This window comes from Danio aesculapii, chromosome 3 (genome assembly GCF_903798145.1).
Source record: "Danio aesculapii chromosome 3, fDanAes4.1, whole genome shotgun sequence".
NCBI lineage: Eukaryota > Metazoa > Chordata > Actinopteri > Cypriniformes > Danionidae > Danio > Danio aesculapii.
In genome coordinates this window covers 25,417,539-25,489,627 of record NC_079437.1, presented here as the reverse complement: position 1 = coordinate 25,489,627, position 72,089 = coordinate 25,417,539, and the positions used below count along the sequence as shown (strand labels likewise).

The window sequence follows — 72,089 nt, the reverse complement described above, 5'->3', positions numbered from 1 at the left end:
GGAAATAGTTAGCGAATGCTAACTACATTTAAAATATCAGCCATTTTGATATGTAATTCTAAAATTATCCAGAGTTGTAGGCAGCAAATAGTGTAGCTGTCAGATAGTTTAGACACTTATGCAGAAAATGTATTCCACTCCGTAAACAGCCTTTAGAGTTAAACCAGTCACAGCTAATGTAATTATTAAACTGCTCAAAAAAACATCATATAGTGTCAATTACTTACCCGAACTGTCTGGACGGGAGAAGGTTGTTCTGCCACTTCTCCAGATCCTTCAACTGCACATCAAACCGTGGGCTGATGACGCCACACTGCATTAGAGAAATTAAGAAACATTTGAGTGCTAAAACTCACTGTTTCTGTACATACATCATCAGCAATCAAAAGGTAGAGTCCAAGATGAATATTTATATTATAAAGAACCTAATAACTTCTGCAAAGTTTGTCATTAGGACAATCTAAGCTATTTTAAAAATGTATTCCCAGCAATGCTTACTGCCTGAAAGATCGAAAACCAAACAAGAACAGAAGAGACCTTCAACCTTAAACAAGCTTTTTTTGTGGATACTTGCACATCATTAGTTTCATGCAGAGGCAGAACAGCATCCATTTCAAAAACTGATCAAGAACCCTCGTATAGCAATCCGCTAAATTTGACATGAATTCTCTCAAACTGTTGTTGATGCGCATGACTTCACCCTAAGCTGGAAAGGTGTGTACTGAGCAACTTTTAGCAAAAGGTTTGTTTTGGTTTGTTTCAAATAAAAGAGTATAATTATATAAGTTTTTGTATGTTCAATTACATTTACCTGTTTTGAAATACTGTGCGATATCTGTTTTGACCTAATCTCCACACCACACTGCTTTTTATCTAACGTGTGACTGTCTTAATTATGGTTGTGAAAAGAATATTTACAATGGCATAACTTACAGTCTTTTAAGCACCAGCGATATTCATCACACTACCATTTTACTGGGCAGAAGCCATGGAGAAGCCAACTATTAACCAATGACAGTAACTGACTAATGTTTGCAAGAAATATAAACAGCAAATTCATTAAACAGCATTTTTAAATACAAAAGGCAGAAGTGTTGTATGACATACCAGTACTAGAAAAGTACTGCAAAAAAAGTACACCCAGCTTCAAGACAGGAACCTTCGAAACTTATCGTACAAACTTGCTTTTCAAGTCTGACGCATGTGCATAAATGGAAGTTATTGGAACAATAACAGTGGCTTTGATTAATAATTTCATTAAATGAGCGACAACACTGGTACTTTATAAATTACAGAACTTTTATAAGTGGTATTTGAAAAGTTAGTGCGAGACCACTTAAGACCCTGCACAATATAGAGGTACAAGAAAACATACAAGAATGAGAAAAGGCATAGGACAAACAGCTTCAAAAATATCACTTATGATACTCGTAAATGCACCATCTGTATCAATAAGGTGCAATAATTTAAACTCATTTGCCATGCATTAGTGTTGCAAAAATACATTGTATATACAAATTTGACCAATCAATGGGGCCTTCCTATCTCTACACCCGCATTCCAAGTAGGTGTTAGATCTGCCAAAATGCGGACCTAAAGCTTCAGAGGAGAGAGCTGAAAATAAATACTAATGGCAGGAGTAGAAACCAGACCTCCAAATGGCTGCACCATAATAGTAATTAAAAAAACATTGCTTATCGCATATTATCCCTCCTATTATCATGCAGACTTAAGACGTACACATTAAAATGAATTAAGCACGACCACATTCGAGCTTGATGGTGCTCTTGTGCTGACACACCTAAACAGAAAGTGCCTCTACTGCAGCATATTCCATGCAAATGATTAAATACATGAAGAGCTACGCACAAAAGCCCATCTTGTTGAATATTCTCAAACGCAGTGTATATACTGTTTGGTTTATGTACACATTCGGGATGTCAGTCAGTTATTTGGATCTGTACAGCAAGAAGCATTTCGTGATTTCGTATTTCGTCTTTTTTTCTAGCAAGTTATCAGCATTGTGATATTTTAGTAGTGTTAGGGCTGTGCAATAAATCGAAAAATCTGTTTCGATTTTGGTTTCTAAGGATTATGAAAAAACATTAATTGATAAAATGATTATTGCATCATGTACCGCCGCCTTTCTAGTTGTGCACATTTGTTGCTCTGTAAAGCTCAGTTTCACCTGAAAATGACTTAAAGCATGTACTGTAACTTTTGCAGCATGGGATGCGCATCGTTCATTGATGCACATTTGAATCATTCATTTTTTTAAAAGCGCAAAAGAGATCGCATGCTGTTGTTTGTATGCGCTCAGCCTCAGAGACGAGCAGAGCACACACATCTAAAGTCATCTTAATGTGAACGCTTTAATAGTCAAATGTGTCAAAACGCATGTTTAGTGATTATTCATATTAACCCTCATTTATGTAATAAACAAATGAGTTGAGAATCAAAAGACATGTGAAAGTGAAACCATAGATCAGAACCATACTGCTCTTAAAGTGACAGCGCGCAATATTCCTGCTGCCGACTGTTTTTATTAATAATTAAACAAAGGACAAAAGGACAAAATCACTCACTGCTTTTGACTGAAGGACTTTTGTAGTTATAATTGAAGTTTTTTATTGAATCTGTCTCTGTTTATTGAACAAATCTGAAGTTTGTTTCTTATTTTAATTTTTTCCTCCCTGTAAATAAGGAAAGGGAATAACTATATATACAGTTGAAGTCTGAATTATTAGCCCTCCTGAATTATTAGCGGCCCTTTTCCCCCAATTTCTGTTTAATTGAAAGATTTTCTCTCAACCCATTTCTAAACATAACAGATTTAATAACTCATTTGACAGTACATAATATTTTAGTAAATATTTTTTAAGATACAAACATTCAGCTTAGTGCAATTCAAAGGCTTAATTAGGGTAATTAGGCAAGTCATTGTATAACAGTAGCTTCTTCTGCAGACAATCAAAATATATATTGCTTAAGGGGGCTAAAAATATTGACCTTAAAATACGTTTCAAAATATTTAAACCTGCTTTTATTCTAGCCAAATTAAAACAGACTTTGTCCAGAAAAAAAATATGTAGGAAATACTGTGAAAAATTCCTTGCTCTGTTAAACAGCAATTGGGAAATTAAAAAAAAAAAAAAAAATGTGTGTGTGTGTATATATATATATATATATATATATATATATATATATATATATATATATATATATATATATTCACAGGAGGGCGAATAATTTTGACCAACTTTGATTTTTTTTCCCATAATAGAGCAGCCTTTAGTGTCACATTTAAGTTCTAATTTTGCCATCATGACAATAGTAGTACATATATATATATATAAAGTGAAGCAGATTGTGAACAGTTTAGCCCAGGGGTGCCCTAACATGATCCTGGAGGGCCGGTCTCCTGCATGTTTTAGCTCCAACCCCAATTAAACACACCTGATTAAAGTTCTTCATGTTCTTCAACACACCAGCTAACAAAGTTCTTCTCAAGTACACTGGAGACTTCCAAGCAGGTGTGTTGAAGGAAGTTGCAGGACACCGGCCCTCCAGGACAGAGTTTGGGCACCACTGGTTTAGCCAGACAGTACAACACACACACAGGGCTCACACAGTTAACTTCATTGTGCTGCGATGTAAGTCACACTCACCTTGTTCAGCCTCCCTGTGAGATTGACTACAATTTTCCCGGCTCTGTGATCATCAATGATCTCAAATTCACCAATGTAACCTGCGGAGATCACACAATGAGCTTGAGCAACTTGTTTGACAATAAAGCTTCAACATGACTGAATTCTTCAAATATACAAAACTAAATGTGTAACTCACCATGCTTCATCATCACAGTCAGAAAGCGTACTATGACTTTAGAGCAGGGCCTGAGGAGAACCTGGCGTTTTCCACGTTTCTCAGCATTATTGATGCTTTTCAGCGCATCAGCGAGAACGTTCATGCGCACCATGATGCCTGAGGAGGAACATTGCAGGATTAATACAATATACAGTCAATATTTCAGTCATGCGGCCTCATATAGCCACTGTAATAGCAGATATACATCAACAGAGTAGACGTAAAACCACGAGTCCAACTGTGGTTCGAAGGAAACGTGAAGTAATGCTAGTTTAAAGCAAACCCCGGTTGAAACTTTCAGCCATCATGAACGCTTAACGTTTAAGCGGTGCGTGAATTTACTGGCAAATAACTGCTACGTAAGCTTGTCTTCAACCTTGACGTTTCGACTTCAATGAAACACATGTTTGTGATTTAAGATTAGCCACCGGAACTATTGACAACTTTAGTTTGACTCGTGTTTGCCTCTCGGTATCATGGAAAGGCATTACAGAGCGGTGAAGAGGTTGAACACTCATGATTAACAGGGAAATTTATCCCTTCATACTGACGGAATTGGCCAAATGATTCAAAAATGTGGCGCTTTTGGTGTTCGTGAAGCTACATCTCGGTCTCACTGTGGATGATGTGTGGCGATGTGCGTGATTTTAAACAGATTACACATGCAATGAAGAATCCTGAACCTTACCAGTTCTGCAATATGGCGGAAAGAGGAAGGAAGAGGGGCGCGCGGTGCGATTAGGGAAAAATGTACTCTCGCGAGAACGTAGAAGGACGCTGTGTGCTGACGCGTCTGTGCGACTGCCCTCTATTTGTTTGGAGCGCCGTACAGAAACATCTTCATGCTTTTATCTGTTTGTAAAATATTTCTTATTTCGCATTTTTAAAGATTTTCTTTGTTTGTTTTTCTTTATAGCCATTTTTTCAGTCCATTACTTGAGTCTTTTATTGCAATGCAACGCCTTTAGCATTAGAATAAATAAACTGAGCCCTATTTTACAACTGTATTTGACAAATTCTCAAGTGCACCAGTATTTTCTTAATGTATTTTTAATTAAAATTGTATTTATATATTATATATTCATTTTGAATCTTTACAAACGTGTTCATCTTCTGCAATACACGTCAGTTCTATAAATAAGGGGACACCATAAACAGTGTGTAAGGGACTTTATTTATGTAGTGAAATATTCCTATTATTCAATAATTCATTTTACTTCGGCTTAGTCCCTTTATTCATCAGGGGTCGCCACAACGGAATGAACCATCAACTTATTCAGCATACGTTTTACACAACAGATGCCCTTCCAGCTAAAACCCAGTTGTGGGAAACATCCATACACACTCATTCTCACACACACTATGCAAATCTCCACACAGAAATGCCAACTGACCCAGCCAGGACTCGAACCAGTGACCTTCTTGCTGTGAGGTGACAGTGCTAATCACTTAACCACCATGTCACCCTATGGGTCAATTATTATTTAGAAAATGTAGTTTATATTAGGTTACATTTTCACTTTATTGAATGTTTAAACATGTATTTACATATTTTAATCAAATGTTTTTGTTTTAATTGTGCAGAATTCCGCAGATTTTCCACAGATTTTTAGACCATCATTAATTCTGTTTATTTACTTGAATAAATGTGTGTAAATCTATATTTATTCAGTTTTTCAATTCAATTTAATTACAGTAATATTATTGACTAATATGAAAATTTTCATCTGATTTATGTACAATGCAGTTTGTACAGTAATATTTTACTGCAAATGTCACATACATGATGCTGGAATTGCTCTTATATGTAAAACATTTATTTATTATGAGTATGTTTTTTTATTTGATTTTGTATTTTTACAAATATGAAATAATTTGTGTTGCCACAATTAATCTATTAAACACATTTTAAATGTATAGTGTTTAATATATTAACATGTAATATTTATGTTATAATTTATCTATTTCTACACAGTCGAAAATAGTTTTAAAACAATTGGCATGGTCAAAATATATACAACAGTCAGAGGAAAGATGTTTTTTATTTATTGCACCAATATTTTAAAAGTTTTATGAATGTTCCTATTTTCCTATCTTAGACTACCAGTGTTGAGGGCCTCAAGACTATTTAATGAGAGCCACAAGATCAATTAATATTGTAATGTTATTTATTTAATTCTAAAATCTGTAAAAACAAAGTCAAATAACAAGTAGTATCATACCACAAGCATGTGAGCAATTCCATGCAAATATCTTCATAATTCTATGCTGGATAAGTTGGCGGTTCATACCGCTGTGGTGACCCCTATAATGTTGATATATACTTTCTATGTGAATTTATGTTTTGAGGTTTTTACAGCAAATGTCACATCGATAACGCTGGAATTGCTCATTTATTAAATAATTAATATATGTTTATATTATGCCTGACTCTCTATATATTTTCAGAACAAAATTATAGGTAAAACTGTTTAATATCTTTAATAAAAGTTTTTAAGTATTACAAGGAGCCTTGGAGTCAAAAAGTGTAGGAGCTCATAGTATCCTTCTTGAAAAGTGTATTCATACAAACATGTAAACTTACACATAATTAAATCAGACCAAACACCATGCATGCAACATTGTTTAATCTGTTGATTGTTTTGTGAACGCTTTATGATCTCAACAGACTGTGATTAGTTTTGTCTTGTAAGTTAGTACAAAAGTAGCAGCTAACATTATGCTTTAGGTAAAAACAATTCAGAAACATGAAATGTACTCAGGTCAGGATTTTATCTGGTCCTATAGTGAGCTAACAAACGCAGGATTGACAATCAGCTCTAAGTGCAATACAGTAATCAACATAATGTCATGGTCTGCGATGGTTAATGTCCATTTTGCTGGTTCTTCAGCAGGAGGTCCATGTAGGCTCCATCAATCAGATCCTCCTCTTTCACCCCCAGGTCCAGCATCAGCTGATTGGCGATGCTCACTCCTTCTTCTCTGCTTTGGTCTTCTTTCATCACCACCTCCAGCTCCATGAAGTCCCCCAGACCCTCCACAGAGTCCACATGCACCCTGGTCTGTCCCACCATATACAGCCTCCTCTCCTTCTTCACCTGGCCGACCTGCCCTAGCGCGTCCGTCAGAACTTTGACCAGCCCCTGTGAGTCGTTTGTGGGAGTTATGGAGTAGTTTGACAGCTTGGGTCCTTCTGTGTCTGGCCTCTCATAGAAGATTAGCTGTCCTGTCCCGTCCTGCAAGTCTCTGAGCTTCAGGCGTCCCGCGGGGACTCTGAAAAACGTGTCCTGCTGACGGATCACCGTCCCGTCCGAACCGCTCAGCTCCTTTGCACGCTGCGTGAGGTAACGCATGTCACGCAAAACGGCTTTAATCTCCACATTTGACGGCATGTTTACAAAACAGGTCTATTATAAAAGAGCACTACAGTGTGTTTTCGGTATGAAGACGCAGTGCAATGTAAGTGCTCTCGTGTTGATTTGGCGCGCTTATGCACAAAGCTGTGGAGCGCGTGCGTACTTGTGGTGACGCTTTTGATTCATAAAAGTGACTCGAATCTTTTGAATCAATTTCCGAAAAATAATAAAACGAGTTATTTTGCAGTAAAATGTCTTGAACTGGTTGAGTTTATCGTGAATTTGGAAAATTACGAATGCGTTTTATACCGACATAATATTTACGAATTCAGCAATCAGAAACCTACAAGATTAAATAGTTAATATTATGGAAATGGAAGTTAAAAATGTTTTATCTACAATTTAACTAAGTTTAAAAAAATAAACAGACTAAAGTAAAATTATATAAAATTAATTTTGTTAAATTATTATTATTATTTTATTATTATTATTAACGTTTAAATTTTCTAAAAGTTTTCCTCACAAATATGACATTTATTTATTTATTTATTTATTTTTGTTTGTTTGTTTGTTTGTTTAATTGTTTATTTGTTTATTTATTTGGTTTGGTTTACAGCTTGGGATAACAATAAAATGGCAATAATAATAACAGCCAAACAAAACGACAAACAAATTCATGGCTTTACTACTGTATAGTCATTCATATTTTTGCAGTTAAACTAATTTCAATGTATTTAAATAGATCCAATCTTATGGATTGAGCTATAATTAGGTAGGATGAACATGAACGATTCGTTCACTTCATTCCAATTCATACACACGATTCGAACAAACCACCACTCCAACGCATGCGCATCTGACGTTTATTGCTGTCACTATCATGGCATAAGTCAAATGTTACGTGGCATTTAAATGCATTACAAATGAAATATTAACACTACTTACACTACTTTAGTGTGTTGAAATCTTTAGGAAAGCTCTAATTTATTAGCTATCGCAATAGCACATCACTCACAGCGGATATCAGTGTAGTTCGTGTCCCTTTGGCTTTCCAGAGACATGTTTACATCCCAGACCTCCTCCTTCCAGGAGTCCATAGACGTGGATGAAAGAGATGCAGACTTCGACAGCGAAGAGATCGCCGGATACAGCCAGAAAATACAACAGATTAACAGCTATTATGCTATATACTACTACCAGAGCACAAGGTATAGTGGTTTACCCTTGTAAATTGGCATGGGATAATAAGCTAACGCTGTGCTAAGAAGGGTGCACTGCAAGTTTCCAAAATGCTAGTTTTTGTAATTCTTGTCTCTTTTGCGCTTATATGGAGCATTATGAGATTTATGCTAGGACTGTTATGTCCAGGTTGCGAATTACAAGGGGGGGTTAATGCTTGATCCCCCCCTGAAGGACATCAAAACTATGTTATGAGGGGAAAGAGAAATAATTTGCTCTGCTTTGTATTTTATATAATAATGTTAATACATGTAAAATAATGTTAAATTAATATTTAAATAAAAATTAATAATATAAATATAACTTTGACCACCCCTATAATGGTTCATACCACTGTGAATGCATCATAACGATAATCAGTCTGCCAGAAAAAAACCTAGACCTAGAGCACTGATGTGAACTTAACTATTCACAAGACGGTTTTCTCGTAAAATAGTTGTTTGTTTCTACATATAGCCTAAAAATAAAGTCAAATTAGATGCATGGTTTGACATACAGTAACCTCAGAAGTAGCTAATCGGATACTGTAGGTCAGAATACACAAAACATCCCACAAAACACTGAAAACTTAAATACATTTTATTAATAAATTAGGTGTAATTCAAACAAATACATACATTTGATTTACAGAATCATGTATTACAAAAACTAACATTACTGGAAAATTTGACCCCTCCACCCTCCTGATCAATGGACAATTCGCACCCTGGTTATGTCTTGTTAATCGAATGCTTTTTTCTATATTTGAATTGCTAATATGAATTAAACTTGCTCTTTCATGACCTCAAATATCTTTAATTTGCATAGTTTACATTAATGGGTTAGCCATAAGAAATCATTGTATGAATTGACCACACAGCTATAGAAATAATTCAGAGACCAACTGAACAATTTTAGTTTCTCTGGATTTATTAGATGGGGATCATTTCTTCTAAATCGCAAATTAAAAACAATGTTATTTAGAGAAACTTCTTGCTCAGAATAACAAATGTAGTCTTTTGTGTTGTAATTGAAAATCAAGGTTATTTCTCAAATCTTGCTCTCTTAACTACTCTGAAGTTAAAACATTGGCTAAAATTAGATATAAAATCTGGAAATTGCACCATTTTGTTATTTTGGGGTAAAATGCTTTAAATTACATTGTTATTTTAAATTTAAAAAGTCATCTGTAGTTTACATGTTAAAAATGTAAATAATAAATAAATCCAGAGAAACTGGAGGTAAACTCTTTATTAATATTATTATTATTACTATCTATATTATCTCTATATAAGGGGTGTTAAACCCTGTTCCTGGAGATCAACCTTCCTGCAGATTTTAGCTCCAACCCTGATCAAACACACCTAAACCAATTTATTAGGACCTGAACAGCACTTAATAATTACAGGCAGTTGTAATTGATATGGGTTGCAACTGAAATCTGCAGGAAAGTTGATTTCGAGGAGCAGGGTTGGTCACCCCTGCTGTATATGGACACTATTGTTATGGATATAAGAAAAAAGAAAAGAAACGATGACCATGTAGGCCAATGAGGACACCGGGAGATCATAACATATATACATATATATACACATACATATTATATACACGTATAACACATTATCAACTACCCAGATCTGAGGCTTCTGGAGAGAGTGTGGCATGGAGCCAGAGGAGATCGGACTCAACCACAAGTCAGGAAGACTTTAGGTAAAGAGGGTCCATCCGTCATCAGTCATTACAGTCCCGTGACTTTCAGTGTTGTTATGAAAAAAGAAATCATGGCATCGATCAGAAACCTCTCTCAGGATTCTGCGTCTGGCTTTTCATCGTGTTGGCTTGCACACGTCATCAAAAACCATCCGAAATAACCTGTCTAACATCCATCCTCTCTTTCTGTCAGTATGTGTCACTGCTAGGGGCTGCTGCTGATTCTGTTAACAGCATTGCTTCATTAACTGATTTTCTGTCTGCTTGTTCTTTTAGTCCTTTCCTTGTTGGTGTGATGGTTTGAAAGTAATATATATTTTCCACTCTAAAAGTCTCACGCTGCTGGATGCCAGTTTGCCATCAGAGGCAGAGCCTGAACTGCGAAGCTACATCTCCCGCAGGCTGAGCAAGGGTGCTCTGCTGGGGGGTATGGGTAACATTGCCACTGTGGAGCTAAGGTGTGTTATATATCAGTGTTGTTAATGTCATTGTCAATCATTTTCACACATTTCACCCAATTTTGATGATCAAAAATTGGTGGTTTAAATATTTACTCTGGTGAAAAATGTGTAATCATAAATGAAGTATTAAAAATTTACAAATTTAGATCGAAATAAATTTTAAATAATTTAAAACTATATACAAAATAGGAATGAGGCTTAAGCAACTAACTATAAAAAGCTGAAATAAATAAATACATATATAAACATATATAAAATATACTAATAAACAGTTAAAATTATAAAAATGGCAGAAGCAAAAAAAATTTTTTTTAATTAATAGCGACAATTCAGCCAAAAACAAAAATTACTATTAGCATTTATTCTCCCATAAGTGGTTTTAAACCTTTATGAGTTTCATATTTCTGTTGAACAGAAGATAATTTGAAGAATGTTGGTGGTTGGGACTCATTGACTTCATAGTAGGAAAAAAATACTATGGAAGTCAGTAAGTGCCAGCAAGCAACATTTTTCAAAGTATCTACTTTTGTGTTCAACAGAAGAAAGAAGAGTTTCTTAGGTTTTGAACAAGTTGAATGGTGGATAAATAATGCCAAATTTTTCATTTTTGGGTGAACTATATCATTAATAACATCAAGTACTATATTGACACACATTCTAATTATTTATAAATAATACCAAAGTAAAATTGAATCATATTTAGGCAGTTAAAATAATGTAACACTAGTCAACTAACAAAATATGAATATATTTCCATTACTCATTGTTTGTTATTGTGTTTTACTGCAATATCATCATATATATATATATATATATATATATATATATATATATATATATATATATATATATATATATATATATATATATATATATATATATATATATATATATATATATATATATATATATATATATATATTAATATTAATGACATTGTTTAGAAAAAGTAATGATTGCATTGCATGTCATTTGTGTTTTTGTAACTGATTGAATGATTTAACTGTGTTCCAGCATCCCTGAGCAAGCGGTGGGCTGTTACTGCTGTCTGCTGGAGCAGGACAAATCTCCAGAACAGCCTGAGGCTGATGGCAACGGCTGGGTGGTGTGTCTCCTCGGAGGATCAGAGAAGGGCCTGAATCTATATCCTTATATAACATAGAACTGAGCATTAGACTGCTGGAAATTCAGCTCTGTGGATTAAAGAACGAAGCCACATCAAGGTTTTCTGCTGCATTTAAAAGCTTTGCTCTCTTAATAACATGTGTTATTATCCTTAACCCTGCACACCTTCAGAATCGAGCTGGACAAGTATGTTCAGGGTTTGCGCAGTTGTTTGACTGTAGAGGTGAGGAGAGTTTTTTAGGTAATCAGTCATGATTTTTGGTAGCACGCTTCTTTTGAAGTCTGTTTACTGTTTATTCCTGTTAATGTGTGGTTACAGATGTTAAATTTGGAGACGGAGGTCAGGCCCTACCTGAATCGCTGGTATGAGGAGTCAGTTATGCACATCCACAGAGTGGTTCAGCTGTTGCAGGCCAACATTGGATACCTTCTGCATGCTGTAAGAAAACACTGCTGTTTACAGTACCTGACAAAAGTCTTGTCATCAATCTCTGTTGTTAGAGCAACAAATAATACCCTGACTTCAAGTTGATCATTTGGAAAAGTGGCAGAAGGTAGATTTTTCTGATGAATTCATCTGTTGAACTGCTTCCCAATCATCACAAATACTGCAGAAGACCTATTGGAACCCGCATGGACTCAAGATTCTTACAGAATTCAGTCAAGTTTGGTGAAGGAAAAATCATGGTTTGGGGTTTCATTAAGTATTGGGATATGTGAAAGATCTGCAGAGTGGATGGCAACATCAACAGCCTGAGGTATCAAGACATTTATGCTGCCCATTACATTACAAACCAAAGGAGAGGGCAAATTCTTCAGCAGGATAGCGCTCCTTCCCATACTTCAACCTCCACATCAAAGTTCCTGAAAGCAAAGAAGGTCAAGGTGCTCCAGGATTGGCCAGCCCAATCACCAGACATGAACATTATTGAGCATGTCTGGGGTAAGATGAAGGAGGAGGCAATGAAGATGAGTCCAAAGAATCTTGATGAACTCTGGGAAGTCCTGCAAGAACACTTACTTCGCCATTCCACATGACTTTATTATTAAGTTATTTATGTCATTGCAAAGTCATTGCACAGATGTATGGATCCAGTCATCCAAGCTTATGAGAGTCATACACAATATTACTTCTTTTTCCACTGCACCATGACTTTATAATCTATACTGTACATTATTTCTGTTAAGTGACAAGACTTTTGTCTAAGCAAAGTTAGACCTTACTGTCCTAATTAAATAATTAAAAATCAAGGCATGATAATATTTTATTTTGGTAAAGTAAGTGTAATCTACAGGCCTTTGCCTTTCATACAAGCCACTTCTGATACCAAATGATCAACTAGAAGTCAAGTTATTTTTTGTTGTTCCTAAAACGTGGGTAGGCTTTATATAAGTAACCTTCAAATAAAAGCCGCACCACATTTCAAATGATAACAAATACGATTTATACCGCTTTTCCACTGCACGGCACGAGTCATTACTGTTTCGGGGGATTTTTCCACTGTGTACAGTACACAGTATATTATTATTAAATTATGCTAATGGCATTGCAGATCACTGATTGGACAGAAAATCTGTGTTTCTAAACTTGTGACAAGAGACAGATTTAAATCAGTAGTCAGCAACAGTTACTGTAGGATCCTTTTAAATGTCATATAGTCATATAGGTCCAATATTTGAAATTGAGACATATTCTGAAAGCTGAATAAATAGATTGTTTTGATTAGACAATTAGACAACTATTTGAAAATCCGGAATCTGAGGGTTTAAAAAAATGACCCAGAATGATGTCACGGCATGTAGAAGTGGCAAAACTATAGTGATATGTTTACATTCCCACCTACTTTGAAGTTGAGTTGTATAATTCACTTAAAAATGGCTTTATATTGCAGAAAATACTGTACAGTTTGCATTAAATCAAAAGGTTAATAGGTGTAACACACCAGTAACTTCTTTTCAGGCTTTGAGTCACAAGCTTGTAGAGGTCATAGGAGCAGATGAGAGGACAAAAGCAGATACAGCAAGGTAAGTGAACTAAAATATAGATAGTTAAATAAATAGTTTACTCATAATTTTAGTGTTAAATACTTTTAGGCATTTTAAAATTTATTTAAACAGGGACAGTGTACAGCATGACATGATGTGCCAGAGTTAGCTATAAAGCTAATTTTCATCTGTAGTCCCTAGGCAGAAAGTTGTAACAAGTTTAACAATATAAAAAAAGTACAATATCACTTACAGTACAATACATCATAGTCAATAAAATCAAATCAAATCAATGGTTGCATATTTGATTTTCTTTAAGGACAGTTTAAAAAAATATTAAAAGTGGTACTCTCTCGGATATGCACTGGTATTTTTGCAACTTGATCCATTGTCTTGATTAGATTTATCAAAGCAGCAAGCTTGCAGGGTTTAGTCCAGGAAGACACCACTACAGCCTCTCTCTGCAAGGCCATTTCAGAGGATTCTCACACTAACTTGATCATTAACTGCTCAACCAGTCCTCCAACACTAATCAATGAAGGTCAGTGTCGTCATCAGCATCGTTAATAAATCTAGTCACTCTGCATTCATAAATGTGTCTATTTTTTGATAATGTTGTGTTGGTGTTTTCACCTCTGCAGTCAGTAACAAATTCTGCGATGACTGGATCCAGGCCTTCCTCAATGCTGCAGAGCGATTTAACCCTTTCCTCCTCCGGCAGATCCTGGAGAACTTCAAACTTAAGGTTAATCTGCTTCTGATTTTGTAATAGTAGCCTCATGCACAGATAATACATGTAAAAGTTGCATGGCATTCATATTTTCTGTTGTTTGTTCAATTAACAGTGTGTAATATAAGAGTAAATATTTTAAAACAAATTTATAAAAGATACATTTACTTTATCTGGTTAAATTGTCAGAATAAATACTGTATCAACATAGCATTGCTGAAAAAAACAAGTTTAGCATGCCAACTTGCCAGTAGTTAAATTGTTATTTATAAATAGCCAATATAGTCAAAAATAGCCAATAGTGATAAGATAGTTCACCCAACAATCCTGTCATCAATTACTCATCTTCATATTGACAATTCATCTTTCTTTTAAGGTTTGTAACAGCATGAGGGTAGGTAAATAATGACAGGATTTTGATTAGGCTTGAACTGTCCCTTTAAATTCTGAAGATTTGTTTGCAGTATTTTTCTCCAAGGAATTGAAAACATTTGCATTGTGTTGTCTTAAAGGGGTGGTCTACTACAATATCATATTTAAAACTTTAGTTGATGTGTAATGTAGCTGTGTGAACATAAACAACATCTCTGAATGTAATACGCTCAAAGATCATTGCAAAGGGAGACGTTGGCTTTTACAGAGTTAGCTTAGCAAAGCCTACAGCGAACGAAGTTTGGGAATACAAAAAAATTAATCCGGGTTAGTGAGATTCCAAACACTTCAGGTTACACGCGTTCACTATGCGCAAACATCGCGTGCAGTGAAGGGGCGTGGCCAGAGGAGCTGTAATGTTATAGCAGAGAAAGTTGCTATTTCCACAGAGCTTCTTCTGTTTCTGTGTTTAGACTTCCAAAGGACATGACTCAAAGAGAGAAGTGCTTACAATTTAATTTTAATTATGTTCCATAGAATTAAAAAAAAAAGATATAGCATTTGACAAAGGACAGCTTCCAGATTCTCTCCCAGCTCAGTGCTGGATTTGGCTAAAAACTCCTCCAAAAAAGGAGCAGCTCCAACAAGCAGAAGCTGTGGATTGTGAGCCACAACCTGTAAGCATTTTTATTTGTTAAAATTGATCTATTAGATGCATAGTTTCTAGCGTTAATGGTATATTGTAGCAAGGACGTAAACAAGAATGTAAACAACAGGAAATGCGGTTTGGCACCGCTAACAATTTAGCTACAAATTCATATTTATCAGTCAAACTGCTGTAAACACCCACAATCTTCACCAGAGCTGCAGTGTCTCTCTGTGCGGCTGCTTTCCATTTTCATTTTCTGTCTGATTCAGGCTCACACTGACACGGATACACTGACTAACAGTATTTATACAGCAGAGGCAAAGTGCGTGCTAGTAAAGGCACGCCACTTTCTGGTGATGTGGAGCCTATCCGCGAATCACCACACATTATGTTAGCTAACCAATCAGAGCCTCTTGAGGGTGGGCTTTGGAGGAAGGCCTTTCATTTTCACGTTAGCTAAGTTGCTGTATATAATCAAAGTAAGATATATGAAAAAATAACATGATTTTCTACAAATGAAGCATGAGCACACATTGCTTTGCATCTTATAAACACAACCAAGCCTTAAAATTACACTCTGGACCACCCCTTTAAACGCAATAAAAACATGACCAAAATGTTCGATTGAAAGAAGAAATGTCCAAATGGCTTTTTTAAATCCTTATTTTTGTTTGGAAATTTTATAAACCATTAAAATTAAGAATAAAGAATATTGACATTTCATTCAAACCTAATACTGTATACATCCCTAGTTATTCCACATAAAATATGTGATAAGAATTTTGATTTGATCCATTTTTTCCACACTTTTGTCCTCCATACAGGCCATCCAAGACATGAACAACCTGAAGCGCTTCATCCGTCAGGCAGAGATGAGCCACTACGCTCTGTTCCGCTGCTGTCTGTTCCTGCAGAGCTGTGGAAACGGTGATGTGCTGCTGCAAAACGCCCGAGCTGAACACAGCAACCTTCCTGAGGCCTGCGGGATCATAACCGTCCTGGAGGAGTTCCTGAGTGAGCAGACACAGGCCTAAAAGTACTGACATCTCAATCACTCTCACTTACACTCACTCAACTACTGTATCTGAAACCACCTTTGACAGAGCTCTCTAAACTGCTATATTGACCTGCATTCAGTAGATTGTACTGTTGTTTACCTTATAAAACGTTGGTCAGCTGATGACAAAGCTTACTGTAAAAAAAATATATATATATAAAAAATATAAATTAATAATAAATAACAATTAAGAGATAAAAATTCCATGAAGACAGATTTGAGATTAAGAAAATGATGTGATCTAGATATTCTATCCAGTGAAAGCAGCTCCAAAGCAGCTGTACGCTTCTCCCTCTTCAATGTAATCCAGATTTCGACTCCCTAAAATCATCGCAGTGTAGTTAACATTTTGCGCAACCTCAACAATCTTGAGTAGAAAACACTAATCATAGTCCATTAACATCTTGTATGTTTGAAGTTAAACAGAGAAAAAGCAAACTTGCAACTAATGAAATCAATTGCTGCTGATGATGAGGATGATGTTGATTTGGGGGATTAAAAATTAACCAAACAGATCCCATTAAAAGGACCAATGAAAATGAAATCAGATTTAATTTAAATATTTGTTGTTGTTTTTCTCTATGTGTGTATACGAATAGAGGACTTATTTGTGAGAGCTGGTTCAGGGATATAGTGTATCTGTGTAGCAGTCATTGCTTTGAAGATTTTTTTAAATAGGAAGTACATTATTGAAAGCAAACTAAAATCACATTATCACGAGCTATATGCCAATTAAATTAATTATCATCATGCTGCAAATGTTAGTAGATTTTAGCAGGAATGTGACAATGACCTGCATTTGCTGTTGTATTTTTTGTGTGTGTGTGATAAAGTGGTTAATCTGATAAACTGCATTGTTTTGATTTTATGATAGCTATGTCCTTATTTGGTGGTCCAGATTTTGTTTTCGTACCAAGGACAGACGGAATAATCATAAATTCAAATATCAGATGTAAATATAATGCTCACGAAATCACAGAGTTGTAAAAACTAACATTTACCTTAAGTGTATGTGTGTGTGTATATTGATATATATTGATCCAGCTGTATAGTGGCAATAATGTATAATTATCATAACGTGTGGTTTGCTTTCTTGGTCAGATTAGACAAGATTGTACTGTGAATAATTTGTTCCTGAAACATTTCAGTTGTGTGAACATGTAAGAATAAAAAAAAAATCAACACTGTCATTTGAGTTGCTGTTCATACGTTTAGTCAAGCACACATTGAAAAACACAACATATTACAAACATGGGAAATAATCACAATCTGTCTGTCAAATACTTGTAATATTAGTCTGGAAAAGACATTTATAGATTGTAGCAGGCTTTTACATTATTACCATTATGATAATAACAGTGAGAGGCTTGAATGATGGAAACAATCATTTTTTACAACAATAATTACGTTTTACAGGACAAATCAAAGTTGGGTTTGGCACAATTTCTGGCGTATCTTTACAACTATTTCTTAAGTCTGTATAATATTTATATATAAACTGAATATAATTGAGTCACCACATGAATAATGAAATGCAGCAGAAATTATAAATGCTAAATCAGAAAGTTCTTAAAAGATTAATTTTTAATTCTGATGTTATTTACTCATCCCCATGAGACCTTTGTTCATCTACAAATGAAGATATTTTAGATGAAATCTGAGAACTCTCATCCTCCACAGACAGCAATTGTCAAGAGTTGTTCTGTCCAGAAAAAGGAACAAAAAACATTCTAAAAACATTCCATGACGTGACTGATGAACGAGCAGCACAACATGAAAGCATTTCTACATAGCTGTCTAGGATGAGAGAGCTCCTGGATTTCATGAAAAATATCTTAATTTGTATTCTAAAGATGAACAATGGACTCAGAGTATTGGGAAAACATGGAGGTGATAACAGAATTTTCATTTTTGGATGAATCAATCCCTTAACAGTTAAAATCTACATAAAAACACATTTAAATCTATGTAAATATATGCTTCATATAAATATGTGGCTGTTAAAATACATCCCTTCTGATTTGTTATGACTGTCTATATGGTGGATAATTTGTGCCAGCAATATTTCATTTTGTCTGAACAGATTTAGTATTATAAAAGAGCTACAGTTTTATACTACCTTGATTAATCCAGCTGCTTTAATCTATTTATCTTAAACACGAATAAATGGAAAGATTAGTAATCTGTCTGGCAAAGTATTCCTTCAGATTTTTGCTATAGTTGAGATGTGGGACTTAAAGGCACAGGGACACCGAAATTAATCTGGGCACATGGACCGCAGAAATGGAATAAGATCTCAATGGGAATTTTGGTCTTATTTGTACATCCTTAAAATAATATGGAAGTACTATCTCACAGCAGCTCTTTTTTGTATTTCTGCTTCAAATCAAAATGAAAGCGATTTTAAAATATATTTTAGCTATTTTAAAAAGCATGATTATTACACACATTGTATTTTTTATATATATATATATATTTATATATACAGTATATATATATATATATATATATATATATATATATATATATATATATATATATATATACACACACACACATATACACACACACAAATATGAATTTCAATTATACCACCAAATAATCAAATATACAGTCAAGCCTGTAATTTTTCATACCCCTGGCAAATTCTGACGTAAAGTTTTTGTTTAAATGTAAATAAAAGCTGAGAAACTTTTTTCCATGATGCCTTTTTTTACATCATCTTATTATATTTTGGGAGAAGCCCGTTTCATTTCTGGTCCCTAATAAATGGCTGGTTATATGAAAGTATTAAGTCAGAGTTTTCAATAAAGGTCAGAATTTGCCAGGGGTATGAATAATTTTTGGTTTGACTGTACATATAAAACATAAACTTGATCAATTAAGGAAAGTTCGAATTCGTAGTGTGAAACAATTTGGATACTGGACATTTGGCCATTTTATAAAATGTGTACCACTGGTAGCCTTTCTATTTTTTTGTTAAATGACTGTCATAATAATCATCACAATCAATCTTATTTTGTTTCAGCTAAAACATTTCATAAACCCATCTATAGTGGATTTTTTGTTACTCCAGCCACTGTTGTTATTATTAGTTTTCAGTTGTTTTTGATTTGCAAATTAAACGATTGTAAGCACAAATCTGATTTTTGGCCAAGATCTTCTTGGCTGAAATTCAAAGGACATTTTAAATCTACAATCATGACAGGGAGTTATCGGTTTGTGTTCTCCTGTTTCTCCCCCTAATGGAGGTGTGGCATGTTTTTCCCTGTGTTCATCATTATAATCAAATTTCTGCTGAAATTGTGGAAAAACCTGAAATTTTTGTTCCAATTTAGTGACATTATAATATACGTTTTTCTCTCTGTCCTCTCCATCTAAACTGAATTGCTGAACACTTGTTTTTGAATTGTCTGTTTGAAGTTTATCTCTTTTATGCAGCAACAGCTGTATTTGTCCACCTGCTAAACCAAGCTCTTTCAGGTATGGTTTTGTAAGAGTCAGAAGAACAGGTCCTGTAACCTCTTCTTTATAAAGCTTCTGTGTGTACTCTGGTTTAAGCCCAATGTCCTGTAACCACAAACTGACATGATTTTCATTCCAATTTGAACAGGGTATGAAACTGTAGTCTAGAAAAGAAAACACAACAAATGAGAGGCAATTTATAATGTGCATTAAAGGAAATAACCCAGATTAGATACTATTCAATTCAAGTTTATCTGTATATTATTACATTACCATCAAAATCAGAAAAAGATCATGTGTGAGTAGAGCGTATCCATGCTGATCTCCAGTTATATGCAATATAATATACTTTTTCAAAAATGTGATATTCTATTCTGCTTTTTTATTAGTTATGACAGATTTATGTCCTCCTGTTTATGTACATACAGATATTTACAGCGATTTAAAATATATGAACAAAGTACAGAATGCTCAATTTTTAGATTAGAAATTTTCTGAGAAGTAAATCCGTCATGTTGAATTATAAATAGCAACTCACCCATTCTTTGGTTCAAGGAGTCTGTCTCAGGTTGCTGTGCCATAACTGCTAAACAACAACAACAACAACACAAATAATCATAATCAAGTAAATTTAATTAAATGAAAATATTCTGTATTTACTATGTCACATATGGAGTTTTGTGCCTAACAAAGAAAATAAATATTACATAAAATTTACGACAAAATCTTGATTTTGGAATATAACTTTTAAGTATTTATTTAATAGTCTATACATTCTAAAAATACCGGGTTGTTTAAAAATGTAATTAAAATGCAATTTAAATTAACTCAGTGGTTGAGTTTGCCCATATCTACCCAAATTGTGGTTTAAGCAACCCGGCATTTTAAAGCATATATTTTGTTAATGAGTCCTGGCTGGTCAGTTGGCATTGCTGTGTGGAGTTTGCAATGTTCCCCCGTGTTTATGTCAATAGTATCTGGATGCAGCCTTATTGATGCAAGCTGAGATTGCATCACTCAGCGACGCAATGTCAGACACAATGCACTCAATGGAGTGAGTGACGTCACTGTTACTGGTAGGGTTAGGGGTGGGGTTAGTTGAGCCTCATAAAAACTATATGTTACAAAACACCAGTATGGTGTAGCTAAATATTAACTTCGATATAAATGGCCCTGGGAGTAAGTAAGTATATTTCGTTAATATATTAATGGCATGTTTTTCATGAAAGAACTATCATGTTTCAGGCTTGTCTTTAATGCAATGTACATATAGTTCACTTTTTTTTTGTTCTTCTTGTTTTTGTTTTAGAAAGTCTTTGTTTGACATGTCCACAGCATGTGACATACTATTAACATTACATTAACACATTACTAATATTGGGAAATAAAATACATTAACTCAACATAAACCTTATACAATCTTTACACAAATATCTGGCAATCAATATTATTCAATCATTCATTCATTCATTTTCTTTTCTGCTTAGTCCCTTTATTAATCTGGGGTCGCCACAGCGGAATGAACCGCCAACTTATCCAGCATATGTTTTACGCAGCCGATGCCCTTCCAGCCGCAACCCATCACTGGGAAACATACATACACACTCATTCACACACATACAATCCCGGTCAACACGGGGAGAACATGCAAACTCTACACAGAAACGCCAACTGACCCAGCCACACCTCGAACCAGCGACCTTCTTGCTGTGAGACGAACGTTCTACCCACTGTGCCACCGCGTCACCCAATCAATATTATATATCTTAATATGTTATAGCTGGGGTTTTGCACTGTCAATAATTCTGTTAATAGGCCTACTAAAAAAATAACATTTTAAAATCAACCAATATGAAAAAAGCATTCTGATGTATTATACAATTACATTATTATCTCATAATTCTATAAGTCCCAGTGATGTGTTGCGGCTGGAAGGGCATCCGCTGCATAAAACATATGCTGGATAAGTTGGTGGTTCATTCCGCTGTGGAAACCCTAGATTAATAAAGGGACTAAGCCGAAAAGAAAATGAATGAATTCTGTAAGTATATTGCTATCGTCTTCAAATGTGTTTCAAGCCAAACACAATGCTTTCACAGTGAATACACATGAAAAAGTTTATTGCAAGAGTAATGTTGAATTGTAGAAATAATCATTTCTATATTTAAGACAACAGGATTGAATGCAGCAAAGGAAAAAAATAAATGAATAAATTACTAAACAACAGGAGAAAAAAAGCTGACATAATCTTAAACAAACTTAAAAGAGAACAAACCTGGGATTCTGTATGCTTTGAATAACCTTTGTGTGTGTCTACAGCAGGCATGGGCAAACTTGATCCTCGAGGGCCGGTGTCCCTGCAGAGTTTTGCTCCAACACTAATCAAACACACCTGAACACCCTAATTAGTGTCTTAAAGATCACTAGAAAGCTACAAGCAGGTGTGTTTGATTAGGGTTGGAGCAAAACTATGCAGGGACACCGGCCCTCCAAGATCGAGTTTGCCCATCCCTGGTCTACAGTCTACAACATGTGACTTCATAGAAAGTCAGTTTTCTGTTGGCTGAAACGAAGTAAAAAAAAAATCCATGTAACCCTCATTTTATTAACAAAGCATTATGACAGCAGTCATCTGTTGTACTTAATCTAAAACTACCTTTCCGATCGCTTTTGCAATTCTTGATTCATTATTTATTCTTATTGGCTACACTGTAAAAAAAAAACACGCTTTTTTAAGTTGAATCAAAGGAACTTTTGTAGTAATCTCAATTTACATAAAATGTTAAATGTAAGTTGAGATTACTAGATAGTTAACTAGTTAGTTAGCCCAATTAACTTATCAAAAACAAGTTAAAGAAACAAAAGCATTTGTCTTTATGACTTTTTCAAAATTTGTCTCTAAATAGACAATACATAGGATTTTATATTTTATGCATCAATTGTACATACCTCAGCCACCAAAGGCAGTACTAGAAATATGGACTTTATTATCAATTCAGGTTACTTCCACCCACCCTGTAGTGTACTAGCAGTTATAGTTGTAATACATAAAATGAAACATTTTCCTTTTTATATAGCGAAAACTAAAATATTTGTCTTTTGTTATGTTCACTAAACCAAATCCTACTAAATTACTGCACTCTATATCTTCAGAAAACTGCATACTGTTTCTTCAAAAAGCATTTGCCTGACTAATGTTGTCATAGAACAAAATTAAAACAACTTACTTTTCAACTTCAAAGAAGACTTCAAGCTTGAATACAGAAAGATGTACAGTGTCAGCTCATCAGGGCTGGACGTGTTGAAATGAAACCAAAACCTCTTTTTTACATGGTGAGAGGGGACGAAAGTAACATGGAACAAAAGTAATAAATCAATTTTCTCGAAGCCCTGACAACAGATGTTTTAAGGCTAGCACATTCTGCATGCAACCCTTGATGGAGCTGCTAAATTTCATGCTTTCATGTCCTGCAGTTAGCTCCAAATGTAACTTTTTAAGTGCAGAAAGTAAATTATTGTATTGGCTCTTTTTTTATTACAAGTTGTGTTTCTCTATCACCGTATATGATCAATCTACAGGTTATTTAGCGCAATAACATTAAGTTTGCAATGTCTGAGATTTTCAGTGTAAAAGTAAATCAGGTTTAAATGACAAGATTTCCTGTGGGGACAAAAGTAACACCTTTTATTTATGTCCCACTGCTTATATTCATTCTTATTTTTCACTTCCACATTAGAGTGTTCAGTGTTTCGATTAATAGATTTTATAAAATGAATGCATATTGGCAATAATAATACAAAAATATTTTAAAATTGTAGAAAAGAAATTACATTTGCATTGTTGGATTGCTTTTAACACATTTGATGGAACTGAAATTTAAAATGAAAAATGCAGTTTAATATTTCAAGGTCATAGTCAGATATATTTAAAATAAAAAAGATTAAGCCTGTAAATCTAGCAAATATATTGTTGTGTCACTTTTGACCCACCCGTGTGATACTTTCATCTCTACCTATGGGGTCAAAAGTAGCAATGTGCAACTTTTGCAGGTTATTACATTGATACACAATAACACCTGATTTTGACAAGTAAGTTACAACAAGAAAAATATATTTCTGCTACACTGTTAAATATATATATATATATATATATATATATATATATTTATAAAACTCAGTTTAAATTTGTAAGTTAGGTGGACATATTTTTGAGCTCAGAGTTGAATTTACTCATGAAAATGATTTAACTGCATGTTTGGAACTGTTTGTTCAATGAATTTTAAAGCAACTGGCTTTCAAAAGACATTTTGAGTTTATTAAACATCAGTGGTTGAAGTTGTGTCAAATTGTGAATTATACTTGACTTAAACCAGCCCTTTCAGTCACCTTAAAAAATAATTTAGCACAACTTCAACCACTGAAGCTTAATAAACTCAAAATTTCTTTGCAACCGGTTGCTTTAAAATTTTAAGTTGACTCAACTTTTTATTTTTTACAGTGTAAAACATCTTTTAAAATAATAGTTTTTTATGAAAAATGGTACTTTCGTCCCCGCTCTCACCTACTCTTTCTCTTTCACGATCTCTTTCTCTTTCACGATCTTTTGAAGTGGTTCCTACACGAACACCAGATTCATGAATTTAGCACCATTTAATTTAAATGAAGCACCTTAACACCCCCATCTACTGTAGCATGAAAGTCCACTGTAGCACTTAAGGTTTCACTGTGGCTACACTTGATATTTTATAGTAAAAAATTAAATTCGATGTTTGAAATAGGTTTCATAAATGTTGACAAATATAGATTTTTGCTAAATCAGGGAGTTTTGGAAGCGAATTAAGCCCCATGAGTCTCGAAACCACATAATTTTACTGCCCGACCTTGTTTGCCTACTCATTTTCATGATGTTTGGGTCATGGTTACATTGGGTAGCCTAAATGTTTTTGTCCAAATTAGTGTTTTGTTGAGTTTAATGTTATGTACTATTTTGCTGTAATACAATTTGAAATAATTAGAATATTTTTGTTGCTGTGTTTTAGCCATAAAATAGCCTACATCTTCAGGCTATAATGAAAAATTATATAATCTTAAATCCTCTGTTCATTTAGAAATGTTCAATTGAGGTCAAGTTTATTTGTATAGAACTTTTCACATCATTCGTTCCAATCCAAAGCAGATTTACAAAGGTATACATTATTAGCCTACAGTCAGATGCCGTTATACACATATTTAACTTGCAATTATAGTGTCACATTTTTTTCTTGGACAACTTTGAAACGTGAATTTGGAACTTGAATAGAGTGGCCGCGATCAGCTCCGTCGTCTTTTTTGCTCTAGCTCTTTATTTCCGCGCTACTCAATCCAAACATCATCAATGTCAGCATAAACATAATGTTACGCCCCGTGGCTCGGAGGATGAAAAAGGGCCAATATTATAACAATTCCCCTGAGATGTTAGCTGCTATGAATCGACACAGACAACGACATGGAAAAAAAGATGTTCGCTTTATTACAATAAAGAGAAAGGAAAGGAATATTTAAAATCACCCAAAAATATATTTACAAATGTGTACAGTAAATGCAATATTAAGTAAACAAACAAACCTGATAGAGGGAAGGAAAATAAGCGGTGCCAAATCAAAGAAAATAACAAATTAAACACCCGCTAACTAATCGATCCACCACCTCTAAATAACTAAAAGAGAAATATGAAAAATTATATATATATATATATATATATATATATATATATATATATATATATATATATATATATATATATATATCCGTTCTGAACAGATGTACAACTCACAAAAAAAAAAAAACTCTTTAAAACGAACCAGAGAACAAGACATGCACAAATGTCACACAGAAAACCACAGCACCTACGAGTAACAAGGATCCTTCTCTAATCTGGTCCGAGTCATCACTGGAGTGCATAAATAACCCCCATCCTCTTCTGATTGGTCCACTCAGCAAATAAAAACAGAAAGGGGAGGAGGGAACAACAGAGCAACACCCCCAGGCATGCGACACATAAGGATTCCAAAAAGCTTACCAGAAAATAACCTATAAAATTAATTAAGTGCAGATGCCCACAAGACATTATATGTCAAATATCAAATGTAATTGCATGTGGAGGATACGTATATGTTTCTTTGTCTAAAAAAGTCAACAATTTTTTGTAAAGACTGCATTTAAAGAAAGCAAGAAAAACAAACATTCATTCCACAGAATTACAGAATACTTAATAGCTTTTAAACAGAAATATTTTCCAAAGCCATTGTGGCATTAAAAGTTAAGCAGCCTACAGTAAAAGTAACGATTTTACGTTTCAGTGGCTAACTCGTACGACTCCATATGAAAATGATTGTTAATGTATGAATTTTATTTGCACCCGTAACCGTCATTGGGAGATGAGCAAATCGTACTAAATGTACGCATGAGATCGTTCAAATCCATATAAATTAGCCACTGAATCAAAAGGTTTTAAATTTACATTATCAACTTCTTCAGCATCATTCGGTATATGTGACACTTTTTGCAATTTTGACCAGCTTTCTATTTTAATGTCTAACTAATTAGAACAACATAGACTTTTCTGAAATGCCTAAGATATTTTCTAACCATCTAAGAAAACGTAATATAGATATTATACTGAGAAGAGCCATGTCACATTAGTATTCTTGTGTCAAAAAAATCTGCCTGAATTTGATAACCTGAGACAGGTCACTTCGTAATCTGAGACATGTATTCGGGCTGAAAAAGTATATTTGCCATATTTATGCATGCCAAACACAATTTTACCAATTTTTTTTAAAAAAATGAGTGTGTGTGTGTTTGTGTGTGAGAGAGAGAGAGAGAGAGAGAGAGAGAGAGAGAGAGAGAGAGAGAGAGAGAGAGAGAGAGAGAGTGTAAGTGTGCAAGTATGTTTTTGTGTGTACATGAGAGACTGAGTGTGTATAGTGTGTGTGTGTGTGTGTGTGTGTGTGTGTGTGTGTGAGAGAGAGAGAGAGAGAGAGAGAGAGAGAAAGAGAGAGAGTGTAAGTGTGCAAGTATTTTTTTGTGTGTACATGAGAGAGAGACTGTGTGTGTATACAGTGTGTGTGTGTGAGAGAGAGAGAGAGAGAGAGAGAGAGAGTGTAAGTGTGCAAGTGTTTTTGTGTGTACATGAGAGAGGTTGAGTGTGTATACAGTGTGTGTGTGTGTGTGTGTGTGTGAGAGAGAGAGAAAGAGTGTAAGTGTGCAAGTATGTTTTTGTGTGTACATGAGAGAGAGACTAAGTGTGTATACAGTGTGTGTGTGTGTGAGAGAGAGAGAGAGAGAGAGAGAGCAAGAGAGTGTAAGTGTGCAAGTATGTTTTTGTGTGTACATGAGAGAGAGACTAAGTGTGTATACAGTGTGTGTGTGTGTGAGAGAGAGAGAGAGCAAGAGAGTGTAAGTGTGCAAGTATGTTTTTGTGTGTACATGAGAGAGAGACTAAGTGTGTGTGTGTGAGAGAGAGAGAGAGCGAGAGCAAGAGTGTAAGTGTGCAAGTATGTTTTTGTGTGTACATGAGAGACTAAGTGTGTATACAGTGTGTGTGTGTGTGTGTGTGTGTGTGTGTGTGAGAGAGAGAGAGAGACAGAGAGTGTAAGTGTGCAAGTATGTTTTTGTGTGTACATGAGAGAGAGAGAGAGACTAAGTGTGTGTGTGTGTGTGTGAGAGAGAGAGAGCAAGAGAGTGTAAGTGTGCAAGTATGTTTTTGTGTGTACATGAGAGACTAAGTGTGTATACAGTGTGTGTGTGTGTGTGAGAGAGAGAGAGACAGAGAGAGCAAGAGAGTGTAAGTGTGCAAGTATGTTTTTGTGTGTACATGAGAGAGAGACTAAGTGTGTATACAGTGTGTGTGTGTGTGTGTGTGAGAGAGAGAGAGAGCAAGAGAGTGTAAGTGTGCAAGTATGTTTTTGTGTGTACATGAGAGAGAGAGACTAAGTGTGTGTGTGTGTGTGTGTGTGTGTGTGTGTGTGTGTGTGTGTGAGAGAGAGAGAGAGAGAGAGACAGAGAGACAGAGAGAGAGAGAGACTGTGTAAGGGTGTGTGTTTAAGTGAATGTGAAGTGAGTGTGTATGTGTGTGAGTTTATGTACAGAACATTGTACATTTCATCATTAAACTTATAAAGTCTCTAAATGCACATTTCTCCCAGTCAAAGGCTGTCCCACATTATCAATCATATTTTTATAATGTGGGACAACAAAAAAATGTTTGAAAGAAAAGAAAATCTAAAAAACATTTTCAACACTTTAATACATATTCTGTTCCTTGAATAGATTACAAACATAATTTGACAATAATTGTGAACATCGTCTTATTTATCAAAGGTTTATGTCCTTAACATGAATCTAGTCACAATCTTGTCACTGTTCTTGTCATCCAATTTTGATGTGAGCTTCCTTATTGACAAGTGCCCTGTTGAAAGCTTAGGCTCAAAACAAACAAAAAAAACCTGCTGTTTATGCTGATTGATGTTGCAAACTGGTAGTTTTAAATTATTTTATTTTATGCATAGTCATAAACACACTTGTTTGTAGAGAAAGTAGTTTGACCACTGTTATTTGTTATTCCTTATAACTTCCCAATAGGACAATTAATCAGAAGATATCTTAAAATAATTGCAGAAAATATTCAAACCCCAAAACACTTGTTCATTTAGGACATGGACAAAATATTATGTCATTACCTCCTAGCCCACCTATTGTTAGTACCAAAAATCAAATGATACAGTTAAAAGTGTTTAGGCTCTAGACATTAGGACAACGAAAAGATGAAATGATTGTAGAATTTGTACTTTTGAGTGACCTATCTGTTTTTACTGCAACAACACACATTTACAATTAAGCCTTCTCATATACATTCACAAAGGAGCAGTTTTGACCCAGGCTGCAGATTCACTGTCCAGACAGGCTATCATGTCATTCAGAAGACCACAGCTCTCAGGCCTCGCACTGCCGCTGTGAGATTCTGTAGAGAGACATTAAAATAAGACATTAAATAACAACTACAATAAGAATAGAATAATAATTTAAAACAATGTACAGTCAAGCCCAAAATTATTCATACCCCTGGCAAATTTTAAATTAAAGTTACTTTTATTCAATAATAATAATAATTATTATTATTATTATTATTTGTACTAGAAATGACACGGGTTTCTCCCAAAAAAAAATGTACAAGAGGCATTATTGTGAGAAAAAAAATCTCAGCTTTTATTTACATATAAACAAAGTCTTTAAGTCAGAATTTGCCTGAGGTATATGAATAATTTCAGGATTGACTGTATGTGAAATGGGGGGGGGGGGGGTCAAGATATGAAAAGCAGTATTGATAAAAATAATCAAATCAAATACCACATAAACAATCATAATCGAGTAGTTAGTATTATTTTAGCATTACCAACTGTATGTTCAGTGAATTTCCTAATCAAGGTGTTTGGAACATCATAGATGCTATCAGTCATACCTGTGAATAGAGAACAACAACAATACAATGCTGAATATACGAACATAATTTAATAATACTGTAATTAATAATAATGTACAATTAATAATAATACAATACTGTAAACTAGTATTGGGTCTGGATTTACCATGCTCTCTCTCATTAGTTGACCTTCTGGATGTCGGAGTGTCATAAATGGCTTCTTCAGTAACTGTATTCAATTAATAATTTTACAAAAGTCATTGACCGTTAAACAATACACACTTATTTTAACAGTAAATCAGAATTACACAGCAGACAATGCAAACATCTACGCAGTCATGTGAACATTGCATGCTAAATTAGCAAAATAATGCAAACTAATAACTAATAATTTTGCAAAAAAAGATCAATATGCACACGTTTTCGAGGTGGTAGAACGTCATATTCATAGTCCGTCAGCACAAACTCTTCAGTGTTTTGTTCCATTTCATTGTCTGTAGGCAAACCTTCTTGTGTCTCATCAGCATCTGAAGAAAAAAACAAGTTCTTGTAAGAATCATTTTAAACATCCATAAGTGGATTTAATTATTATATAGTTTTTTCTGTCCCTGCAGTTTCCTATACACACAAGTTTGACCAAGATATTTATCTGCTAATGAAAATTATTTAGATGTACACTGTAAACAAAAACACACAGGGTTCCACACAATTCATTCATATTGTTCCAATACAAATCGATTAAGTTAACTTAACAAATTTAAGTGGATTGAACATAAAACTGTTAAGTTGTCAAAAACAAATCATAAAAATTGTGTTGTTTCAGCTTATTTTAAATAAGTAGTTGAACAAGCAGCAATATAATGCTTTTGAGTGTATATTACACCCTAAATGGAAAATTCAATCACCATTAATTGAACACAAAATAAGATATTTTGAGAAATGTTGGTAACTGATCCCTAATAAGGGGGGTTACTATGGAACTCAGTGGCTATTGGTTTTCAACATTCTTCAGAATATATATATATATATATATATATATATATATATATATATATATATATATATATATATATATATATATATATATATATATATATATATTTGTTCTGTTCAACAGAAGAAAGAAACTCAAACAGGTAGATGTTGATTGAACTGTCCCCTAAAAAAGATAGTTTACAGAAAAATGAAAGTTCTGTCGTCATTTATTCACAGAGTCATTCCAAAACCTGTAAGACCTTGATTTCCAAAAAAGTTCATAGAAATCTTTAAAGAAATCCTTGACCTTTAATCTACAGCAGGGGTGTCAACTCAGTTCCTGGAGGGCTGCAGCTCTGCACAGTTTAGCTGGAAGGTAGATCTCCAGGAACAGAGTTGAGCACCCCTGATCTACAGCCTCAAAAAACGGTTTTGTGCATCTTCATGACAGTCTGGAGTACAAGCTTCCTGTTGCAACTTTGTCAAATGGTTATCAAATGAAACCTGAAGTAAATCTTCCTGACAGAGATCACATATACAAATATAAATCATAATTCTTTGTATAGTTTGCAACATCAATCTTAAGCACAAATACCATTTTGATGTATAATATATGATATACACAGGGTTCCTACGCAAAGCAAAAAGAAAAGTTCCTGGACTTTGACTAACTAAAAAGCTGATTGACCTATACCAACAGAAAAACAGGCAGCTGTTGGGTTTAGAACTGAGCAGACCAAAATCGCTTTATTATTATAAAGGTACTATAACAGGTACAGCGAGATAACTGCATTGGACTCAAGTGATTGCTGGTTGACAAGCAGTGGAAAAAAATGGCACTAAAAATAGCCAGGCACAACAAATGAAGCAACTCCTTAAAAACATTGTACACATGGGATCACATTTTAATGAATAGAAAGTAAAAAGGTAAAATACGACAAACAAAATCCCAGATCTTCCATGACTTTGGACAAAAAAAGAATGTAAAATTTGTCTGGAATAGACCTTTTAAAACTCCATGATATTCCAGAAATTCATGACCCATAGGAACCCTGTACATACAGTGCCTCCCACTTGTTAAGGGTCCAAAGGTAATTGGACAATTGGTTTCTAAGCTCTTCCATGGCCAAGTGTGTGCTATTCCCTCATTATCCCAATTACAATGAGCAGATAAAAGGTCCAGAGTTCATTTCAAGTGTGCTATTTGCATTTGGAATCTGTTACTGTCAACTCTCAAGATGAGATCCAAAGAGCTGTCACTGTCAGTGAAGCAAGCCATCGTTAGGCTGAAAAAACAAAACAAACCCGTCAGAAAGACAGCAGAAACATTAGGCGTGGCCAAAACAACTGTTTGGAAAATTCTTAAAAAGAAAAAAACACACCAGTGAGCTCAGCAACACTAAAAGACCCAGAAGACTACGGAAACAACTGTGGTGGATGACCAAAGAATTCTTTCTCTGGTGAAGAAAACACTCTTCACAACAGTTGGCCAGATCAAGAACACTCTCCAGGAGGTAGATGTATGTGTGTCAAGTCAACAAACAAGAGAAGACTACACCAGAGTGAATACAGAGGGTTCACCATAAGATGTAAACCATTGGTGAGCCTTAAAAATGAAAAGGCCAGATTAGAGTTCTAAAAAAGCCATCACAGTGCTGGAACAACATCCTAGAGATAAGATCAAGATCAACTTGAGTACGGAGAAGTAAAGGAAGTGCTCATGATTCTAAGCAGTGAAGCATGGTGGTAGTAGTGACATGTGGACATGTATGGCTGTCAATGCAACTGGTTCTTTTGTATTTATTGATGATGTGACTGCTGACAAAAGCAGCAGGAGGAATTCTGAAGTGTTTCAGGCAATATTTTCTTCTCATATTAAGCCAAATACTTCAGAACTCATTGGACGGCGCTTCATAGTGCAAATGGAGAATGACCCAAAGCATACTGCAAAAGCAAAAGCAACCAAAGAGTTTTTGAAGTGAAAGAAATAGTGTTATGCAATGGCCAAGTCAATCACCTGATCTGAATCCGATTGAGGATGCATTTCACTTTTGTTTTTCATTTCAATTTTGTTTGTCGTATTTTATATTTTTACTTTACATTTGTCAAAATGTGATCCCATGTGTACCATGTTTTTAAAGAGTTGCTTCATCTGTTGTGCCTGGCTATTTTTCAGTGCCATTTTTTCCCCCTGCTTGTCAACCAGCAATCACTTGAGTCCAATGCAGTTACCTCGCTGTACCTATTATAATACCTTTATAATAATACAGCGATTTTGGTCTGCTCAGTTCTAAACCCAACAGCTGCCTCTTTTTCTGTTCTTGATCCAGACTGTCATGAACACACACATTTCTCAAAGCTGTGAATTGGTTTCACTTCACAAGACCTCAATATATTGTCAGTAGCCATAATTCATGCTTCTATGATTTATCTTTTACTTTCAAAGGGCAAACCCATTTACTTGCTTTTATGAAGGATCATAGATTCAATGTTCAATGGACAAATATAATGTTCAATTAGTGAATTATATACATTTTGTCATGTCATGTTTGTAAATCAATTACTGTTGTTGTCAAATGTTTGCATTTATCCCTTTAAGATTGTTGTGAAAGCATCATTGTGAAAGACATTTTGGAAAGCAGTAGAAATTGCATAGTTCACGTCCCGGATGCAGGACATTACCAGAAAAGGACTGAAATGACTCTTGACCAATGGAGAAGCATCTACTGTCCATTGAATATCTGCTGGACTCCGGCAGCAGCTCCCTAATCTCAAGAACACACAAAGCACATTCAGAGCATTATAAACCTCACGCAGAGACGAGAGCTGACATGAAGCTTCTTAAAGAGCAGTGGTACCCATTGGAGATTGATCCAGATCTGTCAGGACCGCTGATTAGCATGGCTTTCCACAGCTGGTCCATCCATTCCTGCCGGATGGGAGCTGACTCTGCTGCCTGTTTGCACACAATTCAAGCAGAAAGAGAATATTCATTCTTTCAGTTTTGACAGTCTTGCTAACTAAATAACATGATTCACAGGGGGCGGATGGTAAACCACATCCTCAAACACAGATTATAGACACTCGTTTGATTCAAATGGAAACTCACAAGCATTTTCTTCTTCCCGTTTTTCATTGTGATCTCAAACATATAGCGATTGTTTTCAGATTTGTTGACCTCCCGCACAGACTGAACCTGTTAAGACAAGAGAAGCACTCAATTGGTCCTTTACTGACAACTAAACAATGACACGCGGATATTATTACATACTGACTTTACCTCATATATGTAGTATTGGCCTCTGAGGTCTAACTGTCGGAGTTTGAGACACAATGGATTAATAATGAATTAAAATATTCTTCAAAATGTCAGTAAACTGTATTTAAGAGTTGAACTGCAATGTTTAAATCACTAACACACTACTAAACAAAATAAAATACTTCCCTTTATTCAACCAAAGTCTAACATCAGAGGTTTGTTAAAAATGTACCATGAACAGTTAAATACTTACAGCACTCCCGTGTTTTTTAGTATAGAAAAACAACGTGGTATTGTAAAGTCTGAACCAGTAAGTCACCCACCGAAGTTTCTGAGGAAAATATAACAAATTCATGACCAAAAATATTAACTAAAAACATGCTGGATTGTTTTACTTTCCCCCTAAAAATGCAAAATATATGGACAAACCCAACCATTTTTTATTACATTTTTTTACATTTATTTTATTAATTTAAAATATTAACCCAACTGTTGGGTTTTGTCCATATTTTATCCAAATTTGGCTTGAAACTTTTAGTGTGTGTATATCAAGTAATATCCATGAATAAATTCTTCATTAAAAATGAGGGATTATCAAAAATAAGCTGCAATACATGGCTTGGAATGGAATACCATTAGGAGGCAAAAATTGACATCTATGAAATTATATTGGTCTTAAAACGTTTGTACATTCAACTCACCGGCCACTTTATTAGCTACACCTTACTAGTACCGGGTCGGACCCCTTTTACCTTCAAAACTATCCTTCAAGGTAATGGAAAGATTTATCAGAGATTTTGGTCCATATTGACATGATAGCATCACGCAGTCGCTGCAGATTTGTCGTCTGCACATCCATGATGCGAATATCCTGTTTCACCACATCCGAAAGATGCTCTATTGGATTGAGTTCTCGTGATTGTGGAGGCCATTTGAGTACAGTGAACTCATCATCATGTTCAAGAAACCAGTCTTAGATTCACGCTTTATGACATGGCGTGCTATTCTGCTGGAAGTAGCCATCAGAAGATGGGTACACTGGTCATAAAGGGATGGACATGGTCAACAACAATACTCAGGTAGGTTGTGGCGCTGAAATGATGCTCAATTGGTACTAATAGACCCAAGGTGTAGCAAGAAAATATCCCCACACCATTACACCACCAGCCTGAACCGTTGATACAATACAGGATGGATCCATGCTTTCATGTTGTTGATGCCAATTTCTGACTTTACCATGTGAATGTTACTGCAGAAAATCGAGACTCATCAGACCAGGCAATGTTTATCCAATATTCTATAGTCCAATTTTGGTGAGCCTGTGTGAACTGTAGACTCAGTTTCCTGTTCTTAGCTGACAGGAGTGGCACCCGGTCTTCTTGCGCTGTAGCCCATCCGCCTCAAAGTTCAACATGTTGTGTGTTCAGAGATGCTCTTCTGCATACCTCGGTTGTAACGAGTGATCATTTGTGTTACTGTTGCCTTTTATCAGCTCAAATCATTCTGGCCATTGTCCTTTTCAACAAGTTAATTTTGCCTTCAGAACAACCGCTCACTGGAAATGTTCTCTTTTTCTGACCATTCTCTGTAAACCCTAGAGATGGTTGTGAGTGAAAATCCCAGTACATCAGCAGTTTCTGAAATACTCAGACCAGCCCATCTGGCACAAACAACCATGCCACGTTCAAAGTCACTTAAATCACCTTTCTTCCCCATTCTGATGCTCAGTTTGAACTGCAGCAGATCGTTTTGACCATGTCTACATGCATTGAGTTGCTGCCATGTGATTGGCTGATTAGAAATTTGAGTTAACGAACAGTGTACCTAATAAAGTGGCAGGTGAGTGTGTCAAACCACTACATCATAAAACAATCACTTTTTTCTGCTTGAAGTGAATTGCATTTTGTAAAAATCAAAGCGAAAAGACATTTTGTAAAACTCCTACAACAAATATATCAAACTTTTAGATTTGTTGGTGTACAAGGTTATTTATCTCAAAAATTTGATTTATTTTTTTTAAGCCCTCAGGTTGTATCATGGCTAACAAACCATACCATATGCACAACACACAACAAACTATAGGCAAGCCTATTTATTCAGCTTTCTGATGATGTAACAATCTCAATTTCCAACAACTGACCCTGCTTTTGTGCTCAAATGATTCTTGCAAATAAATACAAATATATTCATACCATCTTGTCTTTGCGTTTCTTCAGGAAGCCCTGGCAGAGCGGAGCCGGCACTCCTCTTCCAGTCGACGACATGCTCATGCTCACTTCTGTGTGCTGAAAGTGTTCATACTACATAATACACCTTAAACAACATCATGACTTCCCCCTGAAACTGTCACATCCTCACTTATGATAATTGAATAATAAAGAGATGCTGTGCTCAAAAAGGCCAAAACACGGGGGAGGTTCATGATCCTCCGCACAGCACTTCTCAGTTTTATTCTATATGTAAATCCATTTCCCATTATGGCAAGAAACAAACAACATATCCATGAAGCGAGATTCAAGTAGAGCAAATGAAACACCACGGTTATTCACACCATTATTTATTGTAAATGACTGAAAACCCACAAGCGCAACAATCCCGTGGTCTTAAAGAGGGAAAAACTGCACTCAAAAGTTACATATGCATAAGAGCTGAAACATCAGAACAAAAAAAAGACGTCGTCTCTACATGATTGCTAGTTGGGAATAATTCATACCGTCTTTTTTTAATGTAATAAGCAGGTCCTATTTAGTCTGGTTGAAAACAAACCGGTTACGGCATCTCATTACTGAACATAAAAAGGTTTTAATTGTGTGCATATTCTTCATGAAGGCCATGGGTAGTAAGGAAAGAAAGAAATAAATGCATAACTTATCAAAATAAAAATGAAATATTGCATAAAAAAAAAAGAATTCCTTGTTCTTGTATGCCCAAAAACAGAAATAAGGCTAATAATGAACACAATGGTGATGTTTAATGAGCAAAATGACCTGGACGTGAGAAATGGCTTGGTTTCAGTGCTTCTTCCTCAAGCACTATGGGATAAAATATGGTTTGTTCGCTAGCTAGAGACAATCGTAGAATGTCCAGTAAGATAGATATATATATATACATACATATAAACAGTGTTCAGTCACCTATCAAGCCTCTCTGCAGTCCCTCTCCAACATAGGTCACACCAGTTAATACTGACCTGAGGAAAACATCAGTGTGCATAAATTAAAAACCGTCCCATCAGAAAAGAGCAGGAGTCGCGATTACAGGTTCTTTCCGTGACTTCTTAAAATCCCGTCCCGTTCCAACAAATAGAGTTCCTGTAACACTTGGTTTGGGAAAGGCAGTTTTTACTCTACAAAATGTACTATGCTATTTACTAGGAATCTTCTCTCCTAAATGAAACGAGGATGGAATGAGGGATCATCGTGGGTTTGGGTTTGCAGTAACATGCTGTTTTTTTGCGCTGATCACCGCTGCTTGAGGAGAGCTTTGTACATGGCAAAGCCCAGAACAGCAAAGACCGTGGCACCAACGCTCGCCCTCAGCCAAAATGTAGAGTTTTTCAGGTCAGCTTGGGTCATGTGTCTGGAAAAGAGAACAAGTGTAGAAACAACAGAGTGTTCGTTAACCTGATGCATTGGGATGGATCATTAAGAGAATAAATGACAACATTTTTTTTTTTTTTTTTTTTTTTTTTTAAATCAAGCTAGTGCTTGGAATTTTTATTTTTTTAAAGAAAATAATTATTCTCCCTGAATTGTTTTTCTGTTATTTCCTCCCCCTGCCTGTCATTGTTTATTTTGTGTACATTTAAAAGAGTCTGTATAGATTTTGCATTTAAGTCTCGTTCCTCCCAAGAGGAATGGGCTCTATGCACATCTAAAGCCAACATACGGTGAAAGCTTAATGTGGCTATTTTCAATTTCACAAGGTTGTTTTTACAGCGTCGATGTTGTAATGTAATTACAATACCTTCAGTTAAATAGACTTAAGCATTCATTTAGTTATTCAATCGTAAAACGATATGAAAGATAGTCGTAACACTAGCGCCGTCAGTAGCAACAGGCTAGTGCAGAAATTCCATTGAAAATACTGGGGTAAAATAAACAGTAGTATTAATTAAGACATGGCGGGGGAAATGGAATTTTTAAAGAAATCATATCTTAACCGTGACAATTTTGTAATGGAAAGACCGTTCACTGGAAGCCCTTGGGCTGCCTGGCTGAAAATTAAAAGGCTGTGTGCATATAGCACATTGTGGTTGGTTGTGGGTACGTAACGTTGGATACTTTGAACTTGGTTAAAAAAAATTAATTAAAAAAAAAAAAGGAAAAATGCAGACAAGGTGTTTTTCTATGTATTTTACTTGTCTGTGCAATAAAGAATATATATATATATATATATATATATATATATATATATATATATATATATATATATATATATAAATAAATAAAATAATAATTGATCAAAAAGTTTCTTCATTTACTGCGATTCCAAATAAAAATGTTGTTCTGCTCTCAGAACAGTTAAAACATTGATATTGTGCATTCTAAAAATGAATATAAATGTCTGAAAACAGGGCAGCTTTATGTTATTTTACAGAAAATAAACTTGGTTAATGTGGGCAATGTTTAAAATCAGAAAGAAATGTTGTCAGTAGTTCACAGATTAAAACACAATAGTGATTTTTAGAATGGCTGAAACATTTTGCGTTTCAAAACAAAAAAACTTGAAACAGTGTTGAACACAAATTAGATGAACTTATCTGCAAAAACAATGTCTGGACGTGTAATAAGGGACATTTTGTCTCAAAAATATTACCATAAAGATGACATACCCATTTAAGTGGTCGTTGAATGTATTTCCATAGCTATACATGCATGGGTTAATAAGATTCATGTACAGTATCTTCTAATAATTGCAGGGGTTGAGCAATGTGTAAAACAATTATTATAAAAAAAAAATGTTTGCCATTATTAAAATCTGATTACTGGACTAAGTAAAATATAAATGTAACAATAAGCTACATCTACCTGTATACAGCAAACTCCTAAAATCCATACATCTATATAAATGAGTACTTTATTTTTATTTCTTTATCATATTATTATTTGGCATAAAAATGTCCTAATATATGTGAACGCAAATAAGCTTCATTTTATTTATGCTAGATTAATACTTTAATTTATTGATTTTATGGTGAAACGTGATATCTTCCTGCAATTTGCCCTCATATATTATTGTTTGTGCATGTAGTAACCATTTGAACATACAGTAACAATAAAAACAAAGCATTTCGCTTCGCTATTTGAACACACAATGGCATGCAGGCTGCTGAAATTGAGAAAGCAGCAGCATGGGAAAGCATGAGAGGGCCAGCTAATGAGAGGCCAAAAGCTGAACACACTGCTGAGGTGATAAAGGAAACGAAAGAGAAAAAGGTCAAATCAAATTCTGAATTCACTTAAAGTATCAGAGCAAGGTTTGTATTGTGTAAAAGATATTTAAAAAAGGAAGATAGCTAGGGAAATATTGCAAATTGAAGCAACAAAGGTGATATGGAATTCATGTATTACCAAATGATTCATTTGAGCACATTCTGAGCAATCTGCATATATAATACGGTCGAGGCAACATCTGAAAATATCTTGAATATGGTGAGAAAAATAGGATGAAAGTAAAAGGAGTGAAGAATGTGATCTAAACACCTGACTGAAAACAGTCTATTCCTTTTTTTAATCCTAAAATCTCATTTAAGGCAGGACACTGCAGCTAAAAAAATACATTTTCAAATTCAATTTTGAGATTTGATTCTTTGAATAAAATTGTCTAAATGTCAAGAAGAAAAAACAAAACTAAATACAAAGTTAACTTTACCAATTTGTGCCAGTAGATTTCAAATACAATGCATCAAAATTAGTTTAACTGAACTTAAACACCAAACATTTAACTAATATGGTATGCATATTTTTACAGAAGGGTATAATCATATTTAATTTACCTGACTACATATTTCATGTTTATACAAAAAATAATAATAATTAAATGTAAAAATGGCAGAATATTTAAAAATATGGAATGAAAACCTTCATTTTAAACTCTTAATGTCAAAAAAAAAAAAAAAAAAAAAAAAAAAAAAAAAAAAATTCATTTTTAACTCAACTTCATCTAATGTACAGATATTAGTAATAAAAGCATATAAGCAAACATATAAATATTATATTTAACATTTCAGAAAACTTTCCTCATGTAATCAATTTTTGTGCCCATTGACCTGCAGTGTCTGGCCTTAAAGTGTGGCCCCTGCTACCCCACCTTTTTTCTTTACCTGTTACAAGCGGGCACAAACGGGTCAACAGATGACTCCATGAAGACCGAGTCCTCTACAAAGCTGACTGCATGAACCTGATGGGTAAGGCTGGACTCCTCATCAGCCAACAGAAACGTGCCCACATCTTGTATAAAAGGTCTCAACCTTATGCACACATGCACACAGCATGGCAATTCAACAACCACACACCCGACAGAACCACCCCAAAACACCCACTGCTCACCACATGCTGGACACACACACTTTCTCTCTCTCACACACACACGCACACACACACACTACTACAAACAGCAACTCTGTTCCTGAAATTAGACAAACGTTGAATGCTTTTGATGGTTTATAACTAAGTACTTTAAAAAAAGAAGAAGTCTAGCATGCCACATTATTTAATATATTCACATTTAGTATAGTTATTTATAATATATAGCATTTATATATCGTTTAGTAGTTCTGTAATTCCACTTGAAATAAATGGTATAAGCATTAGGCACATCTATAACTGACTAATAGGTTTTTGATATGCAATTATTAAGATATGTTACTAATATATCAGATTCCATTGATTTATATTGTAAACTATAAAATACTTCTTGATGACAAATGGGTAAAGCATAGGTCTCTTACTGGATTCCTGGAGGGCCGCAACTCTGCAGTTTTCCTCCAACCCTGATCAAACACAGCTGATCCAAATCTAATCAAGGTGTTCGAGACTATTAGAGACTATTAAGCAGGTGTGAGGTGGAGGTGGTTGAAGCGCAACTATGCAGAGCTGAGGCACTCCAAGAATTGAGTTTCAGACCATTGAGGTAAAGAATAAAGATCAGTTCATTAGCATTTTGAGGCTGTCTAGTCTTTTATAAATAAATACATACATAGACTTTGTTATACTATATATATATATATATATATATATATATATATATATATATATATATATATATATATATATATATATATATATATATATATATATATATATATATATATATATATATATATTTTTTTTTTTTTAATAGACTTTTGTTAAAATGTCAATGTCAAAATTTCATGATAACGTTTTGCTCAAGAAAAACTGTTTAAACAGGACACATTGTATGTAATAAATGGGGGAAAAAAAAGAATTATACTTGATTTTGTGCTGGATGAGTTGTTATGCTTATACATTTATATGTAATTTGATATAGACACAGATGTAGTCATGGTAGTGCCTTTAAAGTATTCAGAGTTCTTAGGCTTAAATCAAATGTGTGTATATGCAAAAAAAAGTTATATAATATAATATAATATATAATGTAATATAATAATATAATATAATATAACATATTATAATATAATATAATATAATGTAATATATAATGTAATATAATATAATATAATATAATATAATAATGTAATATATAATGTAATAATATAATATAATATAATATATAATGTAATATAATAATATAATATAATGTAATATAATAATATAATATAATAATATAATATAATAATGTAATATATAATGTAATATAATAATATAATATAATGTAATATAATGTAATATAATATAAGATACTATAATATAATAAAATATTGTCATGTTATATAATATAATATATGGCATGGCACATTTAAAAACATTAAAATACCTAAAAATAAATCATATTACAGATTTTACGTTACAATTTTAGTTGTTACTGTAATATTTCTTTAGGGAAAAAAATTATGTCTTTATAAAAAAAAAAGTCTACAAAGTGCTAAAGTTCTAAGCAGATTCTAAAGACTACTACACGTATCAGACGCTCTATAAACGGCTGGCTAAATGACATTGACGTCCACACAATCGATGTGAAACACTATCCATCAAAGCACCAAACAATAAAGGCAAGAGAAGCTTGTGTTTTAGATGAAACACTATATTAGCAGCAACAGGTCAGACATATTAGCCGGTCAAATGCAAACACAAACTAAACCCATTAGTTGTCAAAACACTGATTGTGAAGCCCTGATGAAGCTTTCTGAACTAATGCTGGCACACAGTTAGAAAGAGTGGGACAAATGTGCTGTTAATAACACGTGAAAAGATGCAAAGCAAAGAGGAAAAGGGCCAGCCAAACAAATGAAAAGGAACACCTATGGAGGGACAGAACAAAAAGTCAACAAGGTTAAACTCAATCGACAGGAGGACTTATTTTTATTAATTAGGATTATTAAAAAAATAATAATTTGTGCATCAAGAGATGAAAAACCAAAGATAGAAAATTGATGCGTTGTTTTGTCTTGCATTAACTTGGTCTAGGACTAACTTCAGTCATGAAAAATAATACTGTAAAGTAATTAAGGAGATCGTTCAACTCACACCCATGCATTCTTCTGCTGCTACAGTTAAAATGTTAGAAGATCTACCAAACCAACAGCACAGAGTGAAGAAAGATTCAGGAAGAAATGCAACCAAAAAGGAAGAGCTCATATGATCCTTGTGGCCACACTTGTCCCTGGAGCAATGATGAGTGAATTAGTGTAGATTTACTGCTTGCATATCCACCTCAACTGACCAAAGAAAAGAGCCATCACAAAAGCAGATCTGTCCTAAAGTAACCATCATATCAAAGGTTTATGGCACGTTTGATGTTAAAAATGGATATTCCTATTTTGAACATGACACAATCCACACGTTCATTTTAGAAATCATACTAATATGCTGATTGATGTAACAGAAACATTTATTATCATCAATGCTGAATAAAAATGTTGCTTTTGTGAAAGCGATGATATGGCTTTTGGATTCTTTGATAAAACCAGAAACTTTAAAATAAGGTAAATATTGGAATAAAATGAGTTAAACTGGGAAAAAAATGTGGTTCGATACGGCTCTTTTGAGGGCTTTTCCTGATGCGTTCCGTACGTAGGACTTGGTACTTTTTAGTACCACTTCAGTTGAGGTTCCAAACCAGCGGCACTGTTAGCTAAAAGTGATGTGCTGTATACACACTGCTTATCACTGAATGTTTCGAGAAATCGACAATACCAGTGTCACTGGATCTATGACACTAGACACACAAAGTGATATATTTAGGGTGCTTTTCAATTATTTTTGTGGATTTCCGTTTGCTTTCCTGAAATGGAGTGCAAAGAATTTTGGTCAGTAGAGTTAAGGAGCAAATCGAGAGCTAGATAGGATGACCCGGAGTGAAAAAGCTTTAGCAACGGCAGTAGAGACGATGCAACAGTAGTGATAATCTACCCACTGGAAGCGATACTAAACTACAGTGGAAATGCAAAGGGAGCTGAACAAACCTGAATGAAATAGAGCAGAGCGTACCATGCCGTTAACATCATTTCCTGTACTACTACAATTTATTTATTTTAAATAGAACTGTCAAAAAGGCCAAAACTTCTTACTAGACATAAGCCGATATTCAATAATACAATAAATCGTGATAATAAACAATTGATATGTTGGGTATTTGAAATTACTGTAAATAATTATAAATTATTTCAACTTTTTGCGTTTTTAAAGAATGTTTTGCTTTGCGGTGCTATTCATAACAGCACCAAATGCTTGCAGACTTAAATGGTTTATTAGCTTAATAGTTTTTAATCTTGCCTACTACATGCTGAAATACTGATTGAAAATTCTGTAGTTATTTACAGAGCTATTGTACCCTAAGAGGGTTCTTAACCTTTTTCGCGTCAGGAAATATATATATTTTATTTATTTATTTATTTTCATTTTTTAAACATACACAGATTCAAATAGAACCACAGGTCTGTGTGAAGTTTCTTCGCTGGTGACTTTTTTTTTCTGAATGCTGCCTTAAATGAACAAATAGCTAAAACTCGCTCATTCTGAGGTGGGAATCGGCAGAAGTACAACAACTTTAATAATAAGTTAACCACAAACTAAACGTTTCCAAATTTCAATAAAATTTTTAAAAATTATTTCTTTTAATTTTCAATTTTGACAGATATTTCGCGAACAGTGTTTCATAATGAAATCGTTAATCTGGTTTTTATTTTAAATTTCAAGGTTTGTTTTAATTTATTTAAAATTGGCAGGAATTATCGGGACTCCACATTTGTAAACAATCACTCCATGGGGCTCGCGGCTCTTAGCACCACCCACACTCGTCAGCAACACCAAGCCGACCAATCAGAACTTGCACTACGCATCATTGCAACGTGTAGTTATATTTTTTGAGAGGAGCACATCAGCATCGAAGGCTGTGCCGGAGCATACGTGTGCGCTTGATGCAGAAGTATAAGTCAACCTTAACACTGTGCAATAAGGCTCCAGCAGTTAACAATAGTAATTTAACTACACTCGCCATAAAAACTACAAAAGCTTTTGTTAATTTAATACTTGATACCCAATGATAAGTTAAAAAATCATAGTTGTAATCTGATTACAAGTTGCAATTGTTTTATCACATACAGTAAGTAACTAATATAGTATTTTTATTTACTAATATTAACATAGTAACTGTAATGACCTTTTCTCACAGTTGATTTTAATGCATTGGCTAACGTTAACTAATGAAACTTTATTGTAATGCGTTACCTATTGTACTTTACAATCCTTTTGCAATTATAATTTTTTTTAAATGTTTGTTTGATGTGCTATCAAAACTTACATAGTAAATAAATTTGATTGTCTTGATTTCATGTTTTTAATAAAAAAAACTGCAAGCAGGATTTAGTTAGCATTTTGCAAAAGTTTGCATTTAGACAAACAGGCTCAAGCAGAAACAAAAATGCGATTTCATGCTTCATATGCATTACTGATGCTTTAAAGATCAGTTCACCTATAAATCAAAATTCAGATTCACCCTGGTGTTTTAACAATGCCATTAGCCATTTTTCAACTAATATATATTTTTTTTTACAAGATGTCAGCTGAATTTGAAGACTGAAATCAACAAAACACATAATGGCAAGATTTTTGATTAATAAGGCAATCATCAATGCATTCTATGATTGAGGTCTGAAAAAGACAGAAGGCCAAACAGCTTTAAAACAACACCAGTGTGAGAAAATAAAGTGTTCATTTTCAGGTGAACTACCCCATTAAATTAGTGAATGCTGAACACCACGTCAATCAACAGAAGCTTTTCTAAGACCTCATGTTTGTGCTTTGCATGGATGAAATGAGTCTCTCCGGTTGCTTCAAAATATACAGATGATAAATTTCTACCAATGACAACCACACACAGCCAGAAAACGTCTCAACATCCCTCTGTGGATATGCAACGTAAAACTGCCAGGGCAACATCAAGTAACAAAGAGGAAAAGATGTGTTAAGAAGCCGAGGTTAGAGATGGTCCAGCGTAGAGAGAGAGAGGATGGGGGTGGGGGGTGTAGGCTATACTCAGAGACCTGTTGAGAACAGCGCTGGAGAATTTGGCCTTTACCGAGCGCACCAGCTCAGAGTTCAGGAGGTTGTGACAGATGCAATAGGTGCACCTGTTGCAGCCGCACATGCAGCGTAACTTGGCGTGGCTGCAGAAACACACATAGACAGGAAGAGTCATTGTCATGTGATGCAGTTTAAAAGAGAGCTCCATCGTAGGCTCACACCTCCGACTTGGAACTGGAGATGGAGAAGGAGTGCAGGGAGGCAAGCAAAGTTACATGTACAAGACGACTCTGTTGCTGGAAGTGGAAAATTGGCTGAATGAAAGAACTGGTATAGAGAAAGCACAATGGGAAGTCTTGCAATGAAGAAAAAATCCAGCAAAAGAGACTCAAGCAATAGGGCTGCACGATTGATCTAAATAAACCAGATATCTCAATATGGCTTTAAAAGTCCAAAAGTCAACAATGTAACTGCATACAAATTTGCGCTGCATGTTTCAGAGTCAATCACAACATTTTGGTCTTTAATACATTAGCAACTGAACTGATGGTTTAAGGGTGCTTTCACACCTCTAGATTGATTGGTTTGTTCTGAAACAGGGATTACATTTTTTAATGTTGCACTTTGTTCTTGGTGTGGTTCGCTTTTACATGGTAAAGTTTCTAAACGGACCAAAGCTAAAACAAGTCACGTGCGAGTAAACTCTCCTAACATTGGTCAGATTTCCACGGTTCCTGCTCAGCTGTCATGTGTCCTTATTTTAATTTATGACGATGAGCAATAAGACACAAGCGAAAAACTGTGCTTTCATTTTGAATAGTGACACCCACAGACATCGTCAGTTCATCACCACATCAAAATCAGAGGTAAGACATTCTCATACATAGCTGTTGGCTAGAATTATGTATTATAGGCTTTACATCATAGAGAGAAATAAGTGATAAACCAAGACTGCTGTTTGGTCAATTTTCCTAACAGATAAACAGCTCTCGTTAATAGTTCAGCATGCTTTCACTTTTGTATTTGACATGAAACGCACATTTACTGGCAGGAATGATGATATCCCACCCTAATCATCATTTTCTCTTCATATAGCCATATATGCCCATCACATATCCATAATAGACTGTGATATAGTCTGGTTCATTAGATCGTATTGCTTTCTCACTACAATTAATCCGCTCCAGAGTTCAATTCAATCAAGCTGAGACCACCTCATTCAGGCGATCTCCGACAGATTGTTTTGGTGCGGATCAGAGCGCAATTGAGGGATTCACATATGCCAAATGAACCGCGTTAACTTGGGAAAAGCGCCACGTTCTGAAACAAAAGTCTAGGTGTGAAAGCACCCTAAGAGTCTTTAAACTGCAGGGTTCCCAGTAAATGCTGCTCTTCACAAACCTCAACTTGCTTTTTGTTCAATTAAAATGTGCATTTTGGAACATATTATCATCTTAAACAAATAATGAGAAGCATTAATCACTTCCCCACTGGTTGCAGTGAACATAACAAAAGTTCCAGAAGCTTAAAAGAACATTTAAAGGTTTAGGGAGAACAAATAAAGTCAGCTAAATATTTTAAACAGTATGGTAACTTTAGAGTTATACTTGGTGCTGTGGCAAAAAAAATAAATGAATAAATAAATTGTTAGAAAAATCTAATCTGCGATTTCTAAAATGCATCGCTATTCTCTCCTGAAAAGGTTCGGAGCTTAGTTTATAACAGCAATTGGTGATCTAGGCTTTACAAACAGCTGCACTCTGCTTGCATCCATTTCCTTACAAACGCCACTTGAACCTAAAAAATGTATAATTAAAGTTAGGACAATTTTAAGAGATTTACAAGACTTTGTGATCGTGATAGTGATCATTGTTTACGTTAACATCACATAAATGTCAGCTTACATGAACAACAGAATGAGCAAGCACTCTTAAGGCTGATTTATACTTCTGCTGCAAGCACATTCGTATGGTCAGGTGCAGCCTTTGTGCGGTCGCATAGCCCTCGCCGTGGGTGACGCCGATGCTGACCTGCACCTCTCAAAAAATTTAACTACACGTCACAATGACACATAGCGCAAGCTCTGTGATTGGTTGGCTTGGTAGCGCTGACGAGTGTGGACAGGACAGAGAATGGTGCAAACCTGTTGGAGCGAGTGTTTACAAGTGTGGAGTCCCATGAAGGAGCTCCAGATGGAAAGTTTTGTTTTGTGTTTATCTTATGATTGAGGTTGTTGCATGCCCACCAGTTCCCGGCTCAAAATGAGCGAGTTTTAGCTACTTGTGTATTATTTAAAAAAAAATAATTAAAATTAAAAAAATATTTTTTAAAAACCTTCCGAAGAAACTCAACACAAGGGAACATAAAAACCTCACAGCCAGCTAGCGTTTCGGAAGTGTTATTGCAGAGCAACACAAACAGCACGCAGAAGTAAAAATGCACGACTACACGCAAGGCATGCGCCGAGGTTCACGTCGATCATTCGATGCTAAAGTATAAACCAGCCTTTATCCGTGAGCATTTGTGTCTAGTTAAAAACTAGCAAAGAGCGCCATCTGCTGTTAACAACTCTGAATCAAATCAAGAAAAAATAACGATGCATTTTGAAAAATCTGAGAACCGACGAAGAATCCATTTCTCAAAAAAATTTGCCACAGTTCTAGTTACACTGCAAAATATTTTTTTTATCATTTATTAAAATACCTGTGTTCTATTTAACACTGCAATATATCTTCCATTCAATATTTTAATTTGTATATATACCTAAAACTATTACATTTTATTAAGATTGTGATAAGATATTATTTTTCGTCTTGTTTTTTTTTTCTCACAATTTTTAGCAAAATTGTGCAGCCCTACAAAACAAGCAGAGAAAACCTGGAGCTTTTATTCAAATTTGATGGAAAGAAAATTAAATTTAAATTTAATAAATTAGATTTCCACATGAAGTTCTTTCCTAAGATTCAATTACCAAAAACAAAGTTGACTAGTATTCTGTATCGAACACTGTTCCACACCATTAGCAGGCCCTTTCACACACACAATTTCAGATGTCATAATCAATTACCATTTACAATGAAGATCGCACACACACAAACTTAGGAAAGAACCATTGCATAGCTAAGATCATCAACAGCCACTGCAAAAATCACATTTACTAGAAACTTATGAACACACTACGGTTAAAGTTCAAGGAACAAATAATACTTGAAACGCTCTGTAACTCTAAGGGTGCTTTCACACTAGAACTTTTGGTCCACACCTGGGTTCATTTAACATCAGAGTGCGGTCCGTTTAGCTAGTGTGAACGCCTGAAAGAGGTGGTCTGGGGTGCGGTTTGTGCGAACTCTTGTACGGTTCACTTTTGATATGAATGCAATCGAACCACGTATTGGAAGTGAACCGCCAACTGTATATGTAGTTTTCATAACGTTCAGTCGTGTGTGCATGTCTGTATCACCTACCTTGGCGACAAGGACTGACCCAGTGCAAACAGTGATAATGTCTGCTCGTCTCCACCAACGACATCGCGTGATGTTCTGAACATTTTAAATGCTTTTTTTGCAGCAGATAGACGCAAGTGGCTCTCTGTATTTTGATTTTGGTAACCAAAAGATTCAGCAAAAGCAGAATGACTGTGATATGCGGACGTCTTAATTTTGCCACTGTGCTTTTGTGGCAATCACCTAGCAACAGCTGTACACAAAACAGCAGGTTGATGATGCAAGTGTACTGGGGTTCAGAAGGAAAAAAAGACAGCGTGAACACAAACCAGCCGAGAAGGTGGGAAGGGGGGTGGGGGTGGAGGCAATCGAACTTGGGATCGGTCCAGGCAATTGAACCAAGTGTGAAAGCACCCTAACACTAAATAAAAATAAATAAATAAATGTAGCTGCTACTACAATCTTCCTGCTTAAGATACAGTAAATCTTTAAAAGCACAAAGGGGGACAATAACTAGACAAGCACAAAAGAGATGAGCAGGGAGACCTGGAGGAGCCAATCACGATCTACCAGAAGAAGCAGTCAATGGGACAGAACAAAGGTCAGGTTAAAAAGGGTCTGTATACTCACGGGTACATGGCCATAGTGGTGAGTTTGGTATAAAGGTCTTTGCTAGGAGCATCGGTGGTGTTGCAGGTGAACAGCTGTGGTGGGTGAAGCTTGTGTTTTCGGCAGAAGTCCAGCGGGGAGAGACCGTAGTACTGACGGGCTTCATGCAGGTCGGACTTGGCAGCAATGATCACACACGGGGTCTTACTGTCCATGAAGTGTTTCTGTAAATGACATTACAGCGTTAAACACATTATAACTGTACATATTTAAAGCTTTTGTGTGTTTTACTGGGCTTATACAAAAATAAATTCACATTGTAGATCTCTCAGACCTCATTCTAAAAAGGTACAATGTCGATGCAGAACCGTATTTGACATTTATTAGTGACACTGAGCTCAATCAGTAAATGGACAACAACACGAATTATATTGTTATGATGATGATGGATAATAATAAAAATGATGATGATAATAATAGTTACAACAACAACCAAAATAATAATAATATAAATACATAATACATTTTTGCAATAAAGAATCAATCAAGTCATAAAATGATCATATATAATATATTTTATTTTTAACTTCAACTCTGAAATCTGGACTTTACTAGAACTATGTTAAGCTGCTTTGACACAATCCATATTGTGAAAAGCGCTATATAAATAATCATGAATTGAATTGAATAAGTTTCATTGGCCGTTTATCTGTATTTTAAATGGCAATAGATTTTTTCTCCGAATCGTGCAGCCCTAAAATAAATATATAATATAGTTTTTGCAACAATAACATTTGTTTAGTTTATTTTGGTTGTCGATTAGATACAATAATTTGCCAAAACAATATATTGAGCTAAAGCCACAAACATCGCCAGGCATTACCATGTCTCACTCTATAAAGACACATTAAATTGATAAAAAATGTGACAGTAAAGACATTTATATTGTTACAAACAATTACTCTTCAAACTATTGATCAAAACAAATCCAGATTAAAACATTAGATTGAGTTTTGAAGGATCTCATGAGACTGAATACTTCTCAAAAACAGCTTTATCTTTACAGGAATTAACTATAATATTAAATATGTTTTAATTTTACTGTTATCAATTTTAAAATATTGAAGATTTGCTGCACTGTTGATGCAATAAACTTATTGATGGGAAAAAGATAACTTTTTAAACCTATTTTTGACAACATTAGACGGTTGAAACTTTATTTTAGTGTGCTGGTCACACAAGTTTCATGTACCTACTGCAATAACAAATTTTGCATAACTACATGTAGCTCAAAAGAACATGTAGTTAATTAATAATACTCAGTACTTTTATAGATATGTTCTCGCCTGTAAATACATTGTAAAAATAAACTGACCTTGTAGACTTTAGCGCAGTATTCAAAAGAGCGTGGGTTGCTGATGTCATAGACCAGACAAACAACATCACAAGCCAGATCAGCTTCAGAGAGAAACTCCACGTCTGGAAGCACCTCGTGGAGCTGAAAGGTTAAAAAAAATAAATAAATAAATAAAAAGTAAGTTATTCAGCACAAGCTAGATATGAAGACAGCTTTACTTTGAGCGTACAAAAAGACAGAGCTCCAACTTACGAGCAGATATTTCTCCTGTCCATAAACGTAAGTAGTGCTAATGGCATAATAAGACTTATGGTCTTCTCTTATCCTCTTCTGACGCTGCAATATGAAAAAGAGAACGTCAAATCAATCTGAAATAAAAACGCTAGATGTGAGGGATTTGTACTCACCGCAAGGTTCCTGCCCAGGAAAGCCTGCAGAAAGCCACTTTTACCACAGCCTCGAGCCCCAAGGACATTACAGCGGAAAACACTGCGCTGGGTCTGCTTCTTCTGCAGGTCGATACGCTTGTTCCTGGTGACTGCACAAACAGGAACAATGGATTATACCCCTTTTTCCTATGACCAATGAAGCTTTGCATGAATTTTGGGAGTAACTAGGATTAAACTATAAAAAAAAATAAATCAGTGCAACTTAGAAACTGAGTATAATTAGGTGTTATTATTCTCCTCACAGTTCCTCAAATATTAAGGCAACTATTAGAATTAGCAAATAGCTTTTCACAGCAGTATAATGGGGTTATACTGATTATTACCTTACAGCAGGAATACAAAGAGAAAATAAGGCAACACTTTATTTTGATGGTCCATTTGAGCATTAGTAGACTGTCTGCTTATTATCTGCTGATAATGCTCCTTCATCAGACATTTAACTGACAACAGACATAATATGAAACTTTGCAACTACATGTCAACTTACACTAACCCTAACCCCAACCTAACAGACTACTAATAATCTAATGAGAATTAGTTGGCATGTAGATGCAATGTAACCATATTCAACAAACGGGTCATCAAAATAAAGTGTGACCGAAAATAATCTGGAGCAACTAATCTCAAAAATATCTCTGACCACAGATATGCTGGTGATAATAACAATAATTTCACAATAAAATACAAGTGTAACATTAACTTCATGATAGATACGAAAAAGCACAATGCCAAACATGCCTCAAAATCTGTTTTCACTATGTATATGGATTATTTATTGCATAACCTCATTCAAAATTACGTGCATCAGGCGATGTTTACACTGGCAAGTTTTGTACTGGTTACGCCAGGCATAACTACGGCATCTTTAACCAATGAAAATAAATCATTTTGATAACACTGAAGACCCAGGTTTAGTTTGGAAAATCTAGTGTTTCATTTCAGTATAGATGGACTGAAACACACTTTTGAAAACAGATGCACAGCTAACCACAATCACTGTCTGACTGGTCTTGTGAACTACTGTGTATCATTTCCTGATTTAAGAAGCCCATCTCATATGACCATTTTACAACCAGAAGATGGTAAGTACGGATTATGGCAAATATGTGCATTCCCAGGGAGTGTGAATGGTCATGTATCATGTAAAGGGTATATACAGGCATTAGATAGTGAAATTCAATACCTTTTAGATTCTTTACATATATTTTAAGACCTCATGACCACTTTAGGTTTCAGTCGGTAACATTGGCGACATTTTAACTTATAGTATATTCACTAAATACTGATTGCAAGAAACTAATCATAAACTAAAACATTATTCCTATACAGAATTAAAAACGCTAATCCTGCAGATGCCACCTATAACAGCAGGAATAACAGTGTTGCCTATGTTACTGCAGTAAACAAAGCAGCGTGACGTCAAATCTAGCAGGATTTTATTAATTTCATTAACTACACAGCATCCCAGAATTTTCACATTAAATTCAGGCAAACTTTAGCATACTGATACAGATATTAATACCTTGTAAAAAAAAACGTTTAATACTTTAAGGGCCTTAAATTTCTCTAAATTAATTTATAAACTTTTAATACTTTAAGACCTCGTAGACACCCTAATGTATTTTATGCGGTATAGTGTGGATGGAGATTGTTTTTCCTCTAAACACAGTAAAAACAGGTCTGGATGATGTGTTTATTCCAACAGTGCGTTCACACCGAAAAGAGAGCGTCAAAGTAGCTGGAAGTCATTCATTTTCAATGGGAGCCGGCAGCGATAAGCAGCGAGTATGATGATGAGCCACGACGCAGCTCTGCGGCAAGCAATCAGAATGTAGTCCACCGCTTGAGAGAATTTCAGAAAACACAGTCACTGTGAACTTTGGTTCTGACCGCAGTTGTTCCCAAGGGTTGCGGTCGCCGGATTAACAATTATTTATGATGTTTTCTTACAGGAACATACACTAAAAAAGTTACTGGCGAGTTACTAATGTGCATTAATGTTTTGTTTTTTTTCTTAAAAAAAGAAAAAAGCGGGAATCTCATGTTAACTATAAGGACTTCAGAATATTTCAGATATATGGACATGTATTGGATAAGTGGAGCAAAGCAACACCACACGCAACTTGATCTTCCAATGTGTAAATGTGAAAGACATTAATGATTGGCTTACCTCAAATTCTCTGAAACTCAACATGGACAAAACTGAGATCATTTCCATTGGCACCCCAGCACTTACCAGCAATATTTCGACCAGTTTCTCCTGTGAGATTGCTGGCTCTCACAATGAAACATCTACTTCTGTCAAAAATGTAGGCGTAATCTTTGACTCCACACTCTCCTTTCAGTCTCACATTAAATCTGTTAATAAATCTGCATTCTTTCATTTACGTCACATTTCCCAACTGCGTCCCTTCATCAGTAGCAAGGATGTCATCCATCCATTTGTCTCTCCACACATTACTACGGTAATGCCCTTTTCATTGGTCTGCCTGCCAGCCTCATCTCCAGATTACAATATATTTAAAACTCTGCAGCAAGAATACTCACTCATACCAAACGTTCCGCTCATATAACCCCAATCTTGTACAACCTCCATTGGCTCCCAGTTGCATACCGCATTAGAATCAAAATTATCCTCCTTGCATCTAGATCACTAAATAGCCTAGCTCCTTCTTATCTCTGCAACAAGCTTGTCCCCTACACCCCTACTCGCTCATTATGTTTTGCTGACTCTGGCCTTCTCGTTGTCCCTCGGTACCGCCTCTCTTCAATCGGGGGGCAGATCATTTAGTGTTATTGCACCCAAACTCTGGAACTCTCTACCACGCTCACTCCATTCTGCTAATAATATCTCTGAATTCAAATCCTTACTTAAAACTCACTTATTTTCTGAATGCTTCACTTCTGACATGCCAAACGCAGCGCTTTATCTGATCCACCTGCACTCTGCTTATTGGTCTCTTAGGTCTTGTTTTTGTATTTACAGTTTGTTATATTTAACTACCTGTATGTTTGTGTAGGCTTGTACTATCTCTTTTTGTCGCATTCTTTGTAAAGTGTCCTTGGGCTCTGGAAAGGCACTATATAAATAAAAATTATTATTATTACTTAATGAATTTGAGAAAAATTGTGCAACATTTTCACGCTAGAAAGCATGTTTTTATGTAGGATTGTAACTGATTTGCTTATAAGCTGCAATGGCTCCTTTAAATAAGAGATCAATGTAGCAAATTTTGACACTCTTGCCACTGGAGCTGTGAAAGCAGACAGCGTTGTCACCAGGGCGGCCAGAGCAAACTTTGACGCTCTCGCCACCTTCGCTGTAAATGCACAGTAAAACACTGTTTTTTTTTAATGCACTAGTGAAAACACAGCCTCAATTCATTTCAATGGAAGTTCTCCAAAAGTAAAAGTGCAAGCAATAACCTGAACTGCAGTAGTCACATGTGGAAAAAGTGAAAAAATTAGCTTTCCAGACAAATGAATAAATGAAGACATCTTTGAAAACATTTTTACCTGTGATGGCAGCTGCTTGTGACTCCTGCTCTTGAATAATGGAGTAGCCGAGATATCCCAGGTACTCCAAACACCGCTGCACATCTAGGTATGTTGTAAGTCTGAGATGGAGATAAAGCATTTATTTGCAAAAATGATTAATTAGTGGTGTATATTTTCAAGTACAGATGGATGAAGGAAACACTCACGTCCACTGGGAAAGGTAGCCTTGGTAAGTGATCCAGCCTTGCTCGTTGGTGCAGACTGTGTTGTTGACATCAGGACCCCAGGGCATGTAGGGAAACACCTTGAACAAATCCTTCAGCTCATCTGGAGACAGGGCACAGTCTCGATCCTGACACAAACATTCAGAATAGGAAACGAAAAATATTGATTAATTGTACATTGGGGTAAATTGAGAGATACAAAAATTATGCATAATTAAAGTCTTCCTGTGAATATTCTCGGACATCTTGCCAATCCAGAGTGCTCTATTGAATTCAAGTTTTTCAGTAAAGTGTTTTCAGAATAATTATCATTCCAACTGATGGCCAATGCAGTTTCTACAAACTGAATTGGGCTAACTCCTGCCAAAGTGAGCCCAAAAAAAGACAAAGTGTGGAACACACCAAACAAACTAGCCCAACAGAAACACACAGACAGCGTGACGCTGCCCAAAAGCTGACCATCGGCTTGTTGTGTCCCAGGCCACTTTGACTGTTAATAATTACTTGAACACTGTTTGCAAAGTAATAAAATTCCCTAGCAGAGTTTAAACTTCTGTCTATTTTCACTGCTGAATTGTATTTGTTCCTCACACAAAGTGATCACATCGTTCCAGAGGAAATCCATGAGATTTTAATAAAAATATTTTGTCATGCTGAAGATGAATGAAGGACTAATAGGTTCGGAATGACATTTCTTCATGCTTGTATGAACAAACCCTTTAAAATTGAGCTTCTCGCATATTTTAATTTCTTTACAAACATCCTGAAGTGTCAGAGAGTAAGAAAGATCAAGACTGTACAATAGAAAAACGGAAATCCCTCACATTTCATTAAAATATTTTCATTGTGTGTTCTGAAGATTGAAAAAAGAGAAACACATGGGTTTGGATTGGTATAAGGTTGAGTAAATAATGACAGTATTTACATTCTGGGGTGAACAACGCTTTAGAAATGTCTGTTTGATTCTGGAATATTCTATTTGCCTTTATGTATAAATGATCAGAGTGATTACTGATAATAAAGATGCATTACTCAATAAGTTCAATAACTGCTGTCTTCAATTAAACAAATGGCCAGGCAGTTTAAAATAAAGCATGCTCAATGGTTTTCATTCAAACTCTGACATATGTTACATAACAGTCTTTAACAAATGCAGATGGGCATATTTTCTGAGCTTACTTTGTCATGTTTGTCAAACACGCTCTGGAGGAAGAGGTAGGCATTGTGGTTCAGCTCTGATGTGCAGTCTGGAGGTATTTTAAACCTGGAAAAAAATACAAGACAGATATTAAATAATAGCCAATTAGAAAAAAATACACTATGAATTTTCACGATTCTGTATAATAACAGGAGTTCTTGATAATGATCATGCAATCGGACATGATGAATCTTGAAGCGTCACTCACAGTGGAAACAGGTACTCTTGTGTGAGCTCCAGATCATCATCGTAACCAAACCTCCTGAGCACGGTCCATGTGGTCTCATGCCTCCCCCTCTGAATGAAGAGTGTGTGAAGGAACAGGAAACCTAGAAAACACAGAAAAAGCAGAGCATAAAAGATTAACAGAAATAAACTGATTTTATACGCATTATAAATAGAAATATTGTTCATTATTATTACTATTATTGCTGAAATAGTTGGTGATTCAATCCGTTGTAGTGACCCCTGATAAATAAAGGGACTAAGCCAAAGGAAAATTAATGAATGAATATAATATACTTACACATAATGATGTACAACTAGATATAATGGACATAATACAACATTATACATCATTTAATACAATTTTGTACATCAATCTAACATAGAATTCTTAATATACCTTAAGAGTAAAAAAACTACAAAAAGAGATCATATCTATGGAGTAAATAATGACAGTTTAGCTTCCCCAACCATAAAAACATAATATGGCCATCATAAAAATTACTATTATTATAGCAAATAACCATTTCTTAAGTGTGGATTTACACCACAATCAAACTTATCAAAAAAATTAAAATACTTTAATTCATTATTTCAAATAAAATAATCATTCCGATTATCTATCTATCTATCCATCCATCCATCCATCCATCCATATATATATATTTAGAATTATTACCCAATTTCAGTTTAACGAAGAGAAGATTTTTTTTTCCAACACATTTCTTATAATAGTTTTAAAAACTCTAATAACGGATTTATTTTATCTTTGTCATGATGACAGTAAATAATATTTGACTAGATATTTTCAAGACACTTCTATAAAGCTTAAAGTGACATTTAAAGGCTTAACTAGGTTAATTAGATTAACAGGTTAGGGTAATTAGGCAAGTTTTTGCATAACGATGGTTTGTTCTGTAGACTATCAAAAAAATATAGCTTAAAGGGGCTAATAATTTTGACCTTAAAATTGTTTTTAAAATTAAAAGCTGCTTTTATTCTGGCCGAAATAAAACCAATAAGACTTTCTCCAGAAGAAAAAAAATATTATCAGACATACATCATTTGGGAAAGAAAAAAAAAAATTCAAAGGGGGGCTAATAATTCTCACTTCAACTGTATGTGTGTGTGTGTATATATATATATATATATATATATATATATATATATATATATATATATATATATATATATATATATATATATATATATATATATATATATATATATATATATATATATATATATATGTTACATAATGATAAAATAATATCATCTATTTCACATTGTTTAAAATATTATAGGCTTCTCATTGGTTCGAAGTAAAGACATAAATATCATTGTTATTACATAATACATTTATTCATTTTCCTTCAGCTTAGTCCCTTATTTTCCAGGGGTCGCCACAGCAGAATGAACCACCAACTATTCCAACATGTTTTACACAGCGGATGCCCTATTAACAGCAATTACTGAGAAATAATACATCTATGAATAATGAAGTTCGCCCTGTGCGTTCGCAGGTTTTTTCTTTTTTTCTTTTTTTGACAATACTTTCCTCAGTGTGTGACACAATCCTCTCACTCCACTCTTTTATCCCACAATCAATCACATTACATCACTAGTTAGACGGACACTTGATCTTTAAAAACAATCTCATTTTCATTTCAATACACTAAAATTAACCACACACGAAATATTTACCTTCACCTTTCCAGAACGCTTCTCTTTGTGATAATCTCTCTTGTAATTATTACATAGAGAAGCATTCTGGATTGATAAATTAAAATCACTTACACCAAGAGGAATGAATTGATCATGGGATTGAACCTTTTGTGTTTCTTTAATGGTTTGTTGTTAATTGATAATACTGTGAATCATGGATTTTGAGCATGTAATGATACAAATAATGTAATGAAAATGTTTTTTTTTTTTATGTTTTGGACTGTCGGAATTTCATTGCATTGATGTAGACGTGAATAAGTGAATGATGATAATTGAGATGTTATTTTCCAGTGAAATAATGTTTTTAAAGGTGAAGGTAAATATTTCTTGTGTGGTTAATTAATCCTGGACAAAGAACCTCAATCAGCCCTTACGATCATAGCCTCACAATCATCCTCATCCACCGAATTGGGTCTTTCACGGTCTTTTCGCTCCACCAATAGCTGGTGTGTGGTGAGTGCACTGGCGCCGTTGTTCTGTGGCTGCAGTTGCATCATCCAAATGGATGCTGCACACTGGTGGTGGAGTGGAGAGACCCCTCTCATGATTGTGAACCGCTTTGGATGTATGGCCATACACGATAAATGCGCTATATAAATGCACATAACATTACATAATTTTAGTGTATTGAAATGAAAATGAGATTGTTTTTAATTATTAAGTGTCCATCTAACTAATGATGTAATGTGACTGACTGTGGGCTAAAAGGGTGGAGTGAGAGGATTGTGTCACACACTGAAGAAAGCATTGTGCCGAACGTCTGTGTTTTGTATAACCTGAAGAATGTAAAATAAAAACTATGCAAAGTAATTATTTAAAGAGTGCGATTCATGACCTTCTGATTAATAATACATTTATCCAATATATATATATATATATATTTATCCAATATATATATATATATATATATATATATAATGTTATGCAGGAAAAATTATATTAAACAAATTTATATTTATACAAATAGAAGTGTCACTGCATTTCTTTATATGGAAGATCGATGACATCTGTCTTTGTTTTCTGCTCACCCTTCAGTGTAAGGCCGTTGTCTTTGACTCCATCTGTCATATTTTTCCGCACGACATTCTTGACGTCCTCCAGGGCTTGAGGTGCCAGTGGTATGTTAAAACATGTTCTCTGTGAGGCAGGATCACAGAACATTAACAGTGTCGCTTGAGACAATCACCTTTCAATCTCATTAAGATGCAGTCTGTGTACAGCTATGTGCATAAACAAGCTCCCCCTGTCAAAATGCCACAGCAATTTGAGCCCCAAGTGATGAGGAAAACTGCGCTCACCTGGAAGAAATTAAGCTCATTATCATTCAGAATGCCGTCATTATCCAGGTCTGATATTTTGAAAATGCGAGTAAGTGCTTTGATGCAAGACGGCTTCATCTGAAGAAAAGAGAAAAAAAACAGCAAGAAAGACATTATTATTGCAAACTCATTACTGAATATTTTGATGTTCTATTGAATATAAAGCAGTCAGATTAACAGAAGTGCTAAATATCTTGCCTCTTTCTCTTCTGGAGAGTACAGAGGTCCTGTGGGGTGAAGAACAGCCTTCTGGGCGTAATAAAACAGCTCAGAAATGTTCTTCAGGTTTTTAGCTGAACACTAAGAGAGAGAAATACAGTCATTTAAAGTGCATCAAACCATGATGTGCTTTCTTGATTAGGCCTGCCACGATACCTATTTTTGTTGAACGATATATTGCACCAAAATATATTGCAATAAACAATATTATTGTCATTTTAAGACCATTTTATGCCACTCATTCTATAAATGGAAGAATGACAATATAATAGCTTCATAATGAAAGTACACTCTTCCAAAGAACACATAATATTTTATTCTTAAAAATATTTAAATTTAATTATAGTCATTTTAACAACTGTAAAGTGTTTCACATTGGTTAAACTTACAAACTCAAGTACACCTGCTGCCTTGAAAATGTGAGTCAACTCAACTTAGAGAGATTTTTGTTTCATCTTAAAATGTTGAGTTTTATATCAAATATATTGTGAATATATCAATATATATCATCAAATATATATCAAATATATTGTGAATCTTAACATCTTAGGTGGAAACAAAGAATCTCACTAAGTTGAGTTGACTCACATTTTCAAGATGAACTTGAGTTTGTAAGTTTAACCAAGTAAAACGTTTTACAGAGTAGGCATTGGAATTAGAGTGTGAAAACACATTTCCTAATAAAATAAATAATAATAATGAATGTTAACAAAAAAAGTCTAAGGTAAAAGTAACAGAGGCTGCAATATCTGCTGGTCTATTTTCATTAGTCAGACAGAACATGAAAATATACTAAAGTAATTTATAGTAATAATTACTACAGTGTTTTTTAACCATACCGACACTGTAATATGGATAGAGCTGTTGCACAATCAGCTAAATGTTGCTAGAATTGTTTATGTAGTTTATATATTGATTATTGCAACAGGCCTATTCTTGATTTACATTTTCAAAAATCCATTTAAAATTGTTTTTTTTTAAAGATCAAAAAGGAAAATGAACGTTTTTAAGTGTAATTTCCAAAAATGTATTTAATATGACCAATGTTTAATAAAATCTTTGTTCAGAAAACACAACTAAAAAAAAAAAAAAATTGCAACACTCAATAGATTTTGACTTTTGGACCTCTTTTCTGGGAGACACACAAAGAAGAGACCTACTAAAAATATTTACAAATATTAAAACTATTTTTATAAACTTTATAATGCCTACATTGGAATACCTTTAAAAATAACTGAGGGTAAAAGACACCATCCTAAAAGGGTCCCATAAAAAAGCAATAGTCAAAGAATAAATTATATTTAGAAGCTAAAGCAGTGTTTCTCAACCACGTTCCTGAAGGACCACCAACACTGCATGTTTTGGATGTCTCCTATGTCTGTCCCACCCATTATAGGTCTTTCAGTCTCTGCTAATGAGCTGATGATCTGAATCAGGTGTGTTTGAATAAGGAGACATGTGCTGCATCCAATATCGCATACTATCCGTCCTAAGTAGTATTTGAAAATAGAACTAGCATGTCCCAAATCCCAGTATGTTGAAAAGAGTGAGTCAAAAGTTCCTGGATGGTTTACTAATTCTGTTAAAAATTCGAGAACCACCCACACTCTAACTTAGAAAAACAAACACGGAGGAAAAGTGTAAATAAACTACAAACATGGACACGCGAGACCAACCGTCAAGTAGAGAGGCTTCGATAAGATGTTTGTGTGACTGTTAATTAATATCTAGCCCACTGGAAAATATTTAAATCCCGTTTTCTGAGTTGCATTTCATCTGCAACAAGAATGTGAACTTTCATCAACATATGTTTGGACATTAACATCTGAATGCAGAATTGTCCAAAGACCCGAGAAGATTTCTCTGCATGAAAGACTCAGGAATGGCAGATTAACCTGCTGCAGCTTCTCCAATAAGGTAAGAAATTAAATATGACAGAAATGTGAATGATTGACAGGGCTCGTAACCAAGCAACAGCGATCTGTTAACGAGCAAGTAGTATGTCCCAAAGCTTGCATACTCTTCTGTTACACAATCAAAAGTATATACTTTTCTTTTACAAAAAAGTACATACTTAGAGGGCATAGTATAAGTATGCGAATTGGGATGCAGCAATGGAAAATGTGCAGAGCTGGTGGTACTCCAGGAACGTGGTTGAAAAGCTCCGAGTTAAAGTATAGAGTGTTTTATTTATTTACATTTGTTTATTTGTGTATAAATCAGAAATTATCAGTTATTGGAATAAGTAAAATCCACTTTTTTTTTTTTTTATTAATTTCAGTTTTAGATTTACCAGTCGCTCACTAGCTGTGAGAAGCATCTTCTGGCAATTCTAGACCTCAGTGCTCACCTCTACACAGGTCTCAATCTCTGAGTACTGGTTCATGATGGGTAGAATGGTCTCCATACTGCTGTGCTCCACCAGGTCAGATTTATTGCCCACCAGGATTAGTGGCACTCTGTGCAAAGACAAAGAGATTTAAAACACTGTTCAGCTTTAAACATGGCATAGTTTCAATGTTACCTAAATCATCATACAGACCACCATAGAGCAAAAGCACAAAATAACCAGTATGATTTCAAACATTCACATCAGTATTATAAAATACTTGGTCACATTTTATTTTGGTGGTCTGTTTGTTGAATTTAAGTTACATTGCATCTAAATGCCAACTAATTCTCATTAGATTTTAAGTAGACTGTTGGGTTTAGTTTAAGTTGACATGTACTTGTAAAGTTTCTTATAGTCAGTTAAATCTCTGTTTAACAGCAGTATCAGCAGATATTAAGCAGACAGTCTACTAATACTCAAACAGACCATCAAAATAAAGTGTTACCAAATACTTTCTTAAATTCAGTTTCTCATAACTGCAATTTTAGTTGCATGTTTATTTTGTACTAAGAAGAACACGCTGCACATATTTATATATTCTACAATATAAACTATTTATACATCTAAACGCAGATATTTCCAACTAACTTTCACCCCTGAATTGGAAAATAAATTAGTAAATCTTGAACACAAAAGATGATATACTGAAGAATGTTGAAAACTGGTAGTCAGTTATCAGTTTCCAACATTCTTTAGAATATCTTATTTTGATTAAAAAAATAATAATAATAAAATTGGGGGGAACATTAAGGAGAAGTTCTACATTGACCACATCGATTATTATTTATTATACACAAAACTATATTTAACACCAAGTAAAAAAATGTGATAAAATGATAAAACTACAAAACAGTGTACACAACCATGGTAATTGTTCAATTATATTTACTTTTCTGGCAATAAAAACCGGTCAGACGGTTTATATACATTTAGCAGACACTTATGCAGATACAATATTTACAGATGCAATATTTAGCAGATCTGATATTTACATAATTATAATTATTCAAATATAATTCTACAAAAAAAAAAATAAAGTGCATGCCATTTTTGCCGTACAGGGCACGTCAATACCGATTACATATTACTTCATATTATGCAAATCATGAATAATAAATCAAAAATTATATAGCCTGGTATAATCAAGTCAAAAGGCACCACTTTCCGTAGAATTCTGGCTACAGATTATTACAAATATATTTTTTGTGATAATATTTGCAATAATCTGTAGCCGGTCTTCTACATATTCTACTAACTACTGAAATTTGAGTAGCAATATTTATTTATATCACAATCATTGATGTTGTCTAGTGCTTAGATTGTTTGTGAAGCACTAACATGACTCTTTCTAAAAATAATAATATAGTGTAAAGTATAGAAATTGTTGCTTACTTTTGATCTCCACTTTATATAATGGTGACTTGACTTTAAAAGCATGAGCAAATAAGATTTACAGAGACTGGGTTCTCCAAGAACCTGTCAGAAAGCCACACACCTGCTGTCCTTATCCGTTCTTTCATTGATGAGTGGAATCCAATGACTCGTCACCTACAGGAACACCAAAATAATGAGACCCAACAGAACCATTGAGTACTAAACCATCAAATGCATTTCATTTGATCAATACACAAAACAAAAAGTAAACAAAACGTACTTTTTCAATTGATTTCTTATTGTTCACTGAATAGACGATGCAAATAACATTGGCCTGTAGCAAGAGGGAAAAAAACGAGTTAAACAATGATTAAAAATAAAATAAAATTGCCATTTAAAATATTAAACAAGCCTCACCTTTGTTATTTCTTGGTAAAGCTGCTCATCTGACTGTTCTGCTTCTGTTGGATGAATAAAACCAATAATAAAAGGAGAGAATAAAGCAGAATAACCAGAGCTAAACATCAGTATTTACACATGAACAGTAATGAAAATGATCAGTTTTAATTTTAGGATAGATTTGTATTACACAATGTGTTTTTGTATATTATGTGTGACATGCTTGTATGCTGCAACCGAACTGCCTTCGGGAAATGAATAAAAACTGACTGAGTGCAGGTATTATTATTCGAAGATGTGCATACCGGAGTAATCCACTATATGAGTGGGTACTCGCTCTGGTGTGACGTCTGCAGGAATAGTGATCTCTTCAGCTCTGGGAGGAACCTTCAGTGGACACACAATACAAGTTTGAGAAACACAACAACAAACTAATTTGTCCCTTCGAGTCCCTTAATGGATTTAATGAATGGCTGTACCTCATCAGGAAATTCCTCGCTGACGAGTGACATGATCAGAGAGGTCTTCCCCACTTTGGCTGTGAAGAAAAAATGTTTTTAAATGAGCGCTGTGTTCTGCCTCTATTCATAGCTCTGAGATCTGAATGCCTTTACAAAGGGGTAGCTGATAGGACACTGAATTTCTGCTGTAAGAGCAATATTTCTATGACAAGAATCAGGATTAGTTATTTCTAAAATTAAGCCTAGATGTTGGCAATTTATATTATCTAAAAGCTTTATAATGACATTTGGATGTAATTTAAGTATTTCAATTTCAAACGTTTCACCTTAATAACTTTATACTAGCTAATGAGTTAGCAAGCAGGATTTAGAAAGTTGAAAAGTTATAATGAATACAGAAATATTAGCTAATAGAATAAGCTTTTACTTGGTGTTATATAATATATATAACTGACATTTTTCTGTTTTCAGATTCCTTTTAATGTTAAAGCTGTCATGTTGAGTGTTTTGTAAATTTAGCTGACTATTTTACGGTTTAAATTTTGACAATAAGCTAAACGGCTTAAACTTTTTGTCATGTTTTAATGACAAATATATTTATTTTACATTTTATTACTTAGTTTATTTTAGGCAATCCTAGTAGGTTAAGTGATGTTCGTTTTTTCTGTTAGACTAATAAAAATAATAACTAATAACATAAAAATGCAGGAAATATAAATGAAAAAGTAAATGGTTTTACCTTAGCACATCTTTTTTGGTCCTGTGTTCAAATTCTGAATTTTTGCTTAGAAATATTTCAGTTCTTTGCTAAAGTTTACGATTGTGTTTTACTCCCTGACCCAATGATGGCAATTTGGCTGGTCAGATTTTCTAGAGACTCTCAATCGAAATGTACGGTTACCAGTTCATTATGGCATGATCATAGCTAAAAAATCTTTTGTTTTTGGAAGAAAACTGTTAGGCCTCTTTTTTCTGACTGGCTTCTTGGACTCACCTCCACTTTACATTTGGAAAGAATTAAATATACCACCTCTGGGAACTCTGCAAAATTTGATAAAATGTAGGATCCAGTCTTTTTTTTTTTTTTTTTTCTTAAACACCATAAAGACTAATAGTGTTGTTTAATTTCTGAAGATTTATATGTTTTTTTTCTCTCTCTTTACATCCACTTCTGTGTCTTTTTGTAAGTCCTATATGTCTTGTATGTCGCCATTTTCTCGTTTCATGCTTTATTTTACATTTTGCACAGATTATTGTTTCATGATGGGTTTGTCTATCTATTCTTTGTTTTTCTGTCTGCAAACAAATATGAATTTTGTTAAAGACATTATATTGAGTGTATTTTTTATTTAGGTAACATTTCCCATTTTCAGTGTAAATGTAGTTCAAGCATAAGCCTTTAGGCTGACTGTTTTAGTCATATTTAGAAGACAAATATGTCTATTTTGCATTATATTACTTTATTTTAGGTGTTAGAAGATATTTGCATAGTATACAAGTTATGTTCAGCCACTTTAGATATTAGAGGATGCTTAAATATTTTAGAAGTTGTTAAGTCACTTTATTTGTTAGAAGATGCGTACACATTTGAGCATGTTACGTCATGTCAAGTGTAACTAAATGAAAAAAGCAAGAGATTTTTTAAAAGTTTTAGTGTAATTATAATAACTCTTGTTTGTAATATTTTAAAATATAGAAAAACACTGAATCATAATCAATATTTTCTGTTTATTTATGAATCAAGAGAAATACTACAGTCTGTTTGGCATTGGAGAGCAGTACGTTTGCATAGACACGTACTGTTTTGGCTGACCCATCTAAAGTTTGGCAGCTATTACAGTCTGGAGGCCCGTGAGAGCTGCCCTTAAAACTGCTATAAATAACCCTGATAAACACGGGTGAAATTAACTGAAAGATGAAGGATGACACTCCCATCATTAATGCCATGGGCTGCTGATTTGGTCAATTATGGGGATTAAAAACTAGTCCTTTCAGCCATATAACACCCACTAAAGACGCATTAATACACTGTATCTGATGACTGTGGACAACATTTAAAACAAGCACAGAGATTAATAACTTGTATCTGCTTATTCTGAGTCAACATCTTTCATTCTGTCACTTGTCAATATCAAGTATTACATAACCGATTAGAAACATTTTTAAATTGTTAATCTACAGACCTGAAGATGCTAATTAAGCAAATAATAGTAAATAGTGGTGCGTGTTAACCAACTTATGGTAACGTTATGTAAAATCAATCGAGCGATTGCATTCAGTTGACACTCTGTATAACAAACCAGAGGAAAAGACTAAGTTAATTAACTTACGTTCTCCGACCAGTAATATCCTCACGTCCTTCCTCATGGTTGTTACTTTAATGTGCTCAAAATAAAAAACGGACGAGTCCTTTGTCGAGGATCATTGATCCTGCTGCTATATGTAACAGCGCAGGCCTCTGTAGGGCAAAACGGACGGATCAACTACTGCCCGTTTATGTTACAATAAAACTTCCGCTCGCAACAGTTTACTACACAAAGGAGATTCACGCCATGAAGACAACGCGATTCCGCGTGTATGAAGGCACTGATTGCTTTCTTCAGATTCACTTCATGACATTTCTGGGTTCACATTTCAAGCTCACGCCACAAGAGGCTGACCTCCAATAACCGGTAAGTACGGAAAGCGGCTACAGACAAAACGCGAATCTTCTTTCGCTGACATGTTCTTGGTTACCGCTCGCACTGATCATTTTACACCGCCTCCTGTAGGACTGGGGGAAAACACGAGATAACTAATATTCCAGAAATCATTCATTTTCCTTCGCCGTAGTTTCTTTATTCATCAGGGGTCGCCACCGTGGAATGAACCGCCAACTAATCTAGCATATGTTTTACACAGTGGATGCCCTTTTGACTGCAACGAAGTACTGGGAAACACCCATACACACTCACTCATTCACACACATACATACTACAGACAAATTAGTTCAATTCACCTAGCTTATCCCAGGCAGCAACGAATTCTGGCCCAGATTTGGCATAAAGCTGGCACAGCAGGCATTCATCTGGCATAGCATGTCAGCCAATCATGGTGTGGGTTTGGTAGAGGTGGCACAGTCTTTAAGGCGGTACACAAGACTTGGGCCAGCTATTAAAAATGTATATGTGGGCCACGAAAGTTAGACCCACATTTAAAATACATTTAAATAATTTTTAGTAAAGGAAAAAAAATCTACCAATCATGTCGCTTCGAGAAGCACGCCCAAAGCGCACCTAAAGTGCAATCCTTCATGGGTTTATCAGTTTCATTACAGTCATGACACACCAACATTCCTGGCCCAGTTCTGTTCCAGTTCTGGTTTATTAACTTGGCCTTGATATGGTTCTTGTTTGGCCCTTGTCTGGAAACCAGACTTGGTCCAGTCATGTACTGTAATTCACTGCGGCATGTGGGCCAAACAAAAGCTAATTTTGTGGGCCAAAGCTGGGCCAGAGAAATTTTGCTATGTGGGATGTCTTTGGACTGTGGGGGAAATAGGAGCACTCAGAGGAAACCCACGCTAACATGGGGAGAACATGCAAACTCGACAGAAATGCCAACTGACTCAGCAGGGGCTCAAACCAGCAACCTACTTGTTGTGAGGCAACAGTGCTAACCACTGAACTACTGAGCTGCTATGAAAAATCTAGCTTCAACTCAGTGCACTGTGGCATAACTGGTCAAGATGACCAGCTTAGGTTCAAATTGAATAGATTGGATGAAAAAATGCTCACTTTATTTGCCCTCACATCTTTACAAACCTCTGTGTGTGAATTGTTTTTCTTTTGAACACAAAATAAGATTTTTTGAACATTTATTATGCTATTTGAGCAGATAAAAAGACAACAGTAACGTTAGTGAACCTACATCTGAGGTCTGCAGAAGACACAATGTTTACTGTATTAATTAATTAATTCATTCATTCATTTTTCTTTGGCTTAGTTCCTTTATTCATCAGGGCCACAGCGGAATGAACTGCCGACTTATCCAGGATATGTTTTATACAGCGGTTGCCTTTCCAGCTGCAACCCAGTACTGGGAAACACCCATATATCTCAGATGCACACATACGGCCAATTTAGTTTATTCAATTCACCCATGTCCTTCCCTTTGTGACCACTGTGTACCCATATTCTGATGGCTACTTCCAGCAGGACAACGTGCCATGTCATAAAGTGTGTGGTTTCTTAAACATGACAATTCTCAAATTGCCTCCAAATTCACCTGATCTCAATCCAATAAAGCAGAACGAGAACGGGAGATTCACATCATGAATATGCAGCTGACAAATCTGCAGAAACCAAAATCTCTGAGGAATATTTCCAGTACCTTGTTAAATCTATGCCACGAAAGATTAAGGAAATTCTAAAGGCAAACGGGCATCCAACCCGGTACTAGTAAGGTGTACCTAATAAAGTGGTCGGTGAGTGTATATCAAGTGTAACTTGTAGTTCTAACTAAACTTTTTTTATTTTGACTATGTATTTACAAGTATAATTATAGTTCCAACTACTTTACATATATTAAAGTTTATTAAAAAACAAAAATCACCTTATTCATAACATGTCTTTTATTAAAAATGCAAAGTTTCCACAAACAGCAGTTTAATATAGACTGTCATGACTCATGAGCATTATTATATTCTTTTATATTAAATATATTGCAGATTGTCAAATTGCTTGATTTATAATCATTCATATTTTAATTAGGATCATTGTAATGATGTAAACATTAGTTTGTAATTGTTATTATATTATTCAAAACATTATAAGATGTGGATATACATTACTTAGTCAAAACCCTGGTCAAAACCAGCATGAATTAATTTTTAAATGGTGCAAAATGTTGCATTACATGGATTGTGTGAAACAGCAATGTTTCTAGTTTCAGAAAAAAAAGCAACCACATTGTATGTTCATATTTATGAGGGTATATGGAACTATAACAAAATAACTCATCAGACTGCAATAATTTCTCTCTCACACACATATTTCAGAGCTCTGATTTAATGCTGGTGAAGGACTTTTTCATGAGCTATTCTTCAAACAGCCTAATCAAATTATTTCAATGATGAAAAATAGATCAATATGTACTAAAATGGTTTTGTTTCTTCAGTGATTTTGCCTGTGAACAGTTGATCATCAGTTCTCTGTAACACTGAGTTTCTTAAATCTGTTACTATTATTGAAGAAAAACATTATTTGATGGTCAAACCTGATTCAGGTATACTGTTGAAGATACAACCTTTCCACTGTTGAATCAATGTTAATTCAATAAAGGTCTTCTGTTAAATGAACTTGAATGTTCAGCATGAAATTAACATTTTTCAAAAACCTTATTTATTTTATGAAGACTCTTTTATTACTCTGGGGAAAAATAAAGGTATATTTGTAACAACTACTTATTTGTTGGACCACTTTAACTATTGTCAACCAAATGCATTCAATGATACAATATGACATTGTAGGCTATTACAATGGGCTCTAGGACAAATAAAAACACAATTCAGGTGTTGAGAAAGAGAACTTTATTCTGTTTGATTTGCAAACTCATCTGAAAACAACAAACCAGAAGAAGGAAAACCATTATAAATACGCGCGTGCACATATAACTATAAATCGCAGTTGCCTTATGCGTGTTGTTCTGAAGACAGGCTTCTTTACTCAACAGTCCTGGCCTGCTGAAAAACAAAACAAAACATTAAACAGTTCACACAAAGGCCCTATTATCTATTTTAAACTATAGTAAACTAAAGTTTAAAACTATAGTTTAAAATAGAAGCTAAATTGGGCCACGCTGCTCCCACCCACAATAACCCTCGCAGCAGGTCCCCCTACCGGCCTCCCGTGTTTCCGTAAGGGTCCTCACAGCTCGTGTTGCTCCCTGCCTAGGGTGCACGAGCTGCCTTGCCCCAGAGAGTGCACGAGCTGACCGGGCGCCAGTCCGTGCCAGTGTTACACCCAAGCTGCAACCTCCCGCTCTCTCTCGGGAAGCCAATACGGAAGTAACTGAAACTGCAATTCATCAAAATTCCGCTAGTCCTGGCTCCATAATAGAGCAAGTTGCAATTGGGCCCACTGTTAGAATGGCCAATTTTACAACAGAAAAAAAGGTGTTTACAGCCTGGTACAAAGAACGATTTTGGTTCATATAGCTATTATTACCCTCCATGACAACTGTGAGGGGGGTGAATTTTTTTATAACTCATCCATTTCCTTTATTTTAGGTTATATTAAGTTTGCATAATTAAGGGCGTGGCCACTTGAGTGACAGCTAGGTCTCGCTGGTCGCCGTCACTTCACCTCAGCTGAATCCGGCAGATTAGCCACTGATCTCGGCATATTCATCGTATTTTTGTTCTGTTTTATGTGGCTTTACACAGTCAGCTGCCTTTTGGACTTATTTCTTACAATTATCAGATGATATGGGATGCTGTGTGCATTTAATTGTGCTCACAAACCATTCACGTGGCCTCGTTTCCCATGTGAGTAAAGTTATATACTTGTATACCATCGCTATAAATGTAATAGTTTTATTTAAGATCATTTATCATTAATATTTTTCTTTAGACCCATAAAGCACTCCAGAATGTGCCAGATTGATTAGCTGTAGGCTCTAGAACAGTCATCTGAAGCGTTGTCATACAGTGTTATGCTGGATTTCATCAATAGTCCTGCATTTACTAACACACACTATATCTGAAGTGTTTGGAAGTAATTCGCGTTTTCCTCCTGTAGAAAAACGTCATAAGAGCAATGCTTACTGGCTCAATGTATTACTACAGTGTTTTTAAAAGTCTAAACACTTTATTGATATAGTGTACAGCCAAGCACATGTGGTCAGAACACAAACGAGTCGCAGGTAATAGAGTATTAAGTGTTTCTCCCAAAGTAAAGTCTGTCTGCTAGGTCTAAGCAAAGTGCCAGCAGGCGTTTGTAGCTCCGCCCACTCTCCGCCTCTTTGCCCTTATTTGGTATCCCGCCGTGGGTGCGATGACGCGCGAACAAAATGGCGACGGTTGGCCGCGCCTACTAGTAGCTTCTTTTGCAGTGTTCAGAAACCTATGGGTGACGTCACGGATGCTCCGTCCATATATTTTACAGTCTATGGTTACACCGGAATGTTGCTCGGCGGCACATTTCAAACAACAAACACGTAATATTCTTAGCGATGTTGCGTTTACGTACGCAAACCGCGAGGAACTACAGCACAGACGGGCCGGAGTGAAGCTTCACGAAGCGGACTTCGTGAGATTGGCGTGGCTCCACTCGTACCGTCGGTATTGAACTCACCTTGGTCAAGTACAAACAGCAACACCTTGACAACTGACAACACTGAAAGAAAACACGAGAGCTTTATGAGAATGCAGATCGTTGTTTAGAATGTTTAGATGTTTAGAACGCGACGTCACTGGCTGAGAAAAAGTCATGACGAAGCTGCGTCCAAGAAGGCGCCCTAGCAACAGGTGAATCGACATGCTCTGCAAACTCAAATAGTGTACGCTGCTAGTGGTGTAGTTTGAAAGCTCTCTTGTTCTGTTCTAGGAAAGAATAGTATGTTAATACTTACTGGACTGTTTTGTGTCAGTGACAAAAATCGGAGAAAATAAAGAACAACAGAAGCGTGTCTCTGGGAAGGCTAATTCTGCTAACGTTAGCGATAGCGCGAATGAAACGCCTGAAGCTTCTTGTAGTTTCTAAACGGAAACACTACATAACTATTCAAGATAAACATGGACTTCGTGCCCGTTACACAAAGTGTAGACTCTCGCAAATATATTCTGATATTGATGAGTTGTG

At 35.0% G+C, this 72,089-nt stretch overlaps 4 protein-coding genes across 6 annotated transcripts in view; 1 reads left to right on the top strand and 3 right to left on the bottom strand.

Annotated features, from left to right (window-relative positions):
• The window catches only part of rps15a (ribosomal protein S15a), a 5,480-nt gene extending 877 nt beyond the window's left edge, over nt 1–4,603 (bottom strand). The window contains exons 1-4 of the mRNA XM_056453509.1: nt 4,556–4,603; nt 3,847–3,984; nt 3,669–3,748; nt 228–313 (exon numbers count right to left, since the gene is read on the bottom strand). Coding sequence (XP_056309484.1) covers nt 228–313; nt 3,669–3,748; nt 3,847–3,979 — 299 coding nt within the window. The 5' untranslated portion in view covers nt 3,980–3,984; nt 4,556–4,603. The remainder of the gene's footprint in view (nt 1–227; nt 314–3,668; nt 3,749–3,846; nt 3,985–4,555) is intronic.
• A 3,472-nt stretch (nt 4,604–8,075) lies between these two features.
• Nucleotides 8,076–17,721, top strand: c3h17orf75 (chromosome 3 C17orf75 homolog). The gene is made up of 10 exons (XM_056453508.1): nt 8,076–8,431; nt 10,077–10,151; nt 10,484–10,609; nt 11,627–11,755; nt 11,903–11,960; nt 12,057–12,176; nt 13,698–13,762; nt 14,125–14,264; nt 14,365–14,468; nt 16,299–17,721. Exons 1-10 carry the CDS (start codon nt 8,283–8,285, stop codon nt 16,506–16,508), a joined length of 1,176 nt encoding a protein of 391 aa, XP_056309483.1. The 5' UTR covers nt 8,076–8,282; the 3' UTR covers nt 16,509–17,721.
• Nucleotides 17,722–28,294: 10,573 nt separating this feature from the next.
• LOC130221159 (uncharacterized) lies at nt 28,295–36,148 on the bottom strand. Its single transcript, XM_056453507.1, has 10 exons — nt 35,883–36,148; nt 33,944–34,021; nt 33,712–33,744; nt 33,541–33,627; nt 33,290–33,387; nt 33,114–33,196; nt 29,876–29,983; nt 29,623–29,685; nt 29,430–29,495; nt 28,295–28,997 (listed from the first exon to the last, which is right to left on the bottom strand). Exons 1-10 carry the CDS (start codon nt 35,958–35,960, stop codon nt 28,891–28,893), a joined length of 801 nt encoding a protein of 266 aa, XP_056309482.1. The 5' UTR covers nt 35,961–36,148; the 3' UTR covers nt 28,295–28,890.
• Nucleotides 36,149–36,231: 83 nt separating this feature from the next.
• On the bottom strand, nt 36,232–66,922 carry rhot1a (ras homolog family member T1a). 3 transcript variants are annotated; one of them, XM_056453503.1, is made up of 21 exons: nt 66,579–66,922; nt 64,267–64,325; nt 64,093–64,174; nt 63,806–63,849; nt 63,669–63,722; nt 63,510–63,562; nt 61,973–62,081; nt 59,602–59,703; nt 59,383–59,481; nt 59,113–59,221; nt 56,343–56,463; nt 56,116–56,200; nt 54,919–55,064; nt 54,731–54,831; nt 51,173–51,303; nt 51,018–51,101; nt 50,784–50,906; nt 49,430–49,632; nt 45,377–45,499; nt 40,016–40,162; nt 36,232–37,269 (listed from the first exon to the last, which is right to left on the bottom strand). In XM_056453503.1, the coding sequence occupies exons 1-21, from the start codon at nt 66,613–66,615 to the stop codon at nt 37,152–37,154; spliced, it is 2,130 nt and encodes a 709-aa protein (XP_056309478.1). In that variant the 5' UTR covers nt 66,616–66,922; the 3' UTR covers nt 36,232–37,151. The 3 variants fall into 3 exon arrangements, with proteins under 3 accessions (XP_056309478.1, XP_056309481.1, XP_056309479.1); XM_056453504.1 differs by lacking the exons at nt 36,232–37,269; nt 40,016–40,162 and adding an exon at nt 41,670–42,133; XM_056453506.1 differs by lacking the exons at nt 40,016–40,162; nt 45,377–45,499.
• Nucleotides 66,923–72,089: the final 5,167 nt, after the last annotated feature.

What these genes read in the sequence shown, in the direction of transcription:
- c3h17orf75 (XM_056453508.1), top strand. Translation starts at nt 8,283, where the DNA reads ATGTTTACATCCCAGACCTCCTCCTTCCAGGAGTCCATAGACGTGGAT. An exon ending in TACTACTACCAGAGCACAAG is followed by an intron (nt 8,432 to 10,076) that starts GTATAGTGGTTT and finishes TCAACTACCCAG; the next exon opens with ATCTGAGGCTTCTGGAGAGA. An exon ending in TTGGATACCTTCTGCATGCT is followed by an intron (nt 12,177 to 13,697) that starts GTAAGAAAACAC and finishes ACTTCTTTTCAG; the next exon opens with GCTTTGAGTCACAAGCTTGT.
- LOC130221159 (XM_056453507.1), bottom strand. Translation starts at nt 35,960, where the DNA reads ATGAGCATGTCGTCGACTGGAAGAGGAGTGCCGGCTCCGCTCTGCCAG. An exon ending in CTAAAAAACACGGGAGTGCT is followed by an intron (nt 33,745 to 33,943) that starts GTAAGTATTTAA and finishes AAACTCCGACAG; the next exon opens with TTAGACCTCAGAGGCCAATA. An exon ending in ACGGGAAGAAGAAAATGCTT is followed by an intron (nt 33,388 to 33,540) that starts GTGAGTTTCCAT and finishes GTGTGCAAACAG; the next exon opens with GCAGCAGAGTCAGCTCCCAT.
- rhot1a (XM_056453503.1), bottom strand. Translation starts at nt 66,615, where the DNA reads ATGAGGAAGGACGTGAGGATATTACTGGTCGGAGAAC. An exon ending in ATAAGAAATCAATTGAAAAA is followed by an intron (nt 63,563 to 63,668) that starts GTACGTTTTGTT and finishes GTGTTCCTGTAG; the next exon opens with GTGACGAGTCATTGGATTCC. An exon ending in GGCTACCTTTCCCAGTGGAC is followed by an intron (nt 54,832 to 54,918) that starts GTGAGTGTTTCC and finishes TCTCCATCTCAG; the next exon opens with ACTTACAACATACCTAGATG.